Raw genomic sequence first — 60,948 nt, forward strand, 5'->3', positions numbered from 1 at the left:
ACGCCTCCCTGGTAGTACATCCCATCTTCCACTTCCCATACACTTCCTTCTTGTGTTAGAGCTCAGTTAGGTGGTCTCTTTTTGACCGTGCTGGTTTGCTGTGGTGCCTCCTATATGTCTTGCATATTGGTATAACCTCACTGGCCAAAAAAGACGTCAGGCACAAGCAGGTTGAGTCTACTTGAAAACAAGGGAGACAAATGTCAAAAAAAAGGTTCCAATTTGGGCTTCAAGAGCACGCTGTTATTTTGGCTTAGAATGATTTTTTTCCTAATGGAACCACTCCACGTTGTCCCTCCTATCTAAATTACACATTGAGGCTGAGACATACTAGTGCCTTAGTCCCTTTCTGTCAGAGCTATAGGTTATGAGTAAACCCCTATGTGACAGTTTACTTATTACCACAATCAAGGGGTTGCCAGAAACACTGTTTGAATCTTGGACTTGAATGTCATGCCTTTTTCTCTAAGCCATGGTTTCCTTTTGCCTCCTCAATCTTGTTACTGAATGAAGCATGTACACCCACTCTGCTCATTACAGAGTCAAAATCAGAAAACGAGATAGAAATCCAGTGAGAGTTCTGAAAAGCAGAAGCTTGATGTTGAACCTGAATTCAAAGATGCCCGGCTGGAGGGATGGATGGAGAATATAAATGCAAAAGTAATCTAATCACAGTATTCTGGGTCTTCTGAAGCTTAAGAGTACAGGGATTTAGAAGAACTATAAAAGAAAGCGTTGGAATGGTTGAGACAAGAAATTATTTGAGAATGAGTAACAATTTCAGCAGAGCCAGAGCTGAAGCAAGGAAGAAGCCTGGCAGTGCTGTAGAGATTGTGAGAGGCCAGTGACACGCAAGCAAACTGTAAGGAGGGTAGCAGTTTTGAAAATCAGTTCAGGCTCAAGGATGGCTTCAAGATTTCTGGCCTTCACTACTGCAGAAGATAATTACGGAAATTATTGCATTAGTTGGAGTCCTCTTACAAAGTTTTTTAAAAAAATTAAAAGATTTCATAGCTGCCAAGCTAGCATCCCTGCAGGCTTTCCCTCCCTTTCAATAAATGTTAAGGGAAGGAGGGATGCACTAGAAGAACTTCAGTGGTATTCTGGTACTGACACCTGTCAAGGCTGGCTTCAGTGCACTTGCTTTAAAACAACCTATAACATATATTTGGAAATCCACATATAGAGGATTTACTTGTTTGAGAATATATTGCAGAGTAAAAAAAAATAACTAAAGAAGCTGTAAGAGAGATTTGACATTGACAGCTCTTCTACAGGTAATAACAATGGAAAAGGACATGGAACAGAAGAGTTATCACAAATGCAGAATATTGTAGGATCATCTCACATAGACAGAGCTTAATGGGGTCAACAAAAAAGGGAATGGTACATGAAAGAAAGCTGTAGGTGCCATTCTTGAAAAAGCAGTGACAATTCAGGCTGAAAACAGTAAAAACCTTAGACAAAGTAAAGGTATAGAGGAAAGAACAGGTCAGTTACCTGCTTTTCAGGGCTGTTTGGAAAGTAACAATGATGAAAGCAAGGTGGGCAGGGTTCTGTAGAATCCCTTTTCCACCCGATAAATGTTCAGTTCACCTTGCTTGAAAATGTTGTGCAAGGCTGTGAAAATGGAGACTGTGCAGCTGGCTTTTATGCAAAGCTGTTGTCTTAGTGAGAAAATATGAAAGGCTGAAGAATAAACGTAAAAGCATAATTATTTCATAGACCTGTAAATGTAACAGAAAACAGTCCTAGAAAAGAAATAAACAACTCTTTGATCAAAGGATTCATAGGTCACCTTCACTGGAGGAATAAGTAGAATTTTATTAGTTGCCTTTTTCTTTTTTTTTTTTTTTCCCCAACAAGCTCACAATAAGTATACAGCTTAATGTCAAATTAAATTACATCTACAGTTTTGTGACAGATTCATTTGGTTTTTCAGGTTTATGTCTAACACACTGACAGTTTCTAATCAATAGGAGACAATTCCCTTAGAGAGTTATTAAAATATACCTTGCATTTAAATGCAATAAAAAGCATGACTGAACATGCCTCTGTTCCTCATAACACATAAATACCACATCTGGTCCATAAAAAGCAAGCATTATAAAGAGGTTGTATGAATGCCAGATACGTATTATTACATGGAACTGTTTTATCCATCTAGCCTAATTTCCAGATGTTTTATTACTTGTAGACAAGAGTATTGTCAAAACTGTTGCTGGAAGTCCATTTATTTCAAGAGGGCAAGGGACAGTTATAGTGACTTAAGCCACAGGAAATGTTTGTGATACAGTTAATGGCAAGTCATGTGACTAAATCATCAGTGCTATCATGTTTAAAGAGATGCACTTAAAAATTCAATTCCAGACTAAAATTTCAGTTGACTGCATTTTAAATACGCATTTACCTATTTTTCCAGCAGTAAATGGCACATAATTGTACGTAATATTTACAAAAACAGAGCAAGCAACTAATGGAAATGAAATGGAAACCATTAGTACAAAAGTTGCTGGTAACTATAACCATATTCAAAAAGATATCAAGCAGTTAAGTGAAGATTCTGAAGACATTGAAAACTAATATCCTTTACTTCCTCCAATTTGGAATGGGGCTGTGGGATTTTTCTTGGATTTTTTCTCTGTAGGGAACAGAAATGTGTTTTCAAATGTTATTTGAAATGCAAGTGACAGTTCTCAAGGAGCTGTATGACATTCAAAAACCTTGTTTGGGCCCCCCACAAAAGCGAGTTTTCTAGTGCAATAGTGAAACTATGAGGTAGAGGAGAAGATGAAAGAGCATGTAGGTGAGCGCATAAAGGAAAGAAAAAGCAGCAGACACTATGTCATAAAAATGGTGTTTCACCAAGATATCAGAAGAGACAGGGCTAGGTTTAGTTTGAGCACAGCAAGGTAGAAATGAAGCAATTGCAAGAATGTCACTAGAAAGCAGGCACTAATGTAGGGGTTGGACAGTAGCCACTAATTTTCCTTGTAATGAAAGTACATTTCATTAAATGCAGGGTTTGGTTTAGTGAAGTACAAGCTATACAGAGATGTGAAGATTACCAAATGAAAACACAATGATTTTAACAATATTTGGTATATCAGTGTGGTATTTGTGATTTTATCTCTTAAAAAAAATCAGAATGACTACAGCAAATTTACTTTACAATTCCATTCAAAATGGCACCATAATGTGATCTCATAACTTCTGTTTCTAAGAAGTAATATTAATCCCAGGCTCTTTTCTGTCCTGAAACATTTCCTATACTGGCACTGAAAACCTAAAAGTTCCTCTCTTCAATTCATTCTGGGTCCTGTTTCAAATTCTGTACTACTTCTCACACCATACCTTGTTTTTTTAGTAAATCCTGAGCAGAAACACAGCTATTTAAAAAAAAAACCACCCGAACATCTCAATGATCAGGTAAAAGAAAGCAGTCCTAACAGTGTCGTAGAGAAACCCAGAGGCTACAGTCTACAATTCTAAGGTCAACTACCCAGTTAAATGGTTAGTTTGACTACTGCTCTTCAGATTTACTGAACACCAACATTTGAAAAAGGTTTACACTATATCTACTAAAACCCTAGAAAGTATTTCCAAATTGTTTTAGATACATCATGGCTGGGAGGGTAAAATTAATTCCAGCTCTGTGAAGCTCATGACCCCATAACTTGTATTTATCTGAAACCCAGCATAAACTATAAACGTGACCCAAGGCTTAGACAGGACTCAAAAATTGGGAAATTTTTCATCAGCCTGCCCATGAAAAACATGATCACTCCACCATCACTGATAGTTCCTCAGAAATCAAGTGAGGATGATCATCAACAACATACCCTAGTTCTCCAGTTAAGCCCTGTCCTGCTGCAGCCATTAGCACTCTTCTCTAAAGACCCCTCCAGTGGTTAGCATTTCAGCAGGCCCCTTAAACCAGACAGAAAAAACTTGGTTTGGTGTGCTGCCAACTACAAGACTGGGGCATCCAGAATTACGGGTGGAGTAGCACAGCACAGAACATTATCCTTGGTAAACACCAGACCTCTTGGTGGAAGTGTGGAAGTGAGTAGCCGGCTGAATGGCTTCTCACTGTGATCTGTGTCCAAAGCCTGGAGGGTTCTCATGTCGCCTCTCAAAAGGTTTGTGTTTGATGATTGAGATAACTGTGATAAGATTAAGGAGGGGATTAATATTTCTGACTGTACATATCAGCCTAATCGCTAATGCATTCCCTCCCTTTTGCTTTCAGACTCTGTGTCCTCTTATGGCAGAAGGAAAGCAATCTGGACAGAAAGCATATCTGATTCTGCTTGTGCAATGGATTGGTCAAAGAGGTCAGAGCACACAGAAATATCCTGAGTACAAACACTACCAAGAAGAGAGAGAAAATGCACTTGCGCAGTGCTGGAAGAAAAATAGCCTGTACATTCTCTGCAATGTTTCTGCATTGGAAACATGAATTTTTCCTTTTTAGATCCCACAAAGAAGCACTGGTTAAATTAAACTTGAGACTCTGCATGACTCCTGCTATTGAAAGTAAAAAAAACGTTCTTCTGCACTGCCAGATATCCTGACACATCTAGGAATCAAAACTGTCACTTAGAATATGTCTATACTATATCTAACAGCATGAAATTAAACTTGACTGACTACAGCAATATAAACACATAATAATAAGAGAATTTGAAACAAGCAGCTTGTTACAAACATCACAAGACTTACACTTTTATGGACAGAATGGATTTTTTTCTCCAAACCTAAGAACATAAGGACTATAAATATTAATAGTAGTGTTTATGTTAGGAGGTCTTCAAATACTTTGCAACAGAGACACAGCTCTCCAAATATAACATGCTAGCCAAAACCATGCTAACCAAGTGACGGAGATGGAACACTCCCAAGGCTGAATCCGAACAGCTGCAAATTATATGTCAGATAGAACTGGCCTCATCCTCAGTCTTTAGAGTAATGCATTCACCTGCATCCCACTATCAATTTTTATTGAAAGCATCTGCAAGCTCTTACACACTATTGTCCAAGAGAAAGACAAGTGTTGTTGAAAACAAAACAGTATCCTCAAAGTTTAATCCTCTGGGGATATTTCAATATACTGTTATCTATGTTATTGCCTAAACCACAGGGTATTCCTTTTGCAGTTCTTGTGAAATCCAAGGAAAAAATGGATATCCATCTATCTTCAATTTTCTGGACTAGAAAACGAGTCTGCCTTTTATGTACTCTGGGTCTTGTTTGCATACATGCTGTAATCCTAACACATGTTCTTGTTTCATTTTATAAGGACCAGCGGAAGAGTTTGTATCCACTGGCTTCTTTACTGCTCCAAAAAGCATGCCTCTTCTGTAATCAAAGTTTATGATAAAAATGAAATGAGCCTAAGGAGCCTAATTCATACCTCCTTCTTCCACATCCCACATCCACTCCATCCCGCACTAAGGAGTCTGTATTTGACATTGGTTTAGGTTATTTTCCTCTTAACAGACTACCTGCATGCAGATTGCTAACTTTTAGGATCACAGTCCTGTTTTAAAATAATGGAAAATCAGTAACAATTTGCCAGCAGTGAACAATGCGCCAGACCTAGTTTGGCAACGCAGTAGAACGCATTAGTGGTGAGCAATACAGTCTGAGTTTTTGGATGTACAGATACCAAATAGGTATCGTAATAGAAGCAACCCAAACATTTTTGGAGCATCTTTCACTTTTACGTTTTGCTAACCCCTTTCTTAGGCGATCTCACCGCTCTTGATCGATATGGGACTTTACCTCAATAGAAAACCTGGTGTAATACACCCCCCCTTTTTCTTCTCTTCTGCCCTCCCTACAAGACTTACTCCCCTTCCAGGCCCACATAAACACAGTGGTAGCTCTCCTCCATGTCCTGCACCCTCCCTATGCCAGTGCACCAGGGCACAGTCACAATGACGCTGCAGGGTCTCTCTCCACCTGCAGCAGAGAGGGGCATAACATGGTTGGGTGGCATAGAGCAGCTGAACCTAGTTAAGGGTATCCAAAGAGGACAGAAGGCAGTATCGTTAGGGTACTGTGTCTAATAACTTTGTACCTCATTGATCAGTGCATATATTTAATTTAACTGTAGTATATGTTATAGATCTAATGCAACTAGCACTAAGCCACAGTAGCGTTGATCAAAGGGTATCAGCAGGAAAGGACTTCTGCGCAGAGTGGACTAACGCCAACACCAGATAAGGTCAGCCACAGCTTCACCTGGCCAGGCTCACAAGCCCCTGTGGATGAAACACTATGGCCTCTCCAGGTAGCTTGTTCCAGTGCTGGGCCAAAGAAGTTACCGGCCTGCACTCTGACACACTTCTTGTCACTGAAGTCCACGAGTTTTCTGTATGTCTGATCCTCAAGTTTCTCAAAGTCTCTCAATAGAAGCTCTGCCTGTAGGCATATCACCCTCTTCCACTAAATTGTACTGCCACAAATTGGACATCTCATCGCAACAGACCCAGCACAACCCTTCCTAGAGAACTGGAACTCCACTTGAAACCACTATCTGTGTTTGTAAAATCATTAGGAGGAAGAGATCAAAACTTCTCCAGGGCCCTGGCATTTGAATTCATCCTAAGTCTAACATTTTCACTGACAGTGAGGAGGGAGGCAGGAATAAAACAAGATCCACTCAGGTCCTGAGAAACAATTCTGTTTCTCGCCTTTCTAAACAGCTGGTTTAGGGTTTTGCTACTGGAAAATTCCTTTAGTGTCCTTAAAAAGCATGGGCTTACCACAGTGCATTGAATTTTGCCATCTCAGAAGCTGCAACAATTACGCAATTAACTATTATCCTGCAATCTGTAATCAGTAAATTTGAATGTTAACTACTCAGAATACAAGTAATCATCAAGTAGGCATCTGATTTGCATGGATTTCTTCAGTGACAAAATGCAGTATTTATTTTACCATATACGCATAGCACGGAGGAATACAGAAAAAAAACTATGTGTGCGGAATCCCGGGGCAGTTTTTAATCTGCTAACAAAAGGTGCAGACGAGACTAATTGCTATTTCCATCTCACCTGTAGTTCCACTTCCAGAGCGATGTCCGCCGGAGTGAGTGCCAAGCGCTGATTCACTGAGAGCATAGCGCCACCTGCTGCCCAAGTTAGGCTTCAGAAGGAAGACGTTTTTGCCATCTTTCCACGTAATATTGCTAGGTTTAACTAAAAAAAAATAAAAATAAACTACCTCTCTGTATAGACCTTATCCTCTGATTATTAAAGAAGTCTCCAACATATAAAACTTTCAAGGGTTCTGCACCTCAGACATTGTGTGGATACTCCTACTAGGTGTTTCTGAGCCATTTCAATTATTTTGTCATGTTCACATTCAGTGCTGCCAAGGTGCTTCTCTAGAAAACATGCCTTATAGCTTTTGTACACACAGGTAGTTTAGTCTAGTATAAAGCAAGGGATGTAGAAGGACCTGTGTCTTCAATGTGTAATTTATTACAATGATGCAACAAATAAGTGACTAAGATGCTCTGACAGTAATTCAACCTCAAACAAATATACAGTAGTTATGTCTGTGTGGGTCTGCCTTTGGTTCATAACACATTAGCAGGTGCCTTCCTGTACCGCACCTCTTCCTGATCCACCAGCCTACTCATGTGGATGCATTCTGCTCTCCTGACATCTTAGAAGCTTGGTGTCACCTCTCTTAAAAAATGCTGCTGTGCAGCTGGGAATATTGGGTTTGCATGGCAAGGTTTTTGTAGTGGGAAAGCTTCTGTGAGAAGCTTCCAGAATTTTTCTCCATGTCTGACAGAGCCAGTGCCAGCTGGCTCCATGATGGACCCACTGCTAGCTGAGGCTGAGCCCATCAGCAGCAGTGGTAGCGCCTCTGTGGTGTATTTAAGAAGGTAGCAAAACCCCTGCACAACTGCAGCTGGAGAGAGGAGTGAGACTATGTGAGGGCAACAACCCTGCAGACCCCCAGGGCAGTGCAGAAGGAGGGCAGGAGGTGCCCGAGGCACCAGGGCAGAGGTTCCCCTGCAGCCCGTGGGGAAGCCCATGGTGAGGCAGCCTGTGCCCTGCAGCCCATGGAGGTTAGCGGTGGAGCAGGTGGATGTTCCCAAAGGAGGCTGTGACCCTGTGGGAAGCCCACGCTGGAGCAGGCTCCTGGCAGGACCTGTCGGGGACACATGCTGGAGCGGTCTGATCCTGAATGACTGCACCCCGTGGAAGGGACCCATGCTGGAGGAGTTCATGAAGAACTGTAGCCCATGGGAAGGACTCACGTTGGAGAAGTTAGTGGAGAACTGTCTCCCGTGGGAGCAACCCCACGCTGGGGCAGGGCAGAGCGTGAGGAGCCTCCCCTGAGGGGGCAGGAGCAGCAGAGACAGCGTGTGAGGGGCTGACCGCAGCCCCCACGCCCCGACCCCTGTGCCACTGAGGGGGAGGAGGAGATAGATAAATTCAAGAGTCAAATTAAGCCCGGGAAAAAGGAAGGGATGGGGAGAAGGTCTTTTTAAGATTTCATTTTATTTTCATTATCCTACTCTGATTTTCATGGTAATAAATTAAACTAGTTTTTCCCCAAGCCAAGTCTGTTTTGGCCACAATGGTGATCAGTGAGTCCCTGTCCTTATTTTGACCCACAAGCCTCTCATTACATTTTCTCTCCCCTGTCTGGTTGAGGGAGTGATATAGCAGCTTTAGTGGGCACCTCACATTTAGCTAGGGTCAACCCACCACGCTGGGCTTGGTCCACTTCCAGAAGACAGAGCACCTAACTAGCAGGCTCGGTTCCCGGTTTATGTGCTATGCTGCCTTGTCCTGTTATCAGCTGGAGCTCTGGTGTGATCCTGGATTTTATTTCCCCCAGGAAGCAGCAAAGAGGCAGGATGCCCTGAATGCTTAACATCAGAAAACTTCTGAGGAAATTACTGTCTTGCACTGCTATCATAGCTATCTTGCACAGACAGCCTAGTGGCTCTGTCTGAGTTCCCTCTCCTCCCTCTCACCACCTGAGTTGCACCCTCTCTATATATGCACAAAGAAGCTCTAACATGATTAGAAGTTTTGCACAAGAGACCTTTTAATAGCTCATGACTAAAGGAATGCAGTTGCAGGAAACCAGACAGATAAGGGGCTGGAGACTATAGCGCATAATTATGAGGAAGCCTGCCCAGAAGTGAAGAAGAACAACTGGAGCTGTTTTGAAGGACAACTTTTTTTAGCAGGCCAGAACCACTTGAATGTTTGGTCTGTAGTGGTAAAAGACCTAGAGATCTCCAGAGAAGTGGTCCTAGAAGTGTAAGAAATTCTTCTGCTTGAATAGTCCTTATTTCTCTGTGCTCAAATTAGTGACTCATTTGCTGACTACCTTGCTTCTAATACAGGACAACTCTACCATGTCCTACCCTGCAAAACTGTTGTGCAGTGATGGACAACAGTCTGAGAAACCAGCAGGTAATGAACAAGCACAAATCACTACTCAAAACAGACTGTGCCCTTATTTGCTTCAGCCTTTTCCCCCATCTGATAACTCATTGCAATCACTGCAGACCAAAGAGCCAGGGCTGATAAAACTAAAGACCCCAGAGCTATCTACTTGGAAGCAGTAGTTCTCCACCAGAATAGGAGACTCCATTAGTCTGAAGACCCCAAACCCAGTGACAACACTGCTTCAGACCTCAGAATTCCCAGACAGCTGTGAAGCGAAAAGAAAAATCAACAAAAGACCACAAGGAGTTTTATAGCCAGCCAGTAGACAAGAATATTTCTGCTGTGCTGGTGCTTTCTCCCAACATGTTTTTCACACCTTCTAGGGGCTTAAATACCGAAGCCACAGACTTGACTCAATACCAGAATCATTCAGGTTTTCTTTAATTCAAACAACATAGCAAACACTGAAACACTAATCACACAATAACACACAGTGAGGCTGCCATCGAAACCACAATTCCCTTTACAAAACAATGTGAATATTACATGTGCTGTGTCCACAGTTTGCTTTGTAGGTGGTTCACATACTTACACTCATCATGTGTCTGGCATGTGCATCCATTCACAAACTCTTGTTTGAGGCAGGTTTGGCCTGTGAGTTTTCTTCAAGTTACACCAGTTAAACATCCTGTTTTGGTTAGTTCTCATCCCTAATTACTTATGTATGTCAACATCAGTACCAGCAGTCTCAGTGTGTAGCTCACACACAGCTCCTGTATAATCTTCTTCCATTTTGAAATTCTCTTCAGCCAACAAACATACTTGAAGTCAGCTGGTCCTGAGCTCATAATTCAAGCACTCTGTGGTTACACACAGGATTTGTAGTCTGCTGGGGGTTTTCAGCCTTCTAGATCTAACAGGTACCTGGACACCCCTGATATATAAAGGATGTCCTTAAAAATAAATCTGTACAAAGTAGCCAGAATAAAAGAGAACATACATCTGGCAAAATCTGGGCATACAATCACCCTACAGAAGACTGTGTATAAGCTAGGTGAGGAATTTACAGTGCAGCAAATGACACCCTGCTAGAAGTTTATTCCATTTTCAAACTGCAGAGTCTTCACAGCTTTTCCCTATAGGAAATTCATGTATGTAGCTACTTGTAGTATGGAATTATCTACCTATCTTAGTCATAACTCCTCCTTGTACACAAGTCCCTCAGCTGCAGTACTCTATGCCATTTACATAGAGAGTAAGCTACTGCATGTAAAGTTTCAGGCTCGTCTGCAAAAAATATGACCACGCATACTTAAAGGACGTGTTCCACTACTAAACAAAGTCAAACAGCTCAACTGCTTACAACCAGGGTGAAAACATTTAGCTGTAATTTAAGTCAGTTTCAGTTAACTTAGGAATTTAGCTTAGCTTGGAAAGGCAGCAAGTAAAGTATCAACTGGTTTCCAAATAATGGGAAAGTCACACTTCTTGCTAACTGTGATAAATTTATTTCAAAAATTAACCAACGGGCCTTCAGCATACTCTAAAAATGTCTTCAAGAGACACCAATGTGGAATTCCCAGTCTGGTGTCAATTCACACCCTATTTTACTGGGCAGTAACATCCCCATGTGTTGGCCAGACTACAGAGGCCACAGAATTATTACTCAGTGATAAGAAGTCACTATTTCCTCTCTGCTGCTTTGTTATTTCTCAAGTAAGAAGGGGAGTCAAGTGCAGAGACTATATGGTAAATTTCTTTGCACACCTGGAAACACTGCTGGGAGATCTCCAATCACTTTGAAGTGACTGTGGTAGCCACAGCAGAACTGGAAGAACTGGGAGCCAACTTTACCACTTCCTCCTGTAAAAGCTATGGCTGTCCACTGCTGGGAGATCTCCAATCACTTTGAAGTGACTGTGGTAGCCACAGCAGAACTGGAAGAACTGAGAGCCAACTTTACCACTTCCTCCTGTAAAAGCTATGGCTGTCCAGCCCTCTTCCACCATTTTGGTTAGCAAGATGAACCTTTGAGATTCCTTAATGTCCAAAACTGCTTTTGTTTTTTTCTCCTTTTTAACACAAGGGGGGTGATGTGTGAAAGAACCTGTACAATTCTGTTGTAGAAGTCAAGCTCAGCTATATTCATATCATGTTTTATTTTTCACTGCAGAAATTTTTTCCCCCTTCAGACCTCCCAGAAGATAGGGTTAAACCATAACTAATTGATGCTTAACTTTATACCTTAGAGAATGGAAAAGCCGTCACTGACAGAACCAAGGGATGCAGATTCCTTATCCGAATATTGATTCACATTTTCACTGCTGAGTTTTTAAAAATGTCCACAGAAATGCAAATGTACTTCTAGTACTCATACACTAGGTATTTATAAGCTATAAAGTTGTGTAAGTCTTTACAGGCACAGATAAGTGTACATTCTTGTTCTACACAGTTTACAATCTAAGCAAAAAGTCTACAGTAACAAAGGATCAAAATCCAATCCTCTCAGGAGCACGACATCAAACATACAGACAGGCTAAGGATAAAGCATGATAGATTTCCAAATCCAAGACTTTGAGTTGATAGTGGAGCACAGTGATCTGTAAGACTTACTGCTTGTCCAGGTTGTCCTATGAATTAGAGGTATAAAGTCATAAAGCACAGATACTTTAAAACAGCATTTGCTAGTCATAGTACAGTCTGGAAGCATTAACCTTTAATGATAATCTGTTATCATTAAAGTCTTAGTTATCACTCGATGTATCAGCTTACTGACAGTTTTCAAAAAGAAAATTCTCCCCCAAATCATGATATGTCTTTAATCCACTATAATGAGTATAAAAAATAAGGTGTACCTCATACCTGAAATCTACTTCACTGTCAAAGCCTCCTTACACAAATGAGGTGTTTTTTCCATCACTGTCCCCAGCTGTTATGGCCCCATTTCCTTATTTCTACAAATAGCTGCAAACTATTCCTTCCTTCCCAGACTCCTCTTCAGCCTCATTTACTATATCTCATCCTGCTTCTCTCCATTGCCAACATACATATCCGATTCTATAAAACAGGCAAGTTGGAGGCAACTACTAATTCTGTCAAAGACAGAAAAGTTACTCAGGAATTAAATCCCACAGTGCATATTCTTCAGGCAAAGGAAATGACCATGCCACATGTTGCCACTTACATGTCCTACTAAGAACTTCTACTAAGAAAGTCCTCACGTCCCAGACCCCTCCCCACAGACTAATAGGAAATAACACAGCACATACCTTCTATTGGTGTCCTGCTGTCCCCCGAGAACATATGGAACCATTTGTTCTGCCAGTGCATGCAGATGTGTTTCCATCACTGACACCAGGGTTCGTCATTCATGTGGCAGAGGGTGCATGCCATGTTTTTTTAGGGTAGTAATGGGGCATGGTTATGAGGTTCATAAGAGACAAGGTAACTGAAACAGGCTGTCTGGCCAGGAAGCCTGTCATGTCCTTGGCTTTAATAATAATTTAAGTGTGGTTATTTTCTCTATACCCCTGTGAATAAAGATTTTGTTTGGGGGATTAATTAATCTCAAAGAAGTTGCCTCATATTGACAACTGATTTACGCCATGCGCATATTTTCTTTCTGCCTTGTTAGCTGTCTTCAAGGAACTGAAAATGTCAACTGTGTGTGCTTGGGATCCACTCAATCATCCAGATCTTGTGTTCATTCCCTACCAAGGAAGTACAGAGGAAAAGGACAGACATACATCAGTCTGTGGCTGTCTAACCTCAGACTCCATTCCACATCTCTGCAATGCTAGCCCCATGTCTTTATTGTTTTAAAATTTCCCCTTGTTATGTTCCTTGAATTGACTGGGGTTTGGGGTTTTTTTTTCCCCTAAAGAGCATGAATCACACTGATGTCTTCTCTCCTTGTGCACATGCTGGAAACAATTACAGTCCCAGCTCTGCAATTTCATCAGTCTGCTATGCTCAGCGGAAACCCCACTGAAATCAGCAGGCCTCTGAAGACAGACGTACTGGAGGACTGCAGGCTGCGGTCAAATACTCTTCAATTTTGCCTCTCCCTGCTTATCTTCTACTTCTTCCCTGTGAGCTTAGAACCAGTCCCCAGATGCAATATAAAACTGGGTTACATTACAGCACTTCAAACGTAAATAGTGTCTAAAAATACCAATGCAAACTCAGACTGCTTGTGGTTATTAAAGACTCTACAGTCAGGTTTCCTCAGAAAAAGAGGATAGCACATTCATGTCTGTCTACTCCATGCTCCCATCCAATAACTTTTAAGTCCTAGTGGCCAATTTCAAGCAAAAATGGCAGAGAGCTAGATGTCTCAGAAGTACTAAGTTCCTGTAAGTTCATTGAATATACAGATGAGTAAAAGAAAGAAACTATATTCATAGACTTAAACAAGGAAAGGCTACCTGTTCTCTTCATTGATTATCAGAAAATCTACCCAGAGAAGAAAAAAAAAAAAAGCCAAATTATTTAATTACTTTTCTGTGCACAGAATTGCTTATTTAAAGAGTGAAAATAATAAATAAATAGGTCAGTATTTATTAGGTGACTAATAAATATACATACTTATTGGTATAGAAACTACAACCACCGAAAACGGAGCTGAAAGCAAAAATGCTTAGTGTGTCTATAGCCACCAGCATTTTCATAGAATCATAGAATAGGTTGGGTTGGAAGGGACCTTAAAATCATTTAATTCCACCCACATGCCATGGGCAGGGACATCTTCCACTAGGCCAACTAGGCTACTCAAAGCCACAACCAGCCTGGCCTTGAACAGTTCCAGGGATGAGGCATCCACAGCTTCTCTGGGCAACCTGTTCCAGTGACTCGCCACTCTCACAGTAAAGAATTTCTTCCTAATATCTAATCTAAATCTACCCTCTTTCAGTTTAAAGCCATTAGCCCTTGTAAAAAGTCCCTCTCCAACTGTCTTGCAGGCCCCCTTTAGGTATTGGAAGGCTGCTTAATAAGGTCTCACCAGAACCTTCCTTCTCCAGGCTGAACAACCCCAACTCTCTCAGCCTGTCTTCATAGGAGAGGTGCTCCAGCCCTCTAATCGTTTTCATGGCCCTCCTCTGGACTCACTTCAATAGGTCCATGATCTTCTGATGCTGGGGCTCCAGAGCTGAACACAGCACTCCAGGTGGGGTTTCACAAGAGCTGAGTAGAGGGGAAGAATCCCCTCCTTTGACCTCCTAGTCATGCTTCTTTTGACGCAGCCCAGGATTTGGTTGGCTTTCTGGGCTGCAAGTGCACATTGCTGGGTCATGTTGAGCTTCTCACCAACCAGCACCCCCAAGCCCTCCTGAGGGCTGCTCTCAATCTGTTCTCTGCCTAGCCTGTATCTGTGCTTGGGACTGCCCCAACCCAGGTGCAGGATCTTGCATTTGGCCTTGTTGAACTTCATGAGGTTCACACAGGCCCAGCTCTCAAGCCTGTCAAGGTCCCTCTGGATGGCACCCCACCCTTCCAGTGTACCATACTACCAGCTTGGTGTCATCAACAAACTTACTGAGGCTGCCACTTAATCCCACTGTCCATGTCACCAGCGAAGATGTTAAATAGCACCAGTCCCGATACCAGTCCCTGAGGAATGGCACATGTCACTGGTCTCCACTTGGACACCGAGCCATTGGGTTGAGTGCAACTCTCTGAATGCGACCATCCAGCCAATTCCTTATCCACTGAGTGGTCCATCCATCAAATCCATGTCTCTCTAGTTCAGAGAAAAGGATGTCATGCGAGACAGTGTCAAATGCTTTGCAGAAGTACAGGTAGATGACATGAGTTGCTCTTCCCTTATCCACCAACGCTGTAATGCCACCACAGAAGAATATCAAATCTGTCAGGCATGACTTACCCTTAGTGAAGCCATGCTGGCTGTTACCAATCACCTCCTTAATTTCCATGTGCCTTAGCATAGTTTCCAGGAGGATATGCTCCGTGATCTTGCTGGGCACTGAAGTGAGACTGACCAGCCTTTAGTTCCTTGGGTCTTCCTTTTTTTTCTTTTTAAAAATGGGAGTTATGTTTCCCCTTTTCCAGTCAGTGAGAACTTCACCAGACTGCTATGACTTCTCAAATATGATGGATAGTGTCTTACCCACTCGACCTGCCAGTTCCCTCAGGGCCCAGGGACGCATCTCATCAGGTCCTATGGATTTGTGCACCTCCAAGTTCCTTAGATGGCCTCAAACCTGATCTTCTCCTACAGCAGGTATTTCTTCATTCTCTCAGTTGCTGCTTTTGCCTTCTGTGACTTGGGTGGTGCAGCAGGAGCACTTGCTGGTGAAGAGTGAGGCAAAAAAGTCATTAAGTACTTCAGCCTTCTCCATGTCCCAGGTAACCAGGTCTCCTGCTTCCTTCTGGAGAGGGCCCACATATTCCATAGTCTTCCTTTTATCATGACGAGCCTATAGAAGTTTTTCCTGTTGTCCCTGGTCAGGTTTAACAGGACTTTAGTTTTGCTAACCTGATCCCTGGCTTCTCAGACAATTTCTCTGTATTCCTCCCAGGCTACCTCCTTGCTTCCACACTATGCAGGCTTCCTTTCTGTGTTTGAGTTTGTCCAGGAGCTCCTTGTTCATCCATGCAGGCCTCCTGGTGGTTTTGCCCAATTTCCTTTTTGTTGGGACACATCACTCCTGAGCTTGGAGGAGGTGATCCCTGACTACTAACCGGCTTTCTGGGGCCCCTCTTCCCACCAGGGCTTTATCCCATAGTACCCTACCAACAGATCCCTGAAATGGGCAAAATTCTGCTTTCCTGAAGTGCAGGATAATGAGATTGCTGTGCACCCTCCTCAACGGCCTAAGGATCTGAAATCTACTGTTTCATGGTCACTGCAGACAAGACTGTCTTTGAGCTTCATATGTCTCACCAGCCCCTCCTTGTTCCAGCATAGCATCTCTCCTCGTTGGCTCCTCTACCATTTGGAAAAGAAAGTTATCAATGTGTTCCAAGAACCTCCTGAATTGCTTATGCCCTGCTGTGTAGTCCCTCCAACAGACATTGGGGTGGCTGAAATTCCGTGAGGAGCAGGGCTTGTGAACATGAGCTGCCCCTCTCTGTCTATAGAGGGCCTCATCTGCTTAGACTACCTGGTTGGGCAGCCTCTAGCAGACCCCCACTATAATGTCACCTGTCCCTTCCCTCCCTTTGGTCCTCTCCTGTAAACTCTCCCATTGCTCTTCATTCATCCTGAGGAGGAGCTCCATGCCCTCCACCTGGTCGTTGACATAGAGAGCAACATCGCCTCCTTGTCTCCCCTGTCTGTCTTTCCTGAAGAGCCTGCATCCTTCCATCCCAACACTCCAGTCATAGGAGCCATCCCACCACTGTCTCCATGATGCCAATAAGATCATAACCCTGCAGGCATGCACATGTCTCTTAACTCCTCATGTTTATTCCCTGTGCTACACGTGTTTGCATAGAGGCATTGAAGTTGGGCCCCCATGAAGCTGACTTACCGGCTGGAATGGCTGGAATTCCTTTGTGGTGCTCTTCAGGTGCTCTCCTGCTCACCTGAAATCCCTCTCTGGGCATCTCTTGCTGGCACTGGCATCAAACTGGTAGGAGCGGGATGGACTGAGGTTCCTCTCCCCCTGCAACTTTAGTTTAAAGCCTTTGGGATGGCCAGGCTGGTTAACACTTGCCTGTAAACAGCAGACCTAGTTTAGTATCTTAGAGCTCCACAGCAACTTCAGCAACTCATGTTTGCCCTCTACCTCCCCAACAGTTTACTGATCTCTCAGTTGTGCAAAAGAAACCTATGAAATAATCCAGATTTTCTAAATATGCCTAAAAAGATGAACAGAGGTAGGCAACACGAACAGCTAAGTCAGCACAGTTGAGGAGACAGCCACACCAGGCAAAGGGGAGGTGTATCTAACAGGCAAGCCCAAACCTCTGCGGCCACTTGAGCAGCGAGGTGTAACAATTGCCTCTGACAGGGCCAGAGAGGCTGCACTGCCATTTCCACATACCTCACAGTATGCTGGGAGTGGGAGAGGAGATGTGCAGGCGGTGTGTGCTGTGTTACCTGTTTGGTATCACATAATAAAGAATTGCTTTTTACTTACAGCATGACAAGGTTAAATAACATTCTGCCACGGACAGGCTGCATCAAACTGTTCCATCAGGCCTTCACACTCCAGCTGCATGAATGGGCACAGTGAATGACAAAACAAGGATGTTTTGTGAGTCATTCCCTTCAGGTGCGTTCCACAGTCTAAACAGGCCTGGCACAGTCCCAGCCTTCCGCTCATCCTGCCATTTATTCCCTCTCTTTCCAAGGCACCATCACCTTTTTGGAGGGGGGCGAGGTTAGATCAGCCCCCCAGACCTGCTGACTGTGCAATCACAGAAAGCGTGACCGGGAGCAGAGCGGGCAGCTGGGACTCACCTCTTGAACTGCTGTGCAGCCCAGGCCCACAGTGATTCACCACGTGGGTGAGGTGCCAGGGTCTCCCAGGGCTTCTTGTCAGTAGGAAGAGCCGCTCCTCCAGACTTGCAAAGCGACAGGCCAGAAGAGGAGGACAAACCCTACTGAAGAAGAGGGGTTTGGCTTCTTGGTAATTCTGCAGCAAGACGCCTGTGTTCTTTGCAAAGAGATGCAACCTTCATTATGGAGACACTTTTTTTTCTGTTGTGTGGTTTGGTTTTTTGCTTTAAACTTAAGAGTCAGTTTGTAACCCAGAGCACGCGACCACAGCCAGCCTGCCGCAGACGGAAGACCGCTGAGGGCGAGATGGCTGACCAGCTCCTCAGTCACGCTGCACCGACAGCGGGCAGGTGCCAGCTCCCTGGCACTTCAGTGTTTGCAAGAACTGTTCCATCAGAGGTGGCTTAAAGCCTGAATTCCTGCCACGGTCACTTCCAGTTTTCAAACGCTCCATCCGTCCCCTGAGCACTTCACAACAGCTTCCACAATTTTGTACTGAGGTCTGCCGAAACACCCAGTTTATTCGGTTAAAGCTCAGAATACTTCACTGCGACTCGGACTCCTGCTCAGTCACAACGCAGTTTGTGACACAGCCGGCAGAAAGCCAGTTCAAACGCAGTTTCTGCTAAGGCTCAAACTGCTCTGCAGCAGTGCGAGAGATGCGTTCGTTCTCCCTTTATAAACACGTAACCCAACCCACGCCCGTTCCGCACAGACATGAACCTGGCCAGAACTGCCGACCCAGCAGCGCCCGGCCCCCGCTCCCTCGGGCGCCCCCACCGCGGCGCAACCCACCCCCCGCCATGGCGGCGGGACGCACCGCCCGCCCCGCCGGGACCCCGCCCCCGGGCCCGCCCTGGCCGCGCAGGCGCGGCGGCCGCGGAGGAGGCGGGGCCGGGGGGTGCGGGCGGGCGCGCAGGCCGCCCCAGCCGGCTCCGTGATGGCGGAGGCGGGGCCCGGCGGCCTCGTGTGACTGTCGCCGCGGGCTGCCGGGGGTGGGGGGCTGCCGGGGGTGCGGGGCCCGCCGCGGCATGGGCAGAGCCATGGGGCTGGCCGGGCTGCTGGCGGGGCTCTTCTTCGTGTCCGCCGTGTTGGTGAGCACCAGCCTTCGGCACGGCGCCCCGCGGAGCCAGCCCGAGCCGGCCGAGTGGGAGCCGGCCTCGGGCGCCGTGCCCGCGGAGGACTCGCTGTGGCCCCTGCCGCAGAGGCTCCGCACGTCCCGCCGCCAGCTGCAGCTGGCCCCCGACCGCTTCCAGCTGGTACACGGCGCCGGCTCCTCGGCGGGGCCGGCCTGCGGTCTGCTGGAGGACGCCTTCCGCAGGTGAGGGGCGGCGGGGCCGGAGGCGCGGGGGGGGGGGGCGGCGGGCGGCCGGAGCGGTTACCTCAGAGCCCCGCCGGCGACTGTGCTTCCTCGGCAGGTACTACGAGTACGTGTTCGGGCGGCCCGGCCGGCGGACGCGGGGCCGCAGGCAGCTGGGCGCCCTGGCGCGGCCCGAGCTGTTGCGGCTGCAGGTGGTGATCGGGTTCCAGGACCCCGGCTGCCGCGGCTTCCCGCACCTCTTCTCCAGCGAGGCCTGTGAGTACCGGCTGGCGCCGCACCGTTACCGCTTGCTTCACCGTCCCGTGCCCGGTGTCACAGTAGGGTGTTTTTTAAGGAACTGGAAGTCACAGGCTCGCCGAGGCACTCGGGAGCGTTTCACAACAGTGGCAACCAGAAGATAATCTCAGCCCACAGTGAATAATGAAGAAAGGGCGATCTTTGGCTACATGCAGATCTTGCCATACATACATAACCAGGTAAGACCTCTGATTCTTAACGACTGTTACCAGAAAGGCTAGCAGCAGAAATCACAGGTTAGCTAGCATTCAGCTCGTTCGCCTGCTGCTAGCCTTTCTGGTAACAGTCGTTAAGAATCAGAGGTCTTACTATGTTGTGCTGTACCTGGTTATGCATGGTGAGATCTGCGCGTAGTCAGAGATCGCCCTTTCCTCCAGCACAGGGTGCTGAGCTGAGTGAGGGCTGGCGCTGCTTGTTCAGCTGCTTTGCTTAGAAATAACAGCATTTGAACTGAAGCTGCCAACACTGGCTTACATACATGGTATTTCTGTTTTTTCCAGCAAAACTGGAAAGTGTTTGTTGAACTTCTTGTTATTCATCTTGCAGTATTATATATCCCCTTTCTTTCTATCAGTAGGGTAATAAGAATTTTCTTAATTACAAGAAAGGATTTAAAACCACAGTGGTTACCTTGGATTTGTTCTGCTATGTTGCTTCAGTACTGTGACTGGAATCCAGAGTGGAGAAGTACTCTAAATCAAGTCCTCATCACCAGAGAAATTTTTTAACAGAAATAAGGACGAGTGGGTAATACTGCTTTCTGTCTGGACAGGTTATCACAGAATTCAACATATTCAGTTAATCTTGTTCTGTCTTGAGATAATCTTCAGTACTTGGCAAGGCAGTTTTTTGGTATCCAGGATACAGGTCCTTAGAAAAAGATCCTTTTAATCTTAAGTCATATATCAGCAGCAGGATTAATTCTACCTGACTTGTAATAGAATGTACTGATATTAAATCTACTCAGTCTTTTGGGGACACTTAACCAAGTAGCTTAACTTTTTGGGCAAGTTTATCATGCATTTCAGTGCAAATAGGTTATAGCAGCAAAATTGCTAACGCTTTAGAATTTTCCTGTCACAGGCAGGTTGTTATACTGCTTTACAACTAGTTGAACTTTGATGTTGTTTGTGAACTTCAGATCTGTGCTAAAGCTGGTTCTTCCCTTCTGTTAGGGAATCTGTCAGATCATTGGATTCTTAGGTGGCACCCTTCAGAACACTCAGAGTTTTTCCCTCTGCTGTAGGAAAGGAGTTTCCTGTTAAAAATGACATGGAGGTTTCCTAATGTAGTAAGCTGAGCTCTCCAGGCTTCAGCAAGATTTTAATTTTCTGTTAATAGGATAGCTTGTTTAGGGAACAAATACTGAAATACGCAGTTATTAGTCACTTGCTGGATTGAGCAGCTTTGCTCCTTTTCTTAATAGAGAGGGTATGGATCAGTTGATGACTATCCTATAGAAAGAGTAATAATAACTGAAAGAGGGTAGATTTAGGTTAGGGATTAGGAAGAAATTCTTTAATGTGAAGGTGGCGAGACACTGGAACAAGCTGCCCAGAGAAGCTGGATGCCCCATCCCTGAAAGTGTTCAAGACCAGACTGGGACTTTGAGCAACCTGATCTAGCGGAAAGTGCCCCTGCCCATGGCAGGGGAGTGGGACTAGATGATTGTTAAGGTCCCTTCCTACCCAAACTGTTCTATGATTCCATGAAGAATATTGGATATGTAATCACAGTACAAGTTAATTGCCCTTCTCCCTGCTGGCTTCTTGCCTGCTTGCGTAAAAGGTTCCAAGCAGCCATATAAAATTTACTGTTCAGTGTTCATTTAAGGTTATATGTTCAGAAAAAAGCCTGCTGTCTTGGAAGTAAATCCCTGACTCAGCTACAATTTACCACAGAAAGACCAGTGGAGATTGCAGTGGTCTTCTAAGTTCTCCTTCTTACCCAGAACTTCCAGTATATACAGTCAGTGCTTACGTTAAAATGGAAGCGTGAGGTACTTTCTTAATGTCCCTGAACGGCTTTTCTCTTGTAGTTTAGATAAATGTTTGAACCGTATAACTTACAACCCACCATTCTTTCATACTGAGGCAGATCCAATAAAACATTGTACAGCAATTTACCCTTCTGACTTTTCCTCTGCTGCTTCAAATGTGTGACTCTGGTCAGTTTATTACTGCTTTGATGTTTAAATATTAATATGGATCCATAGATTTATAGTGTATTTCTATACATATATATGTATGTGATTTTAAAAAAAATAATTAACATATTTAAAATGTATTTGTATTTGTTCACTGAAATTTACCAAATGATCTTAAATGAAAAACCAAAATTATTTTAGCTTTTTTTTTTTTCTTTTAGCACTTTGTACTATACTTCGGTACCCAAACTAAAGGGAGGATTGTTATGGATACCTTCTGATACCATTCTTCATTTTACTTACCTGATTTCATTTCACTGTCCCTATACATGTGCTTATTAGATGGTGGGGTGGGTTGGTTGGGTTGTTTGTTTTTCTTTGGAGTTAGAACTTTACAGTAAGCACCTAACAATATTACTTGACAAGGTAAGCATAATCTCTATAAAAGGTAGGTAAAAGGAGGATTAAACTTTTGCAGTTAGGTCTGGCGTAGTTACCCATCTCTTATCACTTATGTCTTAAATGCAAAAATATCATCTGATATGTTTTAAATCAGTTGGGTTAGACTTGGCTGGAATTCTGGCCCATTAACATTGCCATTAGTAAGTACTATATTTGTTTTATCATCTTACTGATTAACTGTTTACTGTCTGATTAGTAGCTTGCATTACTTCAGAAGCACATAAGTGAAAAATAGCTGCATGATACCACCATTAAAAACAACAGTAGTCAGAATTTAAAAAACAAAGGGAGATGTGGGACTCAGCCTCCTTAATGCTTGTTAGCATTGTCCTGTCAATCATGCTTTCTTAAGGAATAACTTTTTTGTTTGTTTGTTTTTATTTAGATCATTTAACTATAACTGAGCCTGTGGCTGTACTGAAAGCAGATGAAGTATGGGGTGCTTTAAGAGGTAAGCTGATAATTTTCCTATAGAGCTGTTTGTTCTGGGCTGACACGGGCCCCATGGCAGACTAAGAACCAGCTGACCACTGAGCCTTGCCTGTCTTCAGTCCTTAATGGGAAGTAAGCTTGTGCGTAGAGGCCAGAAGGATACCCAGATGCATGTTGGTCAGACCCTCAGTCCAAATGCTCACTATCTCAGATCCAGTAGCATGCTGTAAGTTAACTCTGCTGTGCCTGGAATCAGCCAAGCCAACCAAATCCTGGGTGCTAAAATGCTGTCTGATCTACAGTGTGAACACATTATTCTCTTGGTGCACCTAATAACTGGACATGATAGACACATCACCAGGAAGACCATAATGCTGAAGTTTCAGTCTGCTCTTCTTACTGTTAGTCTAAATTAGCAGATTTTTCATGCTAAATTAGAAACTTCACCAGCTGCAGAAATGACCAGCATGTTAACACCTTTTGATGAAATTCCTACCTTACCCTCAGTAACTTCCATGCTATTCAAGGATTAATTTGGTACAGCTGAGCTGTAGTACTAATATTCAGTATGTGTGTATAATAGAGAGTTTGAGTAGTTCTGTCTTCAGAATTTCTTCAACTGTGGTGCTTAAGCAATCAAGGAACTATGCTAAAGAGAAAGAAAACTCAGCTACAGAGCATTCTTTCTAGCTATGTGAGTGTCTGTAAATAGTTCTGGTCCTGTTTTTAACTTAACTAAACCTGGACAAGTGCTAGCTTATACTCCCTTTCTCTTTCTTGGATTTTTTACCAGGCTTGGAAACCTTCAGCCAGTTGGTGTATGAAGATGACTATGGAAGTGTGAGTATAGCTATTAACTAAAACCACAGTCCTGATAACAGACAGCCATGTTCTTTATTAGGTACTTTTCTAGAAACAGCAGTTCTACTAGTTTCAGTAAGTATTTTTTCAGAAAATGATCTTTGAAAAGCTGATAACAAAATTAAAAGTATTTCCTATTTGCAAATATGAATATAAAGCAGGAATTCTGATTTTTATATCTCAGTTTCTTGTCAATGAGTCTGAAATCGACGACTTCCCAAGATTTGCTCATAGAGGAATCTTACTAGACACCTCAAGGCATTATTTACCATTGAAATCTATTCTTACAAACCTGGTAAGTGAGCAGTTTTATATCATTAATAATGAAATCTTTAGGTAGCAACTGGAGCTGGTATGTAAGGACAGCCTGTCTTCTCTGGCTGACTTCTAAAAGGACAGTGATCTCTGCTAAGTAGAGGTCAGAACACACATCAGAGAGTAATTGATAGGCGAGAGAGGAGTTGCGTAAATCTGTAAAGGAGGCTGGGATTTGTGGTACCTTGGGTTTTCCGTATTTTCTGTTGCCTAAACCAGTTCACATATTTCTTGGAAGCATGTTTTGAGACATTCAACTGTTACCAAGCAATACATGGGAGACCTTGCAAGTCCTAGCTTCAGTGCCAGTGGTTGCAGGAAAATCCCAGTCCTTTCAATAACCAGGCTTTGGTAGTCCTGTATTAGGCTGCTAAAAGCAAGCCACTAATGAAGAAGTACAGAGCAACGGGGGAAATCAGAAGCATTCATTGGAAGCTACTGATTTCTTTCACTGTGTCACTTCAAAAAGAAGAAAACCAGACAAAAAAACCCAAGAAAACCTTCCTCTGAAAAGCCTAAGTAAGCACACTAAGGACTGTGTACTCCAACCTTGATGGGAAGGTGGTGAGTTTGTATAAATATAGCAACCGAAGCTGTGAGTTTTTCTGTTTTGTACTCCCCTTTTCTGCTGTTGAAATCCTTGTAGTGTAGTAGGGATTATTTGGTGGGTTGAAATGGAGGAGCCTTTGAGTAGAGGAACATGCAGTTTCCTGTCTTGACTCTGCAGAGCAGGCTTAAGATGCGCAGGAAGAGAGTGCAGGTAAAACCAGTCTTCATTTCTGAGGTCATCCTTGAACTATGGTCAAAACCTGCCCCTCCATGGGTATTTACCACTTTTATTTACCTATAAGGTCAGTCCTTGTTCAGCAAGTAGTGTTTGTGTAGTGTTTCATTTGCAACTGAGGGTGCTTCAAAGACTCAGGTAGTTACTTGTATCAGTATTTATTGTCTTTTCTAAGAGACAACAAAGTCAAAAGAGTAACCTGATTTTTGACACTTGCATTTCTAATCATTCTTGTGTTTCTGTAACTGTTGCTATTCTGTTTTCTTTCCTTAGATTATGCCTGTCACTCTAATACTTTTCTAGAGCTGCATTTTATGGCATTTTGCTCGTTTAAGGACAAGTGTGCTTTTCCTCCCACCTCTGTGCCTGCTTGAATCCAGGCTAACCTAATAAAAAGCAGCAGTAATCCCTTCACTGACGTGTGGTAATTAGATGCTTAAGGCAGCAGTTCAGGTACATTTCTTGTTTGTGTTCAGCTGCTGTACTGTATTTCCAGGAAGGGTGTTGTCCACCTTGTGGCAGAGGTGAAGGTCAGGAGGTAGAATTTTCTATGTGGAAAGATGTTAATTTGATAGAAATGCATGAAGACATGTGGTTAATTAAAATGTAATGCTGTCTGATAAAACAGGTGAGATATTTTGGGGGAGTGGACATAGTATAAATCTTCCTTTGGATTTGGTGGGAATTCCTGAAGAGATTTCATCACTTTTTTAAATGCAGCTTGGTGAGAAAAGCAAGGCAGAGGGGTGGAAATAATTGTATTGTGGCAAGGGGTTGGAAGCAACTGTGTTGCAATTACTGAGTCATGAACAATGTAGAGAACATTTATTCTGTCTGCCCATAGCACACACCACTTCTAGCAACGGACAAACTTGGGTAACTTGGGGTATGTGTGTAACCATCCATCTGGAGTCATAATTTGAAATATGTGTGTTAAATGTTTATCTTGATTATCTTCAAGAAAAGGGAAGTGCTGACACTAATGACTGAAAACACAAGGGGAACACTATCTTCTGCAGGGAAAATGCGTGGTTTATTTTGCATGCATTTGAAATGGATTCTGCAGAAGTCACTAGTAAGTAGGCATGTATGAAATAGTAGGGAACTCGCTTGTGTTCTTTAATTTTTGAGTCCAAAGTATTTAGGTAGAAAAGTTCAAGCTTTTCTGTAAGCTGAAATAGCTGATGTTGCATAGAGAATTACCCAGATATGTTTTGAAGTGGAAGAAATTCATAACCATTTATAGTAGTTCCTCTTCAGCCAGTGTAAGCATAATCAGATCAAGAGCTTGTTAACAGGAGTGGTGCAAATAGATGGCAGAGGAATGGAGTAGCAGTATAAACAGGCTGGTGCATTTTGTTGTGTGCTTCTAGGATTTGTGGAACACTGTATGGCTTATTGGTTGGTTCCCCCTCCTCCCCCCTTCAGTTGCTTTAAGCCTGTAGGATGTACTGGGATAAAGCCAGCTTTTTGCATCAGTTTTCTGTGAGAGTGAAGTGCTTAACTAGACTGTGTTGCATTATTTGTTACAGGATGCCATGGCTTTTAACAAGTTCAATGTTCTCCACTGGCATATAGTAGATGATCAGTCATTCCCTTACCAGAGTATTTATTTCCCTGAGTTAAGTGACAAGGTGAGTAAACATCATTGGAGCAGAGTGGGAGGGCAGAAATTTGGCACTTATTTAATGGAAATAAAATGCAGAGCCTACCAACAGTTCAATACATCTGCCTTGGCTGATTGCAAAACAGTACCAGAGGACCAGTAATCAGTAGGTCCAAACTCAGGATCCTACCTGAGTGTCTATGTGGACCATGTTCAAGTCTTCCTTAATGGATGCATGGTAAATGACCTTCCTAACTCTTGTGTGCAAATTTGCTAGTGATGCTGATCCGCAGTGTCTGCAGGCCTTCAAGCAGTAATGGCATGCAAATAGCTTGATGTGCACACTTCTTGGATTTTTGTTGTTTTGTTTGTTTAACTGGTAGACTTCCTGCCACTCAAACAAATATAAGGGAGTTTCCTGTCAGCTCGAGGCTTGGAACCACTGCAGTAGTACTTTTGCCCTGTCTGAGACCTAGTTAACTTTACAAAACACAACATGCCTTATAAGAGCTCCAAAAGTGAAGTTGTTTTCTCAAATAGATATAGTTGCAATGTATCTCTTTATTTCAAGATTCACAGCAAATTTTGCTAATTAATGAAAGCCATCATGAGGTTATTGCTCAGTCATGGTACAGTAGTAGCCAAATGAAGCACGAATAATTAAGTAGACTGGACCTAAGCACGAGATTTGTGATTCTGTTTTAAAATGCTTGCTAGAATCTGACCCTCATAAAAATTACGTAGGCAGTGGTTGAGCAGATGCCATGAAGAGTTTTATAATTCAAAAACTGTAAATGTTGCATGGTGCATTCAGATTATTTTTCCTAGTAATGGCTGTGGAATTCTGTCCTGTTCCTCACTGACAGCTGGAGAGGGAGATGGCCAGTGTCTCAATAGCCATCTTTTTGAAAGGCTTTTTGTTTACCGTTATCTGTTTTTGAATAACTCGGCTGTGGAAACCATTTCCAGATAAATGGAAGCTTAAGGTGCTACTAATCATGAGGAGTCATGATGCTTTTCTTTATGTAGTTTCGCTCTTTGGCAAGCATCTGTTTCACGGAACGGTAGGAACTGTAGCAGTCTGGGCAGTTTGTCATGGTCCCTGACTGTGTGGGAATGGAATAATGCCCAAATTCAGTGTCACGAAACAAATACACCTGCTAAATTGGGTATTGTATCAACTGACAAGCAGAGGTGTTGGAAGAAGACACCATTCTTTCTGACTTGGCAGAATTTTTCCATTAGTCTTTCATGTCATGTAGCAAGGGCCCCTATGTTTTGGAACTAATGATACAGAAGTGGAGGGAATACTAACTTGCCTCTGTACAGAAGAATTGAAAAATGCATCTTTCAAACATCTGATGGAGTAGAAACTAGCTTTTCTGTTTCTTTCAGTAACTATGAGCTAAGGAGGAATGGACAGTCTCAGGAGATTTGTCTTAGTGTGGAAAAAGGGGTTAATTTTTGTTTGGGGTTCCCCCCTCTTCCCCCCCCCCGCAGCTAGTCAGCTGAAAAGTTCATTGCAGCTGCACATGTGATAAACCAGAAAAGGCCAACTTGTAAAACTGCTCAACAATCTAAATTATAACATTTTAATCCCAGTTTTATTAGCTGCTGGTATAATGTTTTGTAAACTGTCTCTGAATGTGAATACTTTACAGGGAGCATACTCCTATAACCACATCTACACTCCTACTGACGTCCGTCTGGTGATTGAGTATGCCCGGTTAAGAGGCATTAGAGTTATCCCAGAGTTTGATACTCCAGGACACACGCAGTCTTGGGGAAAAGGTATGTCCAAGAGAATATTAATGGTTAAAAGACTGACATAATTAGGGTGTAGCAAGCAAGTGAACTTGGTAAAAACCAGCCTTTAAAGTGCCTTGGAAGGCCCTTGATAACAGGTAAGCAAGGGGCTGACTTGGGAATGGTGATGACCTTTACGTATCAGAGGAACTAAAGTGAATGGAGAAAGCTTGACACTTGCTGTGCTGCATGTGTGTGTGAAGGCACAGATATTTTCTGTCTGCCTCAGACTTCATGTTATTGTTATGCCCCCATCCAGTGCTGGGCTTTCGAGTAATTGGGCAGTAGCTAGAAATAATGAGTTGCTGTCTCTAGAGTAGATATTTCTGCTTGGGGAGTGTTCTTTCAAAGTGATTGATGTTTCTGGATATTAGTAAAGTAGTAATCTGTCAGTGTACAAAACAGAGCAAAGCAGGATGCTTCTTCATGCTCTGTCCTCTGGGTTTCAGACTAATGCTTCTCTTGCTAGAGAGTGCTTGAGTCCTGAAAGCGGTGGTGTTTACATGTACTCGAGGACCAGGGAATCTTGTGCCTTAGTTCAGGGTGCACTGACTGTGATTTGACTGCAATTAATATAATATGGTTTTGGCTAAACTGGAAATAGTAAAGATTTTTCTAGTGCTTCATAGCATTAGCTTTATCCACAGGGTGAGTCTTGTGCTCATCCTGTGGAGATATGACCATAACGTTGCAAGATGCCTCAGGCTCTTTCTCACTAATTTAAACTGCAGAGGAACAAGACAAAAAGTAAATTTGCTGAACACTCATTTCCGAGTCTGTCATCTTATGGAGTCTTTGCTGTTACAGAGCACTAGTAAAAGTCAGCTTCTTGCCTGATGATATGTGAAGTGGTCTACATTCATATTAAGAGCAAGGTTCAGGTCCCTTGCCTAAAAAACAATTGTACCTGATAACTTCTTGTATAATAGCTTTTTTTTTAATGTGATGCACAGGAGCTAGTCCTGGCTTTGCCTGTGAACCTGGGTAACTATGCTTTGTTTGCATTAAAATTCAAGATACTGCAGAGAAGTCTTAAGGCATGCAAGGAGGGCAGTTGAAGCAATGTATCACTAGGGCCCTGTTTGGGGGAAATGTGCTTAGAGCAGGAAATGCACTGCCAGGAAGCTGATGCAACCACAGTTTACCAAAGAAACTGGACTTAGGAATCTCCAACCTAGAAATAATAACTTTTCCCTATTTTGTTATCCTGGCTTGTGTTCCTTCAGTTACCTTGACCCAAGAACCAGTGCTTAGTTTTGATGTCTGTCTAGCCTTCCTTGTGTAGAGGTAAATTCCTAGCAGATTGACGTAGGACATCTACCTTGAACCATGTACCACCTACTTAGGTGTTAACAAAGCAGAGTAATAAAAAGAGAGGAGAGGCCTTTGGAGCACACTCATTATATTTGGCTTCCTTCTAATTGGCTTCCTTCCTAAATCCATTAAAGCTTTTTTTATTCAAGTAGTCATCCAGAAGCTGTTTTCCAGATATAGTGACTTGTTCCATAAATTAGTATGTGTTAAATCACAAATCTAAAAGTCAGAGTCCTCATTCCAGTTAGAGGGTTCTTCAACCTTGGCCAAGTTGTTTTATTTCATCCTGCTTCTATTTGATTATAATTAGAATGATAAGCACTCAAGTCATTAATATTAACCTTTTAAATATGGCTAACTGCCTCTTCCCACTAGCAAAGCTGACATACCAACGTGGAACTGAATATCCTCTATTAATTGTTTCTACTAGGTCAAAAAGATCTTCTCACCCCTTGTTACAGTGGAGAACAGCCAACTGGGTCCTTTGGACCTGTAAATCCCATTTTGAATACAACTTATGACTTCATGACTAAATTCTTCAAAGAAATCAGCAGTGTATTTCCAGATGCATACATTCATTTGGGAGGAGATGAAGTGAACTTCGATTGTTGGTATGGTGACAGTTCAAAGAATAAATATCTAGTGCCTCTTAAACTTGCTTAAATCCATCAATTAGGGAACTCAGTTGCATGGGACTGTTTTCACTGCTTAACCCAAAGATCTCCACTCCTACTTCTGTAGCTATTTACAGGCAGAACATTTGTGATTCTTAACAAGCAAGTGATGTTGTGCAGAATTTTGCTTTGATTAGCAGTTTCGCAAATGTTCAGGTACTCTAAAGGATTTCTTTATGAAAATTAACATGGCAGGAAAGAGAACTAGCAGGGTAGAAAAGTACCATGTAAGATAATGAATATTTAAATGCTTTGTGTTAAAGGAAAAGCAGTTCTTTCCATTGAGTTCTGTCTTCCAGAACATCTGCTAACATTAAGTATTACAGTACTGACTCTTTTGTGCTTGTATCACAAGCACGGCATTTATTAATAGGGTTCTTTAGTTAGTTGCAGATTTTGAATGTTTTGGAGCATCTCTGCTGGAGTAACTAATAATACAGAATTTGGAGCAGATCTAATTGCATGATATTCAAATTGATCTAGTTAGTTTTTGTCTCTTGTAACATCAGATCTGAACACTTGCTTTAACTTTGAAAAAGAAACAATTTCTGACAAATGCTTTGTCACAGAAGTACTTGTTAGCTTTGGGGAATCTTCCCAAATTCTTGATGTCACTCCTGCAGATCCCCTGGTACTATGGCTGCCGTTTCCAGACCTGCTGGCAACCTTCCCACAAAGTTGCAGAGAAGCCAGAAACTCCAGAGCTCTTAGAAGCCTGGGTCAGCCTGCCAGAGGCTGCTTCAGGACAGGGCCTCCAGTAGTTCTACCAGAGAAGTAGGCCTATTGGCAGCTTTATTTCTAATTAGCATGAAGCTGTTTCAGTATATCTAAATCAAGTTAACCTGCTGCTTCTGCAGGCTGTGGTGTGCCTAAGGCACCAGCTAGGGTGCTGTGCGTAGGTGGAAATGGTTGGGAAGTCTGGTTTAAAGCAAAGCAAAATTATTCTTGTTTTGTTGTTGTTATTTAAGGAAGTCTAACCCTGAAGTGAAAGAGTTCATGAAGAAGCAAGGATTTGGCATCGATTATGCTAAACTGGAATCTTACTATATTCAGAAGTACGTTCTTTTCGTTAATTTTTGCTCTGCTTTTCACAGCTGCCATCTGAGGGTGGTGGTCAGGTGCAGGTACTGAAGCTAATTTAGGTTAGCCTATACTGTTTTCAAAAACTGCTTTGTATTAGGGACTACCGACTTTAATACACTGAATGTTAAGTTCACAGCTTTAAAAGGTGGGACACAACAAGGATGTGTAGGCTAGTTCTGTGGACAGTATGAACGCATGGGGTATGTTAAGCTAGGTATCTGCTGTGATGTCAGCATGCAGGGTGGGAAGGGAAAGTCCTATTGTTTTTGTAGCTATTTATTTCTCTGTTTCTTAAATAACATGGACTTAAGACACCTGTATGAGTTGCTGGTAGTTCTGAACATCACTTTGTGTTACTGCACATGCATACCCTTCTACATGGGAGAACACGCTCTTCGAGGCAGAGCACTGAAGGCCAAAACGAGAAAACCCTGTTTTTTCTTGGTCCCGTATGCAGTGCTGGGAAAAGCCTGATGTGACTTAGGGTGGAAAATGTCACTACGTGATGTGCCTGTACTGATCTCACTGAAGTTCACAAACATGATTTTATTTCTAAATTCTAGGGTTTTGGACATTGTTTCCTCCTATAATAAAGGATACATAGTCTGGCAAGAAGTGTTTGATAACAAAGCAGAGGTAAGATGGGAAAGTAAGTAAGGTACTCTTGCATAATCATATTGTGGGAGGCTTCCAAAGGGGACTGTTGAAGTAGTTATGGTTGTGTCTCTTAAGAGTTAAAGCAAGTCTGCTCACTTTAGCAAGTCTCCCCAGGTATGGGGCCTGCCTTGAAATTATCATTTGTTGAACATGTAAAACAGGTGGAACAGGAACACCAGCACTGAAGTGCTTTCTGCAGGTGAGTACATAATACAACATGTTTTAGAGCATCAGAGTAAAGGGTAGGGAAATTTCTGTAAGTTTTCACACCTTTGTTTTCTCACATAACTGCATCTCATCTAGCAACACCAGGTGCTCAGCTTTTTGGAGCTGGTCAGATAACTGGTGCATGTAGGAACCCTCTTAGGGCATTAACTGTCTATAGTATAACCTAGGCTTCACTCTAGTGTGAGGTTTTTAAAACCAGCAAAGAGCTACTTGCCTTTAGACTGGGGGGTGGGGGGGGGGGGTGGGGAACGGGAAATTACAAAAGGTAGCTTCCAAAATGTTCCTCTTGAAAAAAAACAAAACCAAACCATATATTTGAAATCTGTCATCCTTTCCTGGGAACAGCAATTAGGGTTGTCCTTAATGTTTTGGGGTTTTCTTTTGTTCTGTTTTTTCCCCCTTTTAGCTGAAACCAGACACAGTAGTTCAAGTGTGGATGGAAAACAACTATGCTCATGAACTGAGCAGTGTCACTGCAGCTGGGTTCACTGCTATCCTGGCAGCTCCCTGGTACTTAGACTACATTAGTTACGGGCAAGACTGGAAGAAATACTACAGTGTTGAACCACTTAACTTTCCTGGTTTGTTACATTTTTTCTATGCATGTTCTGTGCATTAAAAGTCTTTGGTTCATGGTAAGGTGTAAATGGAAAGAATAAGGCTATTTAGAGTGGTCATGCAGTCACTATGATCAGATACACTGTGTAATCAAAGGACTTTAATTTCAGCTAGAACTCTGGAAAATTCTCAAATAAAAATACGCAACTTTCCAATTCTCACAGGGAAAATTGTTACCTTCCTCAAGCATCTGGCAGTGGTGCTTGTATGAGACAGGATGCTGAACTAGGTGGGCAGATGCATCATGCACTGGGGGCAGAGTTGTGCAAAATGTTTGCTGGTAGACATTGAGTACATACATTAGCAAGCTTCTAGAGCGTTAGACTGTTACAGACAAAGACATGTTCTCTCCCTCCAGCTAAAGCTGATACAAACATCTAATGCTTTCCCCAGGGCTTGAATTTTGTGCAAGGTAGCTCTCAGACCTGATTAGGGAGAATACTTGAATGTAGCTTTTTCAAGGAATGTTCTGTCTGTGATAGAATGAACAGTTTTAATCAGGATTGAAGTCTTTGAAGAATGTCAGGAGGCTGAGGAATTTCTTCAGAGGATAAAAGGTAAAATCCTTTCTGACAGAGAAGGGAAATTGGTTCTCTGGGCAAATGGGCCAGTGGTTCTCATATTTAGTAACAAGACTACCAAAACATTAAGTTAGTGCTCAGGATAGATATTTTATATCATAAAACGAACAACTGAACATCAGTCCCCTCTCAGTATTGGAAAAGGAAATTGCTGATACATGCCCATCTTCCAAGCAAATAGAAATTCTAACTTTCTGCTTTGAATTCAGGATCTGAAAAACAGAAAAAGCTTTTAATAGGTGGAGAAGCCTGCCTGTGGGGGGAATTTGTGGATGCAACTAACCTTACACCAAGATTATGGTATGGACTGTTTTATTGTTAAATTTTGGAAAGCTAGCTATATGGAGCATTAATCCAACAGGACTGTATGTTAGTGGTAACCGTGCTCTGTGCTGAATGTAAGCAGCTATAAAAATGGATGCTTCTTTCTGTTTAAGACCTGGTATTAAAAACTTTTATCCATTCCTGGTTATAGACCATACCTACTCTAAAATTTAGTATATCTTTACAGGCCTCGAGCAAGTGCTGTAGGGGAGAGACTCTGGAGCAGCAGGAATGTAACCAACTTGCAGGATGCCTATAAAAGACTGACTAATCATCGATGCCGCATGCTCCGGTAGGATTAATAGTTATAGTAATGCTTGGTTCTCATGCCTTATAACCAATGGAGTTCAAGTACAGGACTGAACACTGGCCTGGAGATGAAGGGAGGAGAGCTAGCTGTCATCCTGTGTGGTTTTTGTATCCACAGAAAAGGTGAGGACAGATACATTAAGACAGGAGTTCTAGACAGGCCTGCAACTAACATTTTCAGAACTTAACTTTCTTCAGTGAAATACTAGAACTCATCTATATCTCTCTTTAAAGGAAAAAACAACACCGTGATTGACTTATTTAAGATAAAAAGGTTATTAAAGTGTATGTGGGAGGAGTACACAGGAGAAAAAATAGACTTTAAAAAAAGTTTTAGATTATTTATTATAAATCATAATTAAAGACCTGCAGCAGGCAATCAAGTGGAGCTGTGCATGAGAGGTGAGCTTTAGCAAGCTATATTCTTTCAGGTATTACCTTAGCATAGGGACTGAAAGAGGTGGATAAGGAGTCTGATAGATTTTAATTCATTTATGGCTACTGTAAACAAGGGCAGTTCATAACATATTTTTCTCTGCAGTTCTTTCCTGAAAAGTACCTAGACAAGTTACTGGTTAATTACTGCTAGTGCTTTGTATATTTGCACTTTTAGAAGTCAGTGATTTCTAGGTCTGAAGTCCAAGTTTGACTCCACTTTTAGAAGTATACAGTCAGAGAGCCTTTTAGGTTTTCCCAAATGCTGCTGCAAAGTTGGACTGCAGCAAGAACATGTCATTTGATTTCTCTGCAGAAGTTTATGACAGGAAACTGAAAATCCCAACAGTGTGAAGTATTTCAAGGGAGATACAAATCAGCTATTTAGAGCACAACATACAATGGCAGTTAGCACTTAAAACTTAAGCACTCTGCTCATGTTCCTGTAGATATCTTAGCATGATTATGTTGAAATCACTGACTTTGAGCTTACAGTATAGATAGTGATATACACAGAGTGACCAAAAGACTTGTAAATTTTGACTTGTTGGGTTTATTTCAAGGTGGCGAAAAATAACCCTATGTAAATTATCTCCCTCGGTCATGAGAAAAGTAGATACATGAAGAAAGAGTTAACAAATACATGTTAAAAACAAGATCAAAGGGCTTTAAAGACTTAGGACCTAGCACTTAACAGGATGGTACATCTCTTGGTGGGGCTTAGAGAAAACATGGATAAAACTGAAAAGTGAAGCGTACAGGGACTGTACCTCTAAGATTAGGGTTTTATAGTTCCTGGGCCTGGTTAACTATTGCTGCATCTCCATCTTCCTTTAATGCTGGCACTTGTATTGCTGTATAAGGAGCTGATCCAGGTGGCTGCAGCTGCTCTGGTAGTGCAAGTGTGAGAGATGGAGAATGCAGGGGCAGACTAAGGGAAAAGTGCACGAGTACACGGAGCAGATCTTAAACTACTTTGTGGTGCTAAAACTGCTTTGTTGGCGTAAAACTTGAACAATTCCTGTTACAAACAGACTACCTTAATAAAAGGACATGTCCTCCTGAAAATTATTTCTTTTATATAGGCTTTGAACCTGAAGAACATTAGAGAAACCATTCCCTTACTGCTGATTAAATGAGCCTTCCTTGGAGCAGCAGTTCTGTTGCCTTTTATGTATACAGGGCTTCCTCATCACTGTGTGAACTCAAAGAGCTGATTTAATCAGCCAGGTTGTTGTAGTCTTAGAGTGTGGGCAAAAAGGCTATCTCCTTACTAACATTTTTATATGTGGTATATACAGACCATGGCAGCTGTGGCAGGCCAAGGAGCTTTCCAGGTAGAATGAACAGCTCTGGTTTGCTCCAGAGCTGGGTACCAGGGAGTGAAAGAGCAGGTATATAGAGCTCCCTAACAGTTGGATCACAGTCACTATAAGAACAGTAGCTCTGCCTATCCAAGGTCACTGCTGTTGAAATAGTACCATGAAAGCAGAAGTTGCTATTCAGATCTAAACTCGGCTTCCTGTAGAATACAGCAGCCCAAACCGCAGAGAAATGGTGATCAGAGAAGGGAAACAAAAAGGTGGGCATATATTCCAGAGACTGAGACAACAACCCTGTCATTTACTAAGAGCAGGTCTTGCTTGGGGGCAAGCAGTTCAGCTGAGCCATTTCATTATTCAGTTTCTTCCACAGCAGCTCATAAGTGCAGTTTAAACACCAGTGTGTATTACCCTACAAATCACTATAGCAGTACTGTCTAGCTCTTAAATAGCCAAGAAGCGGAATTTTGACTGTAACCACTTTAACCCTGAAACATCTTTTTAGACTATCTTCCTGCACATCATAAGCTACAGTGTTTTTTTGCTTGTTTGTTTTTAAAGCCACAGAATAATTTATGATAGCATAGCTGGGAAAAATCTTGTTTACTAAAACTGGGTTCCCTCAAAAATTAATGAAAATTACTTAATTAGAGCTGCATATGAAGGAAACTATTTAGGTTGGTGAGTGTGCAAATGTCAACCGATTGATATTTTCATCTTCTTATGACTTTTATTCAATAAAAGCAATAGATTTTGCAGAATGTAGAGACAACCAGCCCCTGAATGTAAGCTTTTAACCTGTTTTCTAATACCCTGGTGCATCTATTTCTTCATTAATCAATCACTATTAACTTAAGTTCAGTTCTCTGTTTCAATCAATGGTATAGGGCCCTTTTTTCTCCCTAAACAGGCCATCTGTTATTTCTTCAAAACAGTTTTGCTTACACAGAGTAAGATGGAGTGCTGTTATCTGTCCACCTACACAGTGGGCTAGTTGTTTGATTTAATCATACACATTCTACTTTATTTTAACAGCCGTGGCATAGCAGCCGAACCTGTGTTTGTTGGATACTGTGCCCATGAAGCAAGAGGGCAGTAATTACTGCAAAGACTTCTAGTCAACAACCTGAAGTGCCTCTGGGGGGTGAATCAATATATGTACCTGTGTTGTATTTGAACCAACAGTTAAAATTTTCACTTTAAAAATAAAGTTCTTTGACATTCTGGTTGGAGTAAAAATGGTGGGGCAATAGGAGTAAATTAAAAAAAATGGGAGTAAAAATAATAGCTTTCATTAGAAAGAGGGATTCTACACTGTTAAGTCCTGAAACTTGATGCCATGGTTACTAATTCCAGTTTCCTTACACCTTCTAAAGCTGAGGAAAAATAAAGCTAAGACGCTACTTAAATAAAGAGCAAACTATTTTTTTATTTCCAAATATCTTGTAATTTTTCACTTCATTTGTCATTGTAGCACATAATCAGATAATTGCAAATCAGAACTGACTTGTAACACATAGCAATTCAGAAATGTTACAGGTTAAATAAAAAAAAAAGTCAAAAAAATCCTCCCTCAACATACTCCAAGGTGGTAGGTAGAACTCACCGTTCTGGGAGACTTCTACTTTTCTTCTGTCTTTTGCACAGACCTCAGGCAGAAGTTACACCCAGGCCTGAACTCTGGTACAAATTTGTTTCTAACAATACAGGAAGTAATACTTACAGTTGTACAGTTTAAAATGCTTATTAACCATATTCTTTTATTCAGAAAAAAAAAAATCAAGACAGACCACCACAACTGTAGTTACTTCATTTATAGACATAAACTTCACAAACTTTGGTTACTGAAGTAAGAAACAGTCCTAATGGCACATTAAGGTCCAATTAATGCTCATTTCTATGGAGAGGATTTGCATCACTTATAGATATTTACAATGATAAGGTAAGAATTTGCAAAGCAGCAAATTGTGGTTGCATCTCTGCTTCAGCTGCTTTGCAATTACAAGTTTGTGCCAGAAGAACAGTGTCTCTTAACCTTCCCTTGGACAGTTAAAAGCAGTCTGCTCATACAGCTGCTCATTCACAGCAGTAAATTCAGCATTTTGCCACAACCAGCTGGTCCCAGAAGAACACACTGGTGTACATAAGCAGGTTCCTGAAAATATTTAATAGGGAGGACAGAAAATACCGTCTTCGTTCTACAGAGTAAAGCAAATCACACCAAGCCCATCCTCCTCTGAAGAAGTGCGCTTTGCTCTTGGCTATTCAGGGCTTGGTAACTGGCAAGCTCCAAAGTGAAGGTTGCTGAGCCTGATGTTAGAGAACGCAAAACGGTTGAGTAGCCCTGGACAAAATGGACAACACAAGTCAATTTAGGATAAAGGGAAGCTAAGTTAGCACAGAAAGCTGCTTAGGTTGAGGGGGGAAGGGGAACATCAGAAGTATACTGCAACATAAAGATAAACACAGTAAGTTTGTTTTTATAATATTACTGTATTAAGAGTGCAATACATTTATCAGTCAGCCTAATAACATACTTTTTAAGCAACTACTCTCTGTAAAACCTGTTTTAATAGTGTTTACTACTCCTCTGACTTAACAGTTGAAAACATGCTCATTTAACAATGTGAATCAGGCACACACACTACTAGATTTGTGGGCACTTGCTTCAGGCCTTCAGTAATCAAAATACAATAAAAAACATACAACCATCCACAACAACAGGAAAATTGAACTGAAGCCTGATTATTTTTAAGAATATAAAAAAATATCAATTTGCATTTTACCATTAGTAAGATAATCACATACCATCATTTCTGCTAGTGGAACAGCAGCAACCACAACTCTGTTATCTTGACGACTCTGAATTTCCTGAATACTGCCTCTCCGCTGTGCAAGGTCAGCGAGTGCTACACTGAGATGATCTTCGCTTACTGTGATTTCTAGATTCATCAGAGGCTCCAGTACTTGTATACCAGCTTTTTTCAAAGCCTACATGGAAAGGAAGGATAGTTATGTTTACTCCCACACACACCTTTTTTTTTTTTGTTAGAAAATTGACATAAGTACTTGCATAACTCAAGCTAACACTGCCTCTCAAATTCTCTACTTCCAAAAGCTATGAAGTCCCCAGCGAGGGCATTACACTGTCAGACTAGAACAACTTCCAGATATCGATAACACACGTATTTTCCCAGTAGTGTAGCATGCTACTGTGTTCAGCATCTTACAGTTTCACTGTACCTTTTGCATGCAGCGGGAGACACAGGCTGATAACATGGTGTGGGACGTGTCAGGATGCACTGTCAGCGACTGCACTGTCACATCTATATCCTGCACTGGGAATCCAAGCAAAGGTCCTAGGAAAAAAAAAAGAAAGAGATAAAGTTCCCTAGTATGCACATTCATACCACCGTTCGCAAAAATGAAGTTATTTTTTAATACATTGCAGTATGTAAAACTTGTCTATTGAAACCAAAGCTCATCTGAAACAGTGAAAGCTTTTGTTTAACAAGAAGCCAGAATATCTTGTATTTTCCTTTTAAACACAATGTTACCACACAAAACCTGATACTAACCCACTACCAGAACTGCAGGGTTAACTATTCCACAAGGGATGAACCACATCTAGTGTCCCGGGTAGGTTATCTCCCTCCAACGCAGGACTTTCAGCCAGACCAAAAACTGTATTAGATCAGATGGGACACCTGAACCACATCTGAGGAAAAACACATCCTATATGGCTAGAATTTTTATTTATTTATTTAAAGCATTTAGTGGCATGAATTTTAGGCTGGAGACAGCATCATTCTGAAGTTTCTTCAAGGAGCATGGATAAAACACACAGTCAACACTCACTCCACAGCCAGAGACAAGAGATGCCTTCAAACTTAACAAAGCAACATGGAAAAAACACCTCATGCTTCTTCTAGAGTAATTCTCATTTATCAGTCCATTACCTGTTAATTTTGTTGTAAGGGCAAAATTTTTCTTTGGCCACAAGTTATTAAATATTTTTAATCACTTTAAATTCTCTAGAAATCCCACACTTTGCAGTTAGGTAAGGCTTTTTATTGTCTACTTTAATGGATTTAACGTATTTGAAAATAAAAACGTCAGTGACTCTAACAGAAGTGGTATGCACATGTTGGCTTCCCAATCCATTTCTCTTACATCACCGCAGTTTACATGATGTCATCAAGCAAACGCCTCATCTCTTATACTAGATTAAAAAGCAAACCAAAAGAACCCCAAGCTCACTGTTGAATGAGAAGAAAACCTTAAAACCAAAGGCATGCTGACTTCCATTCCTGGCACAGAGAAAGGAGCATTTGGCAAATTTGTAGTTAAGGAAATTTTAGAATTTTCCTTTGCATCTAATGTTAATATGTACTATCTTCTAGTTTTCAAGCTGCCCAGGAGTTTTTCCTCCTAGAAACATACTAAATTGCTTTTTACAGAAATGTTAGACCAGTATAGCTGTCGTAACACTTTCTTTACCTTGAATGCATGAATTCATGACTCCATTTTCTATAGCTCCTTGGAGTTCTTTGGGTAGTACTTCAATGACACTTGCAGCATACTTGATGACAGGTTTTGTCATTGCTTTCTCCCCCAACCTGGGCCTCACCTCTAACTCAGCAGTTACAAAGTGTCGTTTATCTCCTACTGTTTTGTCCAATGTATCTGCAGAGGGAAAAAAAAGGCAAAACAACCATCTGTGAAAAAAACTTACTCGTAAAATTCATCTGAAAAGTTCCTCATAAGATCCTTTAAAGTAAATCAAGCTACAAAACCAGAAACAAGATGTTTTTTCCATTCACCCATTTTACCTGTAGCTTGGGCAGCATTTAGGATGGTTTCTCTGTATGCTATCTGAAGAGGTCCCAAATAAGTCTCAATTCCATATTCACGTTTGATTCGGTCATGAATGATCTCTATGTGTAGTTCTCCCATGCCACAAAGAATAGTCTAGTAAGAAGAGAGTTAAGAGAGAAAAGGAAAAACATGCAAAACTCAGGTTTTAACACAAACTGTTTAAACAAGGACTTTCATGCTCTTAATAGTCTCTTAGAAATATTTCAAATTTTAAGGAGCCTAGACTGCTTTAGGTCACCTGACATAAACACCACAGAAATGAGAGGGTAATTACCAGTACAGAGACCACTATAAAAAAATGTCATCTTACATTATCTTTAAGACTGATTCAAACTTTTTTAAATACAGAACTGTCAAAAACATGCAGAGCACAGGATGATTGCCTCTACTTGTAAAGCACAAGTGCACAAGACTCTATTTTAGTTTGATACACAGAACTTTGTACGTATATGACACAAACATTTAGAGTCCTTTTAATGTAAGAAAAGCTCAGTATACAAATGAACTAACTGAAAGGTGGTCTTGACAGTTTTAAAATAAAGCTTGGTTATAAGGTGAGCAGTGGAAGATTCATCTTACTTGTCCTGTGTCAGGATCTATCTTCACTTTTAAACTTGGATCTTCACGCTGAAGGCAGCTCAATGCGTTATCCAAGTCTGCACGTAAGTATCAAACAAGAGAATTCAGTAACCTGAGGATCACAAGGAATGTCTAAACATCACTTTCCTCATAAGGTCAGATTCTCAGAAGGAATCAAAAGGGCCTCAGAGAAGCACAGATTTTGGCAAAGTCAACTCAAATCACAAGCAACTTGCATCTTCAATTCTCAAAAAAAAATACCGCATGCTACAGAGCGCTTTAACTTACTAAAAATATTATTTTCAGAGTGATATTTTGTAGTTGTATGAAGACAGAACATAACCAATAAATGCTTCAAGTCAGTAAAAAGTAGTAAGAAAAATTTTCAACTAACTCTTGTATGACTTGCTTAAATATTTGATTACTCCAACATGTGTCCTGGTTTCAGCTGGGATAGACTTCTTCTCAGTAGCTGGGACAATGCTCTGTTTTGAATTTAGTATGAGAATACTGTCAGTAACACACTGATGTTTTAATAGCTTCTAAGCAGTTTACCCTAAGTCAGGGACTTTTCAGAACTGACCTGAACTAGCCAAAGGGATATTCCATACCATAGAATGTCATCCTCAATATATAAACTGGGGGAGTTGGCCAGGGGCTGCCAATCGCTGCTCAGGGACTGGCTGGGCACCGGTCAGCAGGCGGTGAGCAATTGTATTGTGCATCACTTGTCTGCCTTGGGTTTTCTTTCTCTCTTTTTGTTGCCTTTCTTTCATTATTTATTATTATTAAATTGTTTTACTTGAATTATTAAACCGTTCTTATCTCAACCCATGGGTTTTACCTTTTCTTTCTGATTCTCCTCCCCATCCCACTGTGGGTGAGCAGAGTGAGCAAGCAGCTGTTTTGTACTTAGTTGCCAGCTGGGGTCAAACCATGACACATGAAAAGGTTCAAATGCAAATTATTTTTTGTGATTCCCCATTATCTTAACTGCTGAGGAAAGGAGGTACAGAATGATAAACTCACAGCTGAGGCTGCATTTATCTTACACTCTTCGGCGAAAAACCCACCCAGACACCACGCCCACCCCCCCAAAACTAAACATCCAGATTCCCCCAGAACAGGAACACCTTACAACCCAGTGCCTCAGCCTGCAGACATGTTGCTCCAAATCCGCATTCTACCTTGTTCCATTCCATCATCTACACTGGTACTTATCACTCCTCCTCTTCACACTCAACCAAGCTCAGTTTTGTTGGAATGATGATAGAGAGTTTGAAGTATGTATTTCCAAAAAGAGTCAAATAACCAAGTTCTCTGGTACAGATTCTTGGGAAAGGCAGTAAGATTACAAGTCACGCTGCACAGGTGAACCATAACCAGACACACAGAAGTCTTGGTAAGTGAAGACTTCTACACCATAAAGTAAAACTGTGAGTGCCAACTGAAAAAAAAACCAAACCCAAAACCACATTTCAAGGTTATTTGCACTCGGAACACTATGTACAGCACACCAGCGAGTCTGCAACAAAACTAGGCATGACAGGAGGAAACGGAAGTGCCTCCATCTCTTCTCTAAAAATGAGGAACTACTACTTTTTTAGATTCAAAAATTAGAAAAAGTTCTAGTACTAGTACTGCTTGACATAGTAATAGCAAATAATATTGACAACCACAACCTAAAATGTATCTTCTTTGCAAAACGCCAAAAAGGCCCTTAGTAGATCACTGATTGATAAGATTTGTGCAAGTCACTCATGTCAACCAGGTGTGTATGGATTGGGGACAAGCATTGTTCCTTACACATGAGAACATGGTAATGCTTGAATACCTCTTTTGCAAATACGTTAATCATATTCTTCAGTAGTTACGTTGTACCTTGTTGTTTGGCCACTGAAGGAGGTTCAATTGTGCAGAAGAAGACTGGGTCAGGGATCTCAACACCTGCCAGCAGAAGGCTCTCTATGTCACTGCTAGACCTCTTCTCTCCCCCAGCATCCCTTCCAGCTTGGCGTGCTGCAGCTGCTGCTGAAGCCTTTGACGACACTATGGTATCTCCAGTGGCACTCTATAGATCAACACCCAGTGACCCAGGAGACACAGAAGAGAGGATGGTATATGGAAGAAAAATCCCCAAACCAAATAGAAAAACCCAGAACCACAAACCCTGGCCATTTCTCTTCCTCAAAACCACTTGTGCTAAACTCCTTAGTTATAAATAAATAATTATATAAAAAATAAATATACTAATACATGTAAATATATAAATAAAATAAATAATAATAATTAAAATATTTATTAAAAAAGTAAAAAAGCCACCTACTGTAACTTCTCTCTTCAAATAACTAAAATTACCTGAAAAGAGGAAAACCTGCGCTCAGATTTAAAATAACATTTCTTTGTCCAGTTCACTGCATTTTAAATCTTAACTTACCAGTCAAGATATAAAGCCACAAAGAACGGTATTGGTAAATGAAAATTTATGTTTATGCATGCCAAAGTTGTTTACATTTTAGAAAATCTATGCAAATGAGATTATGCAGCCTGCTCACACAATAAAACACCGAAGGAGCAAACTAAAAGAAGCAAGCATGAAATGAACTTATTTGAACTGAATTAAACTGTTGCTTTCAGGTAACTTATTTGGAATATCACTGTCCTTTCCCACAGGAGGTGTCTCCATGCCACTGCATTGTATTTTAAGTGTTACAATATTGATAGAAGCTCAGAACCCTACTGAAATACACCTTCAGTTTTCAGTTCTTTCCACATAATCAGCACTACATCTCCCACATCAATTACTGACATTTGTACATTGTAGTACCTCATTTTAGAGGGAAGTACACGTACATGTACTTCAAATAAAGCAAGTTTACATATATATTACAATAATCAAAACCACATCTGAGATACAATACCATAGAAGTAGCAAACACACTAGTTGAACAAGCTCCCTTTCAAGTTGCACCAGGGGAGGTTTAGATTGGATATTAGCAAAAAGTTCTTCACCGAAGGGGTTGTCAAGCATTGGAACAGGCTGCCCAGGAAAGTGGCTGAGTCACCATCCCTGGAGGTATTTCAAAGACATGTAGATGTGGTGCTTAGGGACATGGTTTAGTGGAGAACTTGGCAGCCCTGGGTAAACAGTTGGACTTGATGACCTTAAAGGTCTTTTCCAACCTAAATGATTCTATGATTCTTACAGAATTAGTATTTTGCATTACCTGTTTTAACCCAACAGCAAGGGCAATGTTGCCAGGCATTAGTGATGGTATTTCAACCTGCTGATCAGCAAAAGGCAGCAGCAGCCGGCTCATTCTCTCCCTGAAAAAGAAATTCTTGTATTAATCGGGACTTTAACAGACATTCCAATGCTACACTAAACCACACCCCTAACTTACTCACGTGCAATTTTTGTTAATGTTATATACAGCTGACTGAGGTTTTAGTGAACCTGAGTAAATCCGAATGAAAACTAGTGGTCCACGGCATTTATCATGGAGAACTTTAAACGCTAGGGCACACAGGTCATCCTTGTACCACTGTCTGCAAAATAAAAAGTACAACAAAAAGCATTCTTGTATGATTAGTCCACTCAAACTTACATTTACCTAAATTTCCGCTCATTTAAGAAGTGATATGTTTGTTATTGTAATATTAATAGAGACAGATTTTTAAAAATAATTCATACTAAAAAATATTAACCTAACCAGTTTCAGCTCCAGTAGGACATATAAGATATCATGTGACTCGTCCAATACTAAAGATGATCCCTAAACCCCAATTTTGTAAAATGGCAATATCCTCAGATTAAAAATAGATTTTAGAAAACTAATATGCAACTTCGACAACTGGAGATAAATGCATACAATTCCAGTAGCACTGACCAAAGCAGGTTCAGTAGTCCAAGTGTATTTTCATGTTCACACATCTCTATTGGTATTTAATACCTAAAACCAGTAAACATCTTTAAAGATGTGAATGCTTTGTTAATATTTTTCATTTTCTCCTTTTATGCTTTCCAACTTATTTTTCCTGACCCTCCTTTTCTCCCTGTACTTACAGAAAGTCATATGAACGCTCATTAGGTGCAGGCAAGTACATAGTAACAGCATCCAGTAATGGCTGCACTCCTTTGTTCTTCAGTGCACTACCACAGAGTACAGGTACTGCTTTCTGAGCTAGCGTGACTCTGCGGATAGCAGACTGTAACTGCAAAAAGGAATTATCTTCTGTTAACATGTGAACTACAATTTGGCCTTAAATTGCATTGCAGCGATCAGATATTGCTAACAAATCCCCAAAAGTTAAAAAGTACATTTACAACTGTAACTTCACTCATTCAAACTGCTTTCACTGCTTTTCATGAGCTCCAAACCATAAATCCAAATGTTTAGATGCTAAATCACTGCTTTTAAGATTTCTAAACATTTCATGCAGATCTGCACCTGTTCTTGTTTTTCTGACAGTCCTTTTAATTCAGAATGTTGTATCTCCCCATTTTCAACATGCAGTGCCTGAAGATCCAACCAATTCATAGCAGTTGAGATGCTACTTCTGTTAAGAAGAATCAGCAGCTTGTACACAAACTGCACTAAGTCTATCTGGAAATTTCATTCACCTTTCCATAAACTCTTCTGCAGCAGCCTAACTTAAAAAACCCCCAAACAACAAAACAAAAAACAACAAACCACCAACCACCTTCCTGAACAAAGGTACCCTACTTTTACTCATGCCTAGCATGTCTGAGAATCATAGTTAGCCCATTATCACATAAAATTCATACTAAAGCTTGAATATACTTTGTCCTAAATTCACAGTACTGTAAATTCACTACAAAAGCTAGTGTGATTTTTTTAAAATAAAAAAATACACATCCGCAAAATCATCATCTGCATGTGCCAAAAGGAAGAAAAATGCAGCCCTGAGAATAAGAACTTGCAAGAACTTGTTTATAAATAATGAAATTTAAAAAATACCTTGTCAGCTGGTATTAAGTCTAAATTTTCACTATATTCTCCTAGAACCAGTTCAGCAAATTCATCATCCAGATCTGCAACCTTCAACAGAATAGTTCTTTATTATTTGGCATATGGCAGTTTCACAGACAAGTCACAAATCTTAATTATTTAGGATATATAGCTAAACAGAGCAGGAACAAAGCCTTTAAAGACATCAGATCATAAACCCATACCATGGAAAATTATGGAAATGAAGGTTTCAAGGAAGGATGGGGGACAGGGGCAGGAAACAAATCAACTTATAAAGCTGCTGTCAGGTAAAACATCAGTGGGAGAGCTTGTACTTCTCCTCGAGACTGAAAAAACCTGCAGTCATACAGTGACAGCCATGAAGGGTATAACTGAGTGTATTTCAGATGTGCAAACAAGGCGAAGTCTAAAGTATGCAGCAAGTAATCTTTATGAAACAACAAATATAGAGCTGGAAAAACCAGACAAGCCTTCAGGGCATTTTGACCTTCTTCACGTCAAAGGCTTGTAGGTCCAAGAGCTGATCTGGTTTTCGAGCTGTACCACTTAGCTTGACAAATAACTATTCTTTAAACCTCGTTTCATATACACTCTTGCACTGTCACAGACTCGGGACACCCTACGTGCAGCAAGGCATTTTGCCCCTCTAGTGGCTACAACAACCGACGACATGCCGAAATGAATTGCTGATAAAACAATTAGAAGTCTAATCAAGCTGATAGTTACAACATGAGAAAGGACAGCTTTCATTTATTTAAGTGAAAGCAAAGTGTTCAAGATGGCCAGTATTCGAACTACTAAATTTTACAGTGTTTCTGATAAGAAGTGTCCATAGTCTAGAAAGCATATAAGAAAATACTTCACAAACACAAGGTTATTTCAATTATCACACTACTGGTCCACCTCTTCCTGCTTCAGAAAAGGACCAGAAACCAAAGAAAAAAAAACCAACATTGTTCTTACAAACCCTTCTGTCTGACAATACATTTCTGAAGATAAATGGGAGTGTTACTACTCAGCCTCTTAAAACCAGGAAATTTTGAAAAAACATTGTTTATGGGTTTTACTTGAACTCAGAGCAATATAAAATGGATATCTGATTCTGATATTTTAAAGGAATCATAGTGTTATTCAAAGTTGTATGGAGGGCAGCCCTTTCAGCAAAATGGATTGATATCTGAGATAGACACAGTTGTTAACCTCCCACATTTTTGCTTATAAAATCATGCATTCAAATGTAATCACTACAACACTTTTAAGCTGTATATAAGCAAACTGAATGTAATAAGGAAAACTTTTTACTTGGAGAGAGGACTTGCTTAGTCTCTCAAGTATAACCAAATCTTCCAGTATCATCATGTCAATTACACAAAATAATGTGGGACCTTAAAATGCCAGTGAAGGGAGAAGAAAAACACTCAGGACAAACTATTTCAAATGTTCTGTACCTTTGAATGTACATCTGTACATTCAACAGGCAAATTATTATTTTACTTCCATTAATCCTTCCATTCTTCACCCCTTCTAAACTGTCAGCTGCGCAAAACCTGGTAGCAAGTAGGTCAAGTTTCTGTTATCTTTCCTAGTTTCAGTAGGACAATATATGCTAAACAAGTATTTATACCGTTCTTTCCTCATCTCTCCCATGGACTTTTTGGATGGATCTGGAACAAGATTTATGGTGTGATTCAGCTGCCTCTCACACAGTATTTAGTGCCACTTTGACCAGCCTGCAACACCCCATCCCGCTTCCAGCTGCCACTCCAGAAAGGTATGGATATCCTGCAGGTTCTGAGTCACATCTACCAGGCCTTGTGTGAGTGCCCCACATATCTTTTGACATCTAAAACAGTACAAGATGCCAAGTTAGCCAACTGACTGTGAAATTTAGCTTTCGTCAGTTCCCTATTCATAAAGCAGGGAGTATTTTCCATTTTACACATGTATTGTACAGCCAGGGAGTCCAATTCTCTATATTCAGCATATTTTGCCACCACATATTAGCATTTACAAGGTGCATTAAGTATCTGACAGATGGAAAGGAAGCGAAGAAAATCTGAAATGAGTTTGATAAGGACAAATGCATAATCTCACACCTAGGACAGAACAAATCCATGTGCTGATACAGAGTGGGGATCAACTGGCTAGCAAACAGCTCTGCAGAAGTCAGCCAGAGGGTCTTGCCGGACAAGTGAGCTTGAGTCAGCAGCATCCCCTTCCAGTGACGAAGGCTAACTGCACACTGGGCTGCACCAGGAACAGTATAGGCCAGGGAGCCTCAAACTTTTTAAACAGGCGGCTGCTTGGTTTCCCCCCCCCCAACCCCCAGCGGAGTGGGGGGGGCAGGGGGGGTCTGTAAATACCGGGGGCCAGACTGAGGACCCTGGGGGGCCGTATCTGGCCTGCGGGCCGTAGTTTGAGGACCGCTGGTATAGCCAGTGGACTGGGGCAAGTGGTTAGTACCCTCTACTCTGCACTTGTGAAGCTGCATCTAAAACACTGCTTCTACGCTCCCCAGTACAAGAGAGACTGACAAAGTGCAGGAAGTCCAACTGAAAACCACTGAGATGGCTGGAGTGCAGCTGGAGGGCCAGAGAGACAGGCCTGTAACTCAGACAGGCTATGGCAGGATGTAAATCCATCTCTTACTACTTGAAATGGGGTGGTGGTGGGCCTGCCTCAGGGACAACAGAGAGTGCCAGATTCTTCTCAGAGGTACACAAGGAAAGACAAAGTACCACTGCTGCAGGTTGCAACCCGGTAAATTCCCTTTGAACAAAAAGAAGTATGTTTCGCTACAAAGATAATCAAGCACTGGGACAGGCTGCCTAGACAGATTGTAACCATCAACCTTAAAGACTTGAAAACTCAAGGGAACAAGGCCTGAGCAACCTGACCTAATGCTGAAGTCAGCTCTGCTTTGAGCAGGTCACTGCACCAGACACCTCCAGAGGTCCCTTTCAGAGGTCCCCTTTTTACAGTTCTAAAAAACAGTGTTAAATATATTATATATTTACTTTAGAACTTTACTTGTTCTATTAAGGTATTTCTGGCATCATGGACTTCTTGGAATAGGTTGGGATCATCAGCCTTCAGCAGCAACTTTCGCTCAAAATTTTTTCCATCATCCAAATCAGAAGTAGATTTCCAAACTATTTGTTCCTTAGTCACAACATCAACCAGTCCTCTGAAGGTCTTGGCTTCCCCAATGGGCAACTGCAAACAGAGTGCTGATTTTAGATAGCTCCAAAAAATGACGAAAGGAATTCCATTCAAAAGAAAGCAAATAAACATTTAATTTCTAGGCTTACCTGTAAAAGCAAAGGTTTCGTCTTCAACTTTTGTTCGATACTTTCAACAGCATATGTAAAACTATATACAAAAAACAGATACTAAGTTACAAAAACTTAATGGCATAATAGGTTTACCATTCCTTATTTACTGCAAAAATTACTCCTACAATTACACAAAAATACACATATGCATAACCAAAGATGTATATAATAAGTATTAACATAACTGGCTTGTCTACACTCAACAGCAAAACTTATTAGATACATTCCATTACAAAGTTTTTATTAATGATTACAATAACAAAATACCTTGCCCTGGTTTTGTCCATCTTGTTCAAAAAGCAAATTCGTGGTATCTGATGTTTGTCCGCTTGTCTCCACACTGTCAGAGTTTGGGCCTAAGGCAAAAGACAAAATGGAAACACTAGTGCCAACAGCTGAACTATACAGTCCCCAATACCGCTGAGGTACTGGGTTCAGAGGACAGAAAGGAACTGTGCTGGGTGTGTTGTGACAATCCCATCGTGAACTTCACATGCAGCTTTGTCTCATCTTACATCTCACCTGCCATCATTCCTCCTCCTTCACTAAGGGCAGACAGGTATACGGTCAAAGGAACACGGGAGAGAAACTAAGCATTACAGGGGATATATACAGAAAAAACTCAGTCATGTAGAGACCTCAGACTTTATTGACAAGCTACTTAAGTGTACCAGGCAAGCATTTCTGTGGCTACATGTACAACTCTAAAAACTACTGTGGTTTTGCTAGTAATCTGTGTACTGCTGAGCCACTTATGATATGCATTGTTATTTGAAAGTTAAAACAGGTACATATGAAAATCAGTTCCGATTCAGAAACAGTCTCTTATCAACATATGGAAATAATGCAAGAATTTCCTACACAGTTTTAGCAAAAACACAAGCAGATCTAGTTGTTTTGTTCTTGGGTGTGGTGGGCTGTTACTCAGTTCAGGTTCAGGTTTATATATGACGGCACCTGAATTCTAAGTTAAATAATGTGACTCACACTGATCAAGCATTCTCTCATGCCTCATCTAGGAAAAAGGGATGTCCCATAGAACACCACGATTTCACAACATGTAACTTTTCTACAGGATTGAACATTAAACCATCCCATGCTACGAAGTCAAATTCCACCTTTTCTGCACTATGCCCCAAAGAGCATGTTAAATAGGCTGTTGGGGAGGGAGAAATTCTGGCTCAAATTTACTCATTTTCTACATGAAATCTGAAAATGAGAAATGAACAGATATTTCTTTCCATTGGTACAGGTAGCCAGAGGCATTCAGCTTAATCAATGTGTATAAAGGACAGCAACAAAACAAAAAAACACCAGACTTTAATGGGAATCCCACCTATTTGCCCCTTATTACCACGGATATCCCTGTACAGTACAGAACTTGGAATTAAATGCTCAGCTTCTTGAAGCTGAATTTTGATCAAAGCATCAAAAGAGATAATACTGAGCAACATCTCTGTGCTATCATTATTATTATTTTGGTCTGATTTAAGTCATTACACACAAAAAAATAAATATCTACCAGTTATTTTTACCTCAACACCAGCTGAAGCATCAAACACCGCTACTGCTCCATCCAGGACTCTCAAGCAACGCTCAACTTCCACTGTAAAGTCCACATGACCTAAAAAACAATCTTCCTTTTACACCATCATAATTCAAACAGGCAACATTAACAGTTTTACATTTTTAAGTTTTACATTACAATTTTTTTTTAAATCATGTCAAAACAGCCCTGTCTTTACCTGCAGAGAAATAACACCCATCAGTCCTTTAAACACAGAAGACTGTTACACTGCAATCCCAGAGCTGAGAGCAATTTAGTGTGGAAATGTCTGAGTTCACTTTAAACAAACTAGATTAGGCACCAGAAAACAAAGCTGAACAGAGCTCAGTATAGGCCTTTTCACTGATGCAATTAAACCAATTAAATATTGCGCTACGACATTCTACGACATCCCACCTCATCTACTCTCCTCTAATAATATGAGTACTGCTAAAGTGTAGTACCTGGGGTGTCAATCAGATTGATTCTGTAGTCCTTCCAGTCAAATGTAACAGCAGCAGACTGAATGGTAATACCACGTTCTCGCTCTTGTACCATAAAATCTGTCACTGTGTCCCCATCATCAACATCTGTGAACAGGAGGCAGGACTACAGTTACGTACCTAAATTATTCAAAAGCTGAAATTGTCTTGGAATACAGACACTGAGAGAGATTTGGAAACACTGTCCCTTTTATATAAGCTATGAAACTAGTCTTTTTCAGAAAATTGTAATGTCAGCCAATTTACCCAGGCTCCCTTTCCAGGGAACAGATGCTCTGTAAGTCAAAGACAAGCAATTCTAACAACATTTTTGTTGTTCTTAATCATAACTAACACCACAAGAAACTTAAAAACCAAAGCAAAGACCAAAATCACGAACAAACTACAGTTTTAAATAACATGGCTCCACTTACTGTATCAACGTGACTGACATTTTAAAATTTAGTAATTAAAAGGTAATTAAGTTAAAACTAAACTGAAGTCAAAAAACCCCCCAAACAATTAAGATGTTGAGTTTTACTTCTGTTTTTTCTTATTTTCATTAAAAAGAGAAGCAGTTACAAATTTTTAAACAAGCAGGCCACCAAGTTCAACCACTCCACAAGCCTAACATCATCTACCATTCTCATACACAGTAGAGAACAGGAAATTAAATTCAAAAGTCAAGAAGTAGCACAAGCGGAGGCTGCTGTGACCCCTTCAACCTTGACGAAGTTTGTGAGAGTTGTCGAATCAAGGAATTCTTCATGTGCTATGGCTTTCAAAAGAATGGTGACTTTTTGTTAATCTGGTTTCTTTACAGGTTAGGAAAGAACTGAAGGAACAGCTTTACCAGAAAGGCCAATAAGTAGCAACGAAAACATGGAGATACTCTAATTAAGTGTTAAACAAAACATAATGCACTGAAACTAAAAGAAATATATGAACCTATGACCTCTCAAAATACAAATGCCTTAGAACATAATGGAACGTGCATTAAAATGAAATTTTACAGAGCACAACTTTGGAACAGCTGGCTTTACGCTAAGTGTAGCAACCTCTAACTGCGATGCATGTTACTGCATACTATTAAATCTCTCAAAGCTACTGAAATACAAAAAATACTCCTAACCTCCAAGTGTTCTTATGTATCCAGAATAATACAGCATTCTCTCTGTTGTCGTAGTTTTCCCTGCATCAATGTGGGCCATAATGCCAATGTTTCGGATTCTGCATGAAGTGAAAACATTGCTTTTACTGCGATTTTTTTTTATTCATTGATACTGTTATTTGTATAAACAATTACTACTGACTGAGAATAGCATACCAGATGAATAACATTTTCCCTCTGTTGCATATACAGTATACCTTCTGATACTGAAGCACATTAGTATTGAAATTGTGAAGTCTTGAAGTTTTGATGAGGTAAACAAGAGACAGTCCAAGACTTCTCTGACACCAAAACTCTTACATATTGAAATGTCAGAAGGCTAAAAGTAAGGAAGTACTAATTTTAATTTAGAACATGCACATGACCTATGCACATAATGGGCACGCAACCCCTGACTTTTTATCACATCAGTTCCTTTGACTGCCAGTTACATCCAAAAAATAAGCTAGCATGACATACCTGGATATATGAGGATTAATGACAGAATGTAGAGACTTAATATCTCCTGGAGACAAACAAAACAAAACAACACAACAATCTGTAAGACTGATCCAAATGTAGAAATTATAGATTTTAACAAAACTAAATATATTTCAGACAATTACAGAAAAAAAACGATTTAGAACCACAACTCATGACAATCTGTAATTTTTAACACCTCAGATATGTACATCTACAGATATGTACACGTTCATTTTCAATAAATTTCACTCTCTCTCAGATAAAGATAAATTCTCCAGAACAGCTGTAATTTATAAACAATAGGGAAAAGCCAACACAGAAAAGCATCAGCAGCACAGCAAAATCTTACTGTGCAGGAGCAATAACAAAACATGCCACAGTTCAAGACAATTCTGATGATGACTTTCACCTGAACCAGCTATTAGGTAACAAATTTCAAAAGTCATTTCTTCTTTAAACACTGAAGCTAAGACAGCATAACTCTCAGGGACAAAATGCAAACTGACCTAAGTTAAGAAAACATGGTACTGAGGAGTTTTAAATGCGTATTTTCCTGAAAGATATTTCCTTTCTCATACCCTGTTTAGTTGTAAAATAAGCTGCCAAGCTAAATTTTTATGAAACTAACCATAATTCAGTAAGCCCTGGCAACGCCCCCAGAGAAGGTATCGCTTCCCTTGGCTGACTGGTGTCTCAGCCACTCCTGCAACTGGAGCAAGAGAAGGTTCCAGAAGTCCTGGAACTAAGGCCAATAAATAGGGGCATGTGCAAGCCTCTGGGGTGCTCTCCACACTGAACACCCCTGTTGGCAGGTCTGGGGCTGGATCCAGGACTGGTGATCTCCCTCCCTCTTTAGCTCTAGCTTCTGAGTCACTCTCCCCTGCCTGCAGGTGGGATGTGACAATTCTAGCACGCTTCACAACTCACCTGACTTCTTATACATCTGTATCTTTTCTTTCTCTTATTTTCTAAAGGCTTTATACCATACATCTACTGAGAAAAGAGCAGCAATACGAAACACCTCTTTCCAGTCCCTGAACCTTTTAACTGTTCTGTTTGTGCTTCAGACACCAAATTCTATAAATAATGACCAAAAGATAAACAATAAAACACAATTTAGAAAGTATTCTCACTCATTTTTAGAGTAATCTTTACTATTACAAAAATAAACTTATACCTGGTGGAGAACTGTACTTTCTTAGACTGCAGTCTTGCCATGTTACGCTTACGAGTCTCATTTTTGTCTTGCTGAAACACACACGCTTAAAAGGAAAAAAAACACAAACCCATACAGAATACTTATCACTATAAATAATTACTTCGTAGCTACATTTTTGCCAGCTGTAAAAAACTAAACTGAAAAAAATATCTACGGGAACGGATACTGTTGTTGGGTATTTATATAAGCTCAAAATACCAGCAATTTGGAAACAAGAAGCATGAAGTTGGTAGCACCGTGGTTTAAATCAAGTCCAATCCCAATGTTATTTGGGAAGTCCAGTAAAAATCTGTGATGGCACCAAAACATGCTGTCAGTAGCCAAAATATTTTAAATAAGTCCAGTGATTTGTGTCAATAATATAACTTTAACAATGACAAGTGTTAGGTAATTAGAATCGCAGAACACTAAAAAAGGTTTACAGAAAAATTACAAATCCAACTTTCAAATTCTGACTATGTGAAGTCCAGTTCCAACATGAAATTATATCTTCAGTTCAGATTACTGAATTGTAAACCAAAACCAACAAAAGTGTGTTTACTCTGAGTAACCAAACTACTTCTTTTGCTCACAGTGGCAGTATCAAAATTTGAGGAAAGAGTTTACCTCATTGCACAGACTTGATGACTTGAATGCGTTCACCGAAAATTTCCTCACAAACCTCAACATTCTGACTCCTGTACCTAAATCTGTTCCCTGCCAAGACAGGTAAGGAAACATTGTACAAAACATTTACATGGAAGTAATATAGCTACCGGTCATAAACAAGTCATGAAACTTTGCTATTTTTCAAGTTAGATCAGGTTACTATTCTTCACATTGCTGCTTTGCAGGTTAAATCGGTGTCAGATCTGTAAAAAATGTTATTAAGCCCTAAAAATGCCGCTTAATGCATGCCCACAAACACTAAATATATTTCTCAAAGAAATCTGTGAACAATAAAGCTGCAAATTCACCATCGGAGTTTACACTCGCGCTCAGATGAGCTCCAGGGTATCGATTACCAATCACTGGAGCATAAACAGGTCTCCCGATTTTGGAGGAGGAAAGGGGGCAGGGAGAAGCACGTATTTGGGATAGAAACAACACAAAATATTAAATACTATGCGCTTTCAAGCGCTGCCAAAACCACTGCGACACAGAGGCCAAGTGCGAAAGTTTCAGGAATAATCCTAGCCGGCTGCGCTTTTTTTACGGAGGCGATGTCCAGCTCTAGCGACCTTACGCTCCGCGGCAGTTTCGCGGCGAAGGAAGGCGCCTGCGTGCAGGCCGCGCTCCGGCCCCCGCCGCCGCGCCGAGCGGGCGGGAGCGGCGCCCTCACGCTGCCCCTGACGAGCCGACGAGCCCCGCCGCCGCCTCGGCGGCCGCTCCGCAAACCGGCGCTGCCCTCCCTGCCGTGCTGCGAGCCGCCGGCACGTTACACCGCCGGCGCCCGCGTTACCTTCTGCCTCCGGATGAAGAGTTTTAACGCGACCACGCTTGGGCGGTCGCTTTGGGCCCAGACCGGGCGCCGGCCGCGACGGCCACCATGCCGCCGGAAGGCGCGCTCCTTTTTCCCTTCCCCCCCAGCCCCCGCACCTAGCCGCCCTCCCCCCGTTCCGCCTTCCCGCCCCCACCTGACAGACCCAGGCGGCAAGACAAGACCCTCTCCTTCGATCTTTCCCCCTGCGTTTTTCCGCTCTTCGCGGCCCCGCCAAGTCGGAACAGCCGCCCTTGGGGGACGCGGACCGTCGCCCCCTCGCCGGCAGGAAACAAAGTGCCGCGGGGGAGCGTTTCCAGCCGGGGCCGCTTCTCGGGCGGCCCGCCCTTTTCGCCGAGGAGGAGGCGGCTGCGTGGAGGCGTCGGTGGAGCGTGGGGAGACGCCGCGGGGCCTCCGCCATGGTAAGGGCCGGGGTGGCGGGGTGGCATGGGGGCGGTGGCGGACGGGGAAGGGGGTGAAGGCGGCCGAGGGGGCCCCGCGGTCGGGCTGCGGCCCCCGTCGGGCCCCTACCGTGTGTCCCAGCGGCGCCGGGCCTCGGCCGCTGCTGCCCGCTCACCGCGCTGCCTTGTGCCCTCAGCCGCAGAACGAGTACATCGAGCTCCACCGCAAGCGCTATGGGTACCGCCTGGACTACCACGAGAAGAGGAGGAAGAAGGAGGGACGCGAGGCTCACGAGCGGTCCCGGAAAGCCAAGAAGATGATCGGGCTGAAGGCCAAGCTCTACCACAAACAGCGGCATGCTGAGAAGATACAGATGAAGAAGACGTGAGTACCCGCCGCTTCTGTGGCGCCGTCCAGTCATCCTGACAGCTGAAGGATGAGATGAGACGTTTCAAAGAGCTACTCATTACTTGGAAAAGTTCTGCTTCTAAACAGCACTCGGGTTGTAGGAGGGTGTGGGTTTTACCTCAGCGAAGACATTTCTGATTTCCTCAGTGGATAATTCTGCTCCTAAAAGGCATCCATAAGATAATGCATTAATTAGCAATAGCAGTGACTAATGTAGTTATGACACAAACATGAATGCATTTACTTAGGTCTTTTACATCAACTGATGTATTAGTGTAGCAGGAGGCAGCAGGCATTCTCACAACAGTGTTAATAGGAACAGTACAGTAACGTATGCAGTATTTGGGCAGAACATGAAGCTTGTATTCCAGGATAATTGCAGCATAGGTAAACAAAAGCATTTTTCTGAAAATCTCTTGTTCAGAAACTGAAATCAAAGCTGTTAATGGTATTCTCTTTTATCCACCGTGGTGTTCTTGTTGTTTTCCAAGTGTAGATAGTTATTTTCCTCTGCTACTTGTTAAAGTATTTGGCTTGTTAAACAGACCTACAAACTAGTTATTTCCCCCTAAATAGCCTCAAAATTAACAAAACACAACCTCTTTTATGCACATGTGTTCCTGGTATTTGTACATGCTGCCATCAAATCGTGGAAGAGTAGTAGTTTGTTTTTTGTCAGAGGAAAATTTCTATCTCTCAAAGTGCTTGGCTACTTGTTTTAAGTCATTCAGAAATCCTTGAAAGTTGCATGTCTTGTGTTCTTGCCTTGTTGTGAATTGGCAAGCTTTTATGCGCTGTGCAGCCTGTCAGTTGTTACATTAAGTGAAACTACTAGTTTACCTTGAAAATTATTTAGGATTATTCCTCAAATATAAGCATGTACTTGTTTACAAATATTTCTTAAAAGAAAACTTTGAGCAGACATGAGCTAAGTTAAAATACATAAACACGAACATTTCTTTTTTTTTTTCCCCCCTGCTTTTAATACTGGTTTTCTTTCCTTGTAGCATTAAAATGCATGAAAAGAGAAACACAAAGAAAAAGAATGATGAAAAAACACCTAAAGGAGCTGTACCAGCATACCTGCTGGACAGAGAAGGCCAGTCCCGGGCTAAGGTTCTCTCTAACATGATCAAGCAGAAAAGAAAAGAAAAAGCCGTAAGTAATTGTATTAAAATTCAGATACTTACAATTACTTGTGACAGTGACCACTTTGTGTTGCTGATGCTCAGGTGTCTTATAGCCTAAGTAAAACCTGAATCCTTGAGTAACTGAGTAATCTAGGACAAAGTAAGCAGATGCAATATCTTGATTTTCATAACTTGTAATTGCTAGTTAAAATAAGTAGCTATGAGTTATATAAAAAGTATGTTTACCACTACACTCTACATAAATTTTACTTTATGTTTTGGTTGTCCCCTTTCATTCAGCAATGCAGCATGTAAGATTACTGACTTTTTTTTCCTCACCTCTTCCAGGGGAAATGGGAGGTTCCTGTGCCAAAGGTCCGTGCACAAGGAGAAACAGAAGTTTTAAAAGTGATACGTACAGGAAAGAGAAAGAAGAAGGCCTGGAAGAGAATGGTTACAAAAGTTTGTTTTGTTGGAGATGGCTTTACGAGGAAGCCTCCTAAATACGAGCGATTCATTCGACCAATGGTAATGTTCTCCAGCCTTGAAGAATATTGAAGTAACGATTATTTTTACTTACTACTTTGAGTTTCTGTGGTGAGGAAACTTTCTTCTGTGATAATGCACTTGATTACTACTGATGCAGAACATTCCTTTTAGTTCCCTTGCAGAAACCTAAACTTCTAATAACTTGAGGGTGGGGAGATGCCCCTGCAGTCACAGTCTCTGTTGAAATCTCTGCTCTTACACCCATAACTGAGATGGTGCCAGTAAGTTAGAGCTACGAGTTGTCTAATTAGCATGGGAATGTCTCTAGCAAAAGCACTTCGAATAGGTTTTAAAGTTGGAGGCTTCTGTTTCAAGCTACTGTGATTCTGTAAGCTGCAGAAGCCAACTTTGTTGTAGGAACTCATGAACTCCCTCCTCCTGGCCTGTTAAATAAGCTTGCAGCACAGTTCAGACCGTAGGCAAGGGGAGTGCTGTGCTGTGTTCTTACACAGCTGCAGGAACAGTGCCTGAACTCTAGCAGCCTGGCAGTGCACAGGAGATAAAACTAGATTCACTAAGACTGTGTAATTTTTCTGTGAATAGCTGTTCCTGTTTCCTCACAGGAATCAACAGAATCACTACGCAGGCTGTGTGTTGGATCGTACTTCATTACTAGTTCAACTAGTTCAATTACTAGGTCTTACACAGAAGCCTTGGATAGATTTTTATTGACACAGAGAAGTTTATGGTACTTGATGGTAAAGTACCCTTTATGAAGCACAGGTCATTAGATGGAAGGTGCTGTAAGAGATGGGTATTTAATATTTCACAATATGTGAAGTGTTTTTCTGTTTTACAAGAAAAAAGGAAAAATTCATAGTCTTAAAAACTAGTAGCACTGTTAAATGTGTTACCATAAATGTCTTATTTCTTCATGAAACAGAAGCCATCTGAGGTAACAAGTATTCTTGTACAAGTATTAAGAATTGACGTCCTGAATATATGCGTGGAAAGCTTTATCTTGCCACTAAACAGGTTTTTAAGCAAACCTGGCATTATATAGTAGGCATTCAGTATTCAGTATTCGAAGTTGTTTCATTTTTCCCAGTGTCTCAAAACATCTAAAGCTGAGGACATAATGCTTAAAGTGTTAAACTAGATTAGTCATGAGGGCTTAAAGCAAATATTAACTCATTCTGTCACTCCTTATACAACAGGGCTTACGTTTCAAGAAGGCGCATGTGACACATCCTGAACTTAAAGCTACATTTTGCCTACCTATCCTTGGTGTAAAGAAGAATCCTTCTTCTCCTTTGTACACAACACTGGGTGTAATTACCAAGGGTACTGTCATTGAAGTGAACGTGAGTGAGCTTGGCCTTGTGACACAAGGGGGCAAAGTCATCTGGGGTAAGTAGTTAAGCTAGCTGCTTTTAAAAGTTTTCAGTCTTCATTGCCTGAGGTATTGTTAAGACAACATCCTATAGTCATAATTGATCCATTGTTAAATGTTAGGTTTGGGCTGTAGCAGAAGCAACTACTGGGCAACTCTAAAAATGCAAGTTTTCCGTGTTAATCTTAGGCTTTCTGTTTACACTTTCAAAATCAAATTAGGTGAAGTTCAGAACAAAGATTCAGTTTGTTTGCCTGTGTCTCAGATTAAGCAATGCTACAAGTCTAAAGACCTATCCACGTGAACAATTAACAACTGTATTATGTTTTTAGTGGAAGTTCTGTGTAGAAGCTTCTTTGTAGGATTAGGCTGACTTCTTTTAACAGAGGGGTTGACATAGACAATAGCAGGACCTCTGATGTTATTTTTTTGTTCACCCAGAACTCTAAATGGTCCATTTATAAAAAGCAACCTGCAAAAAGTTATTTTGAGAACTTAAGTTTTGCAGCTCAGCAGAAGATAGATACAGATTTCAAAATGCATTTCAATTTTGGAACAGGAATTCCCTACACTTAAGAGACTTGTGGATTGAACTTGCAAACATAGAAAAATCTAATTAATTATATGAACTACTTCAAGCTTTTGTAGACATTTAATTCCCTTTTCTCTCTAGGGAAATATGCACAAGTAACAAACAATCCAGAAAATGATGGCTGTATTAATGCAGTTCTACTTGTTTAAGTTGTGTTTGATACTAAGCATTGGACGTGGGCTCCTGCAAAATCAGTGGTTTCAACAAGTTTGCAAGATCTCCGGAACTGTCAACCATTCAAGACCATTGACCCCAGGGGCTGGTGAGGAACTTAAACATGCCAGAAGTGACTGCTCAGGTTTTAATATGTATTATGTTTGCTCAGCTGAACAATGTCCAAATAAAGTGTTTCAGTTTTCATGTTTTGCTGATGTGGTATGGATTTGATTAAAATTTGTTTTTTTCACAGTGTTTTCACAGTAGTTTTTTGGCTTAGATATATTGTGTAAAAGCTTAATTCAGCTCACACTCCTACTGATGGGAGATACAGCCACTGTTTCCCGTGATGGCTGCTGTAACAGCTAAAGGTGCAGAAGAACATGCTAACTCGGGAGCTGGAAGAATGCAGCTAGAATCTTACTGCAGACTGACAACAGAAATTAAGCACTCAGTTTGATACTTGCCTCTGTAGAAGCATGGACGTGAGAACGTATTAGGAGCATGGGGCTGCAGGATGGGAAGATAACTAGGAGGGCAGCTATTCTCTTCAACCCCGTCATCCTGCCTTACCTCATGTCTTTCTCCCCTTTGCTTCCATGACTGCATTAATGGAAAGAATAAGGACTGGAGAGTGTAGCACTGTAGTCCCAGCAAGAAAAGAACAGTTTCAGAAGTTTACATTGGGGTTTAAGATGTGAAATTTGAGAATAGTGTGATAGGCCTGATACTACAACTACTTGTAGATATTTTGGTGACTTTAAGAAACATTCAAGA

The 60,948-nt window shown here is 41.4% G+C and overlaps 3 protein-coding genes and 1 long non-coding RNA gene across 6 annotated transcripts; 2 read left to right on the plus strand and 2 right to left on the minus strand.

The window, feature by feature from the left end:
• Positions 1-9,858: 9,858 nt before the first annotated feature.
• On the minus strand, positions 9,859-18,633 carry LOC130143070 (uncharacterized). Its single transcript, XR_008819627.1, has 2 exons — positions 17,540-18,633; positions 9,859-17,113 (listed from the first exon to the last, which is right to left on the minus strand). It is a non-coding gene; the product is annotated as an uncharacterized LOC130143070 (long non-coding RNA).
• A 259-nt stretch (positions 18,634-18,892) lies between these two features.
• Positions 18,893-36,700, plus strand: HEXB (hexosaminidase subunit beta). 2 transcript variants are annotated; one of them, XM_056325548.1, is made up of 15 exons: positions 18,895-19,222; positions 19,320-19,477; positions 22,513-22,578; positions 23,353-23,399; positions 23,605-23,715; positions 25,481-25,594; positions 26,052-26,153; positions 27,787-27,916; positions 29,676-29,856; positions 30,888-30,974; positions 31,566-31,638; positions 32,294-32,468; positions 33,296-33,386; positions 33,598-33,702; positions 36,512-36,700. In XM_056325548.1, exons 1-15 carry the CDS (start codon positions 18,933-18,935, stop codon positions 36,573-36,575), a joined length of 1,794 nt encoding a protein of 597 aa, XP_056181523.1. In that variant the 5' UTR covers positions 18,895-18,932; the 3' UTR covers positions 36,576-36,700. The 2 variants fall into 2 exon arrangements, with proteins under 2 accessions (XP_056181524.1, XP_056181523.1); XM_056325549.1 differs by lacking the exon at positions 25,481-25,594 and having other exon boundaries at positions 18,893-19,222.
• A 180-nt stretch (positions 36,701-36,880) lies between these two features.
• GFM2 (GTP dependent ribosome recycling factor mitochondrial 2) lies at positions 36,881-55,877 on the minus strand. Of its 2 annotated transcripts, none has more exons than XM_056325544.1 (21): positions 55,759-55,877; positions 54,749-54,838; positions 54,101-54,185; positions 52,921-52,966; positions 52,423-52,520; positions 51,273-51,398; positions 50,798-50,886; positions 49,530-49,618; positions 49,239-49,299; positions 48,958-49,143; positions 45,916-45,996; positions 45,000-45,148; positions 44,342-44,482; positions 44,161-44,260; positions 42,815-43,004; positions 40,934-41,010; positions 40,309-40,447; positions 39,977-40,162; positions 38,720-38,835; positions 38,285-38,467; positions 36,881-37,820 (listed from the first exon to the last, which is right to left on the minus strand). In XM_056325544.1, the coding sequence occupies exons 2-21, from the start codon at positions 54,809-54,811 to the stop codon at positions 37,692-37,694; spliced, it is 2,334 nt and encodes a 777-aa protein (XP_056181519.1). In that variant the 5' UTR covers positions 54,812-54,838; positions 55,759-55,877; the 3' UTR covers positions 36,881-37,691. The 2 variants fall into 2 exon arrangements, with proteins under 2 accessions (XP_056181519.1, XP_056181518.1); XM_056325543.1 differs by lacking the exon at positions 55,759-55,877 and adding an exon at positions 55,584-55,706.
• A 14-nt stretch (positions 55,878-55,891) lies between these two features.
• NSA2 (NSA2 ribosome biogenesis factor) lies at positions 55,892-60,375 on the plus strand. The gene is made up of 6 exons (XM_056325550.1): positions 55,892-56,023; positions 56,200-56,387; positions 57,419-57,569; positions 57,890-58,069; positions 59,248-59,440; positions 60,097-60,375. Exons 1-6 carry the CDS (start codon positions 56,021-56,023, stop codon positions 60,162-60,164), a joined length of 783 nt encoding a protein of 260 aa, XP_056181525.1. The 5' UTR covers positions 55,892-56,020; the 3' UTR covers positions 60,165-60,375.
• Positions 60,376-60,948: the final 573 nt, after the last annotated feature.

The sequence above is a fragment of the Falco biarmicus genome, chromosome Z, assembly GCF_023638135.1.
Source record: "Falco biarmicus isolate bFalBia1 chromosome Z, bFalBia1.pri, whole genome shotgun sequence".
In the NCBI taxonomy this organism is placed as follows: Eukaryota; Metazoa; Chordata; class Aves; order Falconiformes; family Falconidae; genus Falco; species Falco biarmicus.

What these genes read in the sequence shown, in the direction of transcription:
- HEXB (XM_056325548.1), top strand. Translation starts at nt 18,933, where the DNA reads ATGGGCAGAGCCATGGGGCTGGCCGGGCTGCTGGCGGGGCTCTTCTTC. An exon ending in CCTCTTCTCCAGCGAGGCCT is followed by an intron (nt 19,478 to 22,512) that starts GTGAGTACCGGC and finishes GTTTTTATTTAG; the next exon opens with ATCATTTAACTATAACTGAG. An exon ending in TGAACCACTTAACTTTCCTG is followed by an intron (nt 32,469 to 33,295) that starts GTTTGTTACATT and finishes CTTTGAATTCAG; the next exon opens with GATCTGAAAAACAGAAAAAG.
- GFM2 (XM_056325544.1), bottom strand. Translation starts at nt 54,811, where the DNA reads ATGTTGAGGTTTGTGAGGAAATTTTCGGTGAACGCATTCAAGTCATCA. An exon ending in CAATCTGATTGACACCCCAG is followed by an intron (nt 50,887 to 51,272) that starts GTACTACACTTT and finishes ATTGTTTTTTAG; the next exon opens with GTCATGTGGACTTTACAGTG. An exon ending in GAAATACCTTAATAGAACAA is followed by an intron (nt 45,997 to 48,957) that starts GTAAAGTTCTAA and finishes ATTCTGTTGAAG; the next exon opens with GTTGCAGATCTGGATGATGA.
- NSA2 (XM_056325550.1), top strand. An exon ending in AAGATACAGATGAAGAAGAC is followed by an intron (nt 56,388 to 57,418) that starts GTGAGTACCCGC and finishes CTTTCCTTGTAG; the next exon opens with CATTAAAATGCATGAAAAGA. An exon ending in AGGGGGCAAAGTCATCTGGG is followed by an intron (nt 59,441 to 60,096) that starts GTAAGTAGTTAA and finishes TTTTCTCTCTAG; the next exon opens with GGAAATATGCACAAGTAACA.